This window comes from Zingiber officinale, chromosome 5B (genome assembly GCF_018446385.1).
Source record: "Zingiber officinale cultivar Zhangliang chromosome 5B, Zo_v1.1, whole genome shotgun sequence".
Classification (NCBI taxonomy): Eukaryota; Viridiplantae; Streptophyta; class Magnoliopsida; order Zingiberales; family Zingiberaceae; genus Zingiber; species Zingiber officinale.
Window position 1 is genome coordinate 125,607,362 of NC_055995.1, and position 60,948 is coordinate 125,668,309.

The window sequence follows — 60,948 nt, forward strand, 5'->3', positions numbered from 1 at the left end:
TGTCCATGCTCCAATCATATTGGTCTTATAATGATGTATATAAGTTGGCTCTCAAGGTGGAAAACCAAAAAAAAAAAAAGTCAAAAGGATTTGGTGGTCATTTCTCTTTAAGTGGTGGTGCTTCTAATCGAAGGAGTGCATCTACTTCAAGAACATCTCCACATCAAAAGAGATGAACCAAAAGGTTGTTTGTAAGCAAGGAGAACAATGCAAGTTTTGTTAAACCAAATAGTCCTAACAATCAAAAGACATGTTTCAAATGCAAGGGATTCGGACACTTTGCCATAGATTGTCTCAATCGCAATATTATTACTCTTATTAAGGAAGAAGTCGAGGAGGAACCTCATGAGGTAGCACCTATCTACGATGAATCTGATAAAGAAGAAGGTATTACTTATTGATTCTGTCTGAGACTTGCGGAGATGACGCGATGAGCACGATGGATGAATGATTGACCATCAGAAGACCTTTCTCTCCAAAAGAAGCTTCTCCTTCGATCTTGTGCACAAGGAGACGATCCAACAAAATATCAGCGCTAGCAATCAGGGGGAGTCCTTGGCGAAGACTCTTCGATGCTCAAGTCAGTCCCGGTCCAAACGAATGGATGAAGAACCGTCAGAATGTAAGCGCGAGAGTAGAGTTACAGATGTCAGTGATCACAGAGAGGACTCCCTTTTTATATACCACCTCACATAACCTCCGTAATCATGAGCTGGCAAAATGTTTCAGAGTTTATTAAGCAATTCATCATAATCGTCCCAGGAATCTTTATCTTACCCATATGTATACCCTTTTTGTCGTTTATATCTTTTGTTATTGCCGAGGTTGTCGAATGAATATGATGTTATTATTGGTCTGCTAATGGGAGATACGATGGTCCCTGAAGAAGTTTCTAAAAGAATATTCTTTGACACAAAATTGTTATTATGACAAGTTGTCGGGATATTATCTACTGAACATGATTCGGTTGGTCCTTAAGCCAGCTGCCCTGTTGAGATGCTATTGTTGACTGAATATCCTTAAGCTAGCTGCCCTGTTAGGATGATGTAACCTGCCGAGCATAATTCGATCGATCCTTAAACCGGCCACCCTGTTAGGACATTCAAGCATTCATTTGAGAGTGATATAATGTCTTAGTCATATTAGAAATCGGCTCAAAAAATAATATAGTGCCTCATGCTCTCTAGAAGTTCTTCTGATAACACATGCTTTGCTGAAATTTCGTCCGGATGGTAATATGAGGATAGGTACTGCAGGTCTGGTCGTCCTTTTCCCACCCGAGCTTATAATGGGATACCGAGAGATAAGCTATGTTCTGAGAAGTTCGGTTGGTATATTGAGTTGAACTACGCCATGTTATTGCCCGACCGGGTTTTATATGGTCAGGGTATGTATACTTGTCCAACTCTGAGATTGGACGGATGCACATGCACATTGTCACTTATGATTGATATGTTGTGGAGTGAGTCAGTCATTCCGGCCTATATGTAAGGTCAACCGACTTTAAGCTTGACCACTTTAAGATCTAGTCGCCCTTGAAACACTAAACTCCCTGGTTCGCTCGGCTTAAGGGTTGATCATCTTTTCTCGATCAGATTATAACTCGGTCTGGTGGAATCTAAGAAGCTTAGCACTGGGCGATTTAATCAAAGCCGGATGAAGGGATTTTACTCCTAGAGTATGACTATCACCTCACATTGACTTTGATCGCCCCATCACCTAAACTTTGACCGTCATGTTACCTTCTAGGTCCACTCATCATAACCCATATCATTTATGAAGACCATAGAAAATCTTTGGTTGTACGACGTAGCCTCAATATTATTCATGTTGAAGATCCATCATGGCTTCAATATCTTTCACACTAAGTGTACTTCTCATGGTAAAGTGTGCAATATCATCATTAATGGAGGAAATTGTGAGAATGTTGTGGCTACTATAGAGAAGTTGAAAATCAAAACTGAAGATCATCCTCAACCTTACAAGCTATTAGGATTTCGAAAAGGAATAAATTGAAGGCAACTCAGAGATGTCTTATTCAATTTTCTATTGTCAATAAGTATAAAGATGAAGTTTGGTGCGATGTTATTTATATGGATGCTTGTCATTTGCTTCTTGGTAGACCTTGGCAATTTGATAGAAAAACTCATCATGACAGTTTCAAGAATACTTACACTTTTATTAAAGATGGTGAGAAGATTATTTTGGGGCCAACTATGGTAGAAAATATTCCTAAATCTTAAAAAGGGGATGGAAATACTTTACTCTCCAAGTCACAAGTGGAAAAAGCAATTTGTGAATCTGTTGAGGCATTTGCGTTGGTAGTGTTAGAAGAGAATGAAGAAGGTAATGTTATCCTTTCACAAGTTCAACCTCTTCTTCAAGGACTTTAAGATGTGGCACTTAAAGAAATTCCTCCGGAACTGTCTCCAATGTGAAAGATTCAACATTACATTGATTTAGTCTCCGCCGCTTCAATTCCAAACAAGGCAGCCTATAGAATGACTCCTAAGTCGCATAAAGAGTTATCAAGACAAGTTGAGGACCTTTTGGCTAAAGGATTTGTCCAAGAAAGAAAGAGCCCTTGTGTTGTCCCGACCTTTGTTGTACCGAAGAAAGATGGTTCATGGTGCATGTGCATCGATAGTAGAGCGGTGATTAAAATTACTACCAAATATCACTTTCATATTCCCCGCCTTGATGATCTTTTTGACCAACTTCATGGGTTCAAGATTAGTTCCAAAATTGATCTTTGTAGTGGTTATCATCGCATTTGTATGAGACTGAGAGATGAATGGAAATCTGCCTTCAAAACAAGGGATGATCGTTATGAATGGTTGGTTATGTCATTTGTTGTTGTCTACTTTGATGACATTCTTGTGTACAATGCTAGCGCAAAAGAACATTTGAACCATCTTCGACAGGTTTTTGATTTACTATGAGAGAAAAAGTTAACTCAACTTGAAGAAGTGTCATTGCTTCACAAAAAGCTTGGTTTTCTTGGGCTATGTTATTTCCTCGGATGACATCAGGAGGATGAGAAAAAATTAAAGTTATTCTAAGTTGGCCAATGTTGTCAAAATCACAAATACACGGTTAAGTCGTTAAGTAATAAAAATGTCGATCCACAGTCACTGTTGATTAAGCACTAGTTAAGTTCGTAAAACTATTTAAACAACTAAAGTTTTGTGAAAGCTTAAAAAACTAGAGATTGAGATTGAGAGAGAGAGAGAGGGAGAGAGAAAGTAATCAACGAGTGAGGAATTGGTTTGGGAAAACGATCTTAGGATTTCAATTTCATTATGATGCTAGTTGATATTCTATTAATTGTTCATGTCCTTACCTCCATGTTTATGCTCTTGTAGAGATTTAACCAAATTATCAATACACCAGAGTGGTAACATAGAAAGTCCGGTTAAAGGCATATTTTCTGCTTTCGGTCACTAAGGCCCCCCTAGTCATACAATATAGATTAGACAAGTCATTTCCTAACATTAAATTAGAAAAAATCTATTAAACTCTAATTTGCTAATCCCTTGTAGAGAATTGACCTTCATTTCAAGGTGATATTCTAAAAAGTCCGATTAAAAGTATACGCTCTGTCACTAATGACCCCCTGATCATACAATGTAAAGCACATCTCTTATATGGTGACCAATCCTTTACATCCATTCAATCAAACAACATATATAATTAATCATTCATTACACACACATTTAATCAAATAAGAATAAGGCACAAATATATCATAGAATAAGGAGATGGACAAATTCATAGTTCATGTGTCAACATCATATCATAATTACTCCTAACATCATAGAATTTGAAGATCTATTCCATAGCAAGGAAATTACAATCCAAAGACAATGAAAGAAGTATTCTTGCCATCCAAATAGAGAATAGAGAGTACAAAATAATCAGTGAGATGTAGCTAATGTCTTGGGATGAAATCCTCGCTTAGATGATGGACAAATCGATGAAATCTGCCTCAGATGGTGGATGGATCATCGAAAACTCCTCGAAAATGGACCTTGAGGGTACTCTTAAAGAAAAATCCCTTTCTCTTTTGAAAAGGAGATCTTACTCCCCCTTTATAGGTTGCACACGACCATGTTTCAGTGCCATATGGTCATGTCAAGAGACACGACTGTGGTGCAAAAGGCTCTGTCGTGTTGCCGATGTTTTCCTTTGTTAGTTGCTTTCCCATTTTCTTTGTTGGAGTCATCTCTCCCGCTAGATTTGTCAGTAGGGATGTAAACGAGCCGAACCGAGCCGAACAGTATTAGGCTCGAGCTCGGCTTGTTTAAGTTATGTTCGGGCTCGAGCTCGGCTCGAGCTCGAATCAAACTTTTATTACAAGGCTCGAGCTCGGCTCGTTTTGGAATTATCAAGCTCGCGAACAGTTCAAGCTCGGTTCGTTATTAGCTCGATTATCATAGTTAACGAGTCTAATTCGTTAAGCGAGCTCGGGCTTGTTTTCGGGCTCATTTTAGAGCTTGTTTTTTTTTGGCTCGTTTTAAAGCTCGTTTTAATATTCATTTTAGAACTTATTTTTTGGCTCGTTTTAGAGCTCGTTTTTTTGGCTCGATTTAAAGCTCATTTTTTGGCTTGTAAGCCTACAATCGAACATGTTCGCGAGCTCATGAAACGAATATCCTTAAGCTCGAGCTCGGCTCGATAAAACTGTCGAACTCGAAATCAAGCTCGAGCTCGGCTTGATAAGATAAACGAACGAACTCCAACGAGCTTTTTATCGAACCGAGCTTCGAATAACTCGCGAACCGTTTGGTTCATTTACATCCCTATTTGCCACTTTTGCAAAATCACTTCATCATTTTGGATGGTAGATTCACAAGTCAAAGAGGGATAATTGGTTGGAAGAAGGTGAGAGAATTGAGGAAAAAAATTAAGATGTGCAGAGTTGTTGGTTGGTTGAGGTGAAAGAGAAAGCAAAGGAAACAAATATCCTCGCTTGAGATCATGGAGGAAGAAGGAAGATCTTAAATCTAATTTGGACCAAGATCAAGAAGAAGTTCTTGAGATAAAACTTAAAGAGAATCTTGAAGAGAGGAGTTGTGAGATGGATAAAAGCTTGCTTGAAGAGATTTGAGAAGAAAGGAAGTAGAGATCATCATGCCTTGGAAGAGTTGAAGAAGGAAGAGGAAGAGTTAAAGAAGCTTGTTGTCTTGCCTAGGAAGAGAGATCTAAGGAGGAGAGGAGAAATAGAAGAACGATGAGGAGCACAAGTGTGCCTAAATGAGACACAACCTCAAGATCTAGGGATTTTATCCCTAAGTTTCATGCCACACGACCATGGTTTTTGACACGACATCGACGTGAAAGTCTATTTACATGTGCACGACCATGTCAAATGGCACGGCTACACCGTGAAATTGGCTGTTCGAGATAATCGTGAAACTTACTATGGCCATTTTTTCAATGAAACAATCATGTCAAAAAGAACATGGCCATGTCGTGGTTGCCTTCTATCCTACTCCAACCTTGATGTTAAACAGTCTGTTTGCATGACACGGTCATGTCAAATGACATAGCTAGGCAGTTAAATAGTTTGCTAGAGATACATGGAAATGAAACTTATTGTGGCCATTTTTTTTCAATGGCACGACTGTGTTATGGTTGCCTTCGTCAGACTCCGAGTCGAACTCCGTCTCCATCTCGGGTTTGGCTCGGGTTCGTGCTTTGGCTTCCTTTAAAGTACCTACAAGAAACATGATTCCTTTCTCGACCTTTGTAGCGTTAGTTTGTTTGTGCATTTCCAATTCACAAAATAGCTCGTCTAGTTTTAACTTTAAAAGGTTTCTTGAAACATTATAGACATCTACGATTGAAGCCCATAGTGCATTTCAAGGAAATAAATTCATAGCATACCTGATGATATCATGGTTCTTGAGTTGTCCTTGATTGTCATGTATAGTTAGCTTGCGGTTTCTCCATCCTATATTTTGATATTAAATAAAGAATTTATTAGGAGGTCAAGTTTCATTACCCTTGAGTCAGTCGTTCCCTTATGTAGTTCGACTAGTTTATCCCACAATTCCTTTGCGTCGTTGAACAATCCGACTCAGCTCAACTCTTCCTTGGTCAACTCATGTTGCAGAGGATTTAGTGCCTTGTTGTCAATCTAGGTCTTGTTCTTCATATCCGGGTTCCAGTTCTTTGGGTCGATAGGTGTTTTGGTTGCTTCATCAATCAGTGTCTGGTACCCGCGTCGAATTGAGAACCACTACTCAATGTCAGTCTTCAGATAAACCTCCATTCTCTTCTTCTAATACAGAAAGTTGTTTCCGTTGAAGAGAGGAGGGCGAGCGGTATTGTACCCTTCGATTTGTGCCATTTCAAATATCTCGCAAAAAAAATTAGAAGGAATGTCCTAAGACTAAGTCTTAGATTAGTAGAGTTTGAAGAAGAAGAAAATATTGACGACTCGAGTGTTGTTGTACCAACTTCGAGTAAAGACCGAACAAAAAAATTATTTGAAATGGTAAATTTTACTAGTTCAAATACAATACGAAAAATTGAAATCCGAAAATAGAAACTAGAACAATTCCCCCACCTTTATTGGTGGTTGCACCAATTCAGAGCTAACCAAGCTCGGATACCACTTGTTAGATTGAGACCCATGTGAAAGAGGTGAATCACGTGTTTTAAAATCTTTTTTTAAAATCAAAGTACGTAGAGGAAAAATTAGAACAGCGACAAAGACACAGGCGATTTTACTTGGTTCGGAACTTTCAGTGACTCTTACTCCAAGACCTAAGTCCCTTGGATTTATCGATGGGCAAGTCACTATCAGTAATTAAATCAAGTACAAAAAACTAAGAAAATATAACAACCCTACACTTTCCTTTAAGAGTAATAAAGAAATTGACTGTAAATAAAAGTTACCCAACACTTGTAATTTCTACGATCGAGCTCGGTATTGGACCGCTTCTCAACAGTAGTCGACCATAGCAGTGTCGTAGCAGAGCAGCAGTGCAAAGTCAGAGTAGTCGGAACGTTGTACGATTGCATAGAAGCCTGTAATAGAGGTGTGTATAACTGCATGGTCGAGTAGACCTTTTAAATGGAATGGAAGGTGCCTTTAACACCACTGAAGGTTCCTTCAACTGCAACCTCTATCCCTTAATAGCCAGCTCTTATCATCAACGAAACTTTCTATCTTATCCGATTGAAAACGCCTTCTAAGCCATCCAAGGCGCCTTCCATCGCCCAACTCAAGACGCCTTCCTTCACATGGAAGGTGCCGAGGGAACTGTTCACCCAAGAAATTTTGTGTAATTCGATCCTGCAAGTTTATGTTAGCCTAAAACGAATAATAACCTACAAGATAGAGTTATTACAATAAAAATAGTATTAATTAGATCCTGTCTTTCAGACGCGGATTTAGTCATAATCTTAGTTTAGGTTTTCTAAAATAGATCTAAATTGGGCTGACGCATACTGTCCCCTCAAACAGGACGCGTTCTCACTATATCACTCTCCTCCAGTGACTTACCTCCACTTATCAAATATCAAGTTACCTTCTCAACATCCAATCTGACCCACCGGGTCTTCTTGCTAGAATCACACATCCAGAATTCGCCAATCGGGAATTGAACGTCCTGACTTCCTACCAGAATTGCACTTCCGGACTTCAACAGATCGGAAGTCAAACATCCTAACCTCTTACCAGAATCCTACATATGGATTTCGCCAATTGGAAATTGTACATTCCGATTAGACTTCCTTCCTGATGTCTGGTCCTCTTGATCAGTCAAGTTAGTCAATCCTGCACACTCAGTAACAAGGTAATTAGATCACAAGCACATCTAACTTTAATCCATTTATCATTCATCAAAATATGAGTTTGATCATTAGTGTCAACTACACCAATACTTTACTTGCACGTACTTCATTGTGGTCGTCAACTATTTCTCCTGGTCTAGGACTAGCTTTCTTTAATAGCAAATGTCCTGTTTATGCCTAGACTCCCCCAACTTAGACATAATCATGGTCGAAATCCTTTCGACTGCAATATAAATATCTTGATCTTTCGCACAAGGGTCGAGCGTATATCGTATCACCTACATTCTTTTTAGGACTTAGACTCCCCCGACTCAGATATAGTTGGGGTTAAGTCGCTCACGTCCTTTTCAGGACCCAGACTTCCTCGATTTGAACATAGTCAGGGTCGAGATGCTCCAACATCCTCTTTGCACAAGGACTGAGCATATATCGTATCACCAACGTCCTTTTCAAGGCTCAGACTCCCCCCGACTTTGCGCACTACGATGCCAATTTTGCACACTCGGTAACAAAATTAGATCAATAACACATCTAACTTTAATTCATTTGTTATATATCAAAACTCAGGTTTGATCATTGATGCCAATTGCACCAACACTAACTCCCTGAGCACGATTATTATCTCCCAATTTGGACATAGTCACGGATTGACTTATTCTATCTGCGACTCTACCGATACTCAGGAGTTGTGAGGTCGAGGTTATTATTATTTCCCGACTCGGACATAGTAGCAGATCAACTTATTCTCTCTCCAACTCCACCGATACTCATGAGTCATTAGATCGACCTTATTATTATCTCCTGACTCGGATATAGTCGTGGATCAAGTTATTATTTTTCTAACTCCTCAGATACTCGGAAATCTTTGGATCTAATTTATCATTCTTTCCTAGCTCGGACATAGTTGCAGATCAAGTTATTCTCTTTACAGCTCCGTGGGTACTCAGGAGTAGTGAGATCGACATTATTATTCTCTCCCAACTTGGAAATAGTCATAGATCGAGTTATTCTCTCTCCGACTCCACGAGTACTCGAAAGCCATGAGCGATCTTATTATTTTCAACCACATGGACCTGGATAATCGTTGAACAAAATATTTATCCAATCAGTCAGCTTATACTCCTCCTTTGACTAAACTTTAAGGGAATGCTTGTGATGCGGAGGTAAGTAAGGGTCAATGTGGTGGCCCGACAGGCAAGCCATGTGATAAGGTCAAGGCTCAGTCAATATAGCCTCCATGTGGCAAGACTTGGTCAACACAATGCCCAAGTGGAATGTCCCTTGACTTGGTCAACATAAAGCTTACAAGACACTCCTTGATGCACCTTTTAATCATGCTTTAATGATCCTTAATACCCCTTAATGCTCCTTGAATGACTTTTGTTGAAGATTGGGGTTTCTCCTTATAAGGGAGGGGAAGGGACCCAAAGAAAGTATTATGCTCTCAGATTCGATTATGTTATCATCTCATATGATCATATACTTTATTGCATTTTTTTCATCGTTTCTCCATTTTATCTCTGTCAAGTCTCCATGCTAACTTAGGCATCGGAGTGGTCTCACCGGGCCTCCTAACAAACCCTTTGATGTTTGTTACTCTCCGTAAGAAATCGCCTCGCTACGGGAAGAGATCTAGGAGAAGGTATGCTCGACATCATCATTCTTAATGTCGGGATGAATTTCTGCCACCGCATCATCATGATGAGATTTTTGGACCGGCACTAGAGTGGATTTCTACTGCTGCGTCACTGTGATGAGATAGCCAAACCGCATCATCAACCTTAGAGTCATGGCAAGATTTCTGTTCCGTGTAACTTGTTGCCTATTGGTGCGCAGTCAGTAGCGAAGATAGTTTCGCTGTAGTTACTGTTCTTGTTTTACAAGTTCTTTTCCTGCTACTAAAATGCTATCGTAGAATCAACTTCTTTGGTGTTTTAAGTCTGAATAATTGAAGCATCCCGTTTCTTTTACCTGTGTGATAATCTCTGTGTTCACCTATATTTATCAGCTAATAGTAGCACAAGATGTTGTTGCTGTTGTATTTATCAGCTATCAAAGGCTACACAACCACAAGTATATAAAATGCATTAAACATATTCATTGTTTGTATGATATTCCATGAACTCCATAGGAACTCTCATTTATTTGCAACGTAAACATAAACGTCTAATCAATTTCTATCCAGAGCAGCAGTCTCATTTGTTTTCGTATTGATTTTATCATCCTTCTTGAGAAGTTCAGCGTACCAGTGAGCAGAGAGCTTTGGAGTCCTTGTCTTATTCGCGTCCTCGAAGTCGACATGGTACAATCCACACCGAGATTGATACCCCGTCAACACCTCAAACACATCCATTAATGACCAAACGAAGTAGCCTCTCACATTTACTCCATTCCTGCAGCACCATTTCGATACTTCTTTTCATCGATATCAAGTTGTGTTTCTCATTTACTATATAAATACTAAAAACTAGTACCTGATAGCATCGAGCACGCCACTAATGAAGAGAGTCAGGTAATTGATCCTGTCAGTATCGTTGAGTCCACTCTCTTTCAATCCTATTCCATAACCTGCAAATGCACAACCTTGATCAACAACAAGAGATGGCTTAATACAGATTAATCGATATCGAAAACCAACCATTTTCTTCGACAAAGATAGGATGATTGCCGTAAGTGTCCCTGATATATTGCAATATGTATTGCATCCCTTGAGAATCGATCGGCGCAGCCTTTGTGGGGTCAAACTGGTTTGTTACACTGCATTAGTTAAATCACTTGGCTAAACCAAAAATGACAAACCAAACAATTCAGCTGATGCTTACTTGACCGGGCGTTGCATTCCTCAAACCTGCAGCAATTGAGAAGCAAAATAATTAGTTTACTAACGACGGTAATCAAGAGAGTGTAGATGGTTGTTACTAATTATTACTTGAAATGTCGGATGCAGCATCGAAACTGAAGTCGCGAAGTTTCATTTTCAAAGAATTGGGGTTGTCTTTGACATAGATTGAAGAATAGTGATTGATGCCAATGTAGTCGAAGGAGCCCTTTACTAGTTGAGATTGGTTGCCAGTGAAGGAGGGGAGCCTGGAGCCAGCATTCTTCTTCATTGTTTCAGGATAATCTCCATTCACCAAAGGATTAAGTATCCTAATTGAATGATGAACTTTATATATCTTGTTTAAAAATTTAAATGTTTGAAATGACACGGAGGGACCGATAGAATGACTCACCAACCGACGTAGAAGTCGATTGTTCTTTGGGTTGCTGCAATGTCTGCAGAAGAGTTTGTGTCTGGATAAAACCAGAAAGTGTAAACGTTGATACCCATCCAGCCTTTCTGTACTGCCTGTAGATCATTTGCAAATTAAGAAGGTATATATTCTTAGCCAAGCATCTTTCTTACCTGTGTTGTTCAATTTGAAATGCAAAAATATTTCACTCGAATTGCTTTCGAAAATCAAATGCAATCTAGCCTCCTTATATGCATGCTTATCCCAGAACACAGGCAAATGAAGAATACCTGATACTTGCTTTTGTAGAGCTTCACTACGGATGCATGGGCTAACAGAAAATGGTGAGCCACAATGTAAGGCTCTGTTGTAGAATTGCCAGCCTTGCAATTTGCTCCGAATGGAGACGAGCATCGACCGGGTGCAATGCCTGCTATATCAAATCCACCTAATGCATTGATGTTGGGCTCAGCAAATGTAGTCCATCTTCGAACTCGATCACCAAAGTTTCTGAAGCACACATCAGCAAATGCAGTGAAATCCTCCCTGGATTCCACACCATCTCTTTGTGTTAGCTTGCTTAACTCATTATTTGTAAACTTTAAAGCAGTTGAAGGAGAGCTTACACAAAGAGTGGGCTCAGTAATCCCGAGTACTCCTCTTCTAGCACTTGGGGATGTTCGAGGTGGTATAGTGTAATATGAGGCTGGATCCCTTCATAGTTGCAAGAAATATAAGAGTCATATATTGATCATTAAAGCTCATTCATAAATTGCCAAAAGTTGAATTAGAAAACAAGTTTGATGTATATTTAAAGGGAAGACTAACCATATTTCACTAGCTCATCGATGAAGTTGTTGTAGAACTGCAGACCTTTAGGATTCACAAATCCTCTTCCATCTACAAAGAAAGTAGCATGCATATAAAATAACAGAATTAGTTTTTTTTAGTAACACTCTAACCGATCTAAAAGTTTCAGGGAGTCATACTCGGAAGAAGTCTTGACCAAGAGATGGAGAATCTGTAGGAGTCCAATCCCAATTCAGCCATCAGCTTCACATCTTCCTAATAAACCATCTCATCTTACTGAAAGTTACTTGTATGATTCTTCTATAGTCAAACTAACTCTTTAATTGTGCGATTGCTTAGGAAGTAGCTTTAATAGTCATCAATGTGTAATAATTAAGTTAAGATTCAAACCCAAAATGAAACAGATAGAAGAAGCTTTTATGTATTTTTACATTAAAAAAGGTGAACCTAAAGTGTGTAGTTATTATACCTTATATTTGTGATACCCATCTGAAGCTACATCTGCTGTACTTTTGTCCATCATTCGTCCTAAAATATTCATCATAAAAAAAGATCAATAATTCTCAGAAAGTTAAACGGTGGTTAGAGTAATTAAACACAGGATTATAATATCAGTGACTGAAATTCTATTACTCAAATGCATTCAAATGTGAAGTGTTGAGCTACTCATGCATGCATTCTTCCGGAGTGTACTCATCTCCTATTACAAGTAGAATTAATCGATTTTATATATTAATAAAAAGTAAAATTTGGTTGGTTTGACTGGTAAAAAAACAAAAAGTTCGGTTTCGAATAGTTTGGTTCGATCATAATCTAATGTTTAGATCCAAATTAATGGTGATGTCGACATGTGATACATATAAATAATAAATGCTAAGGACAGCTTTTTTTCATTGTTGCTCGAGGAATCACAATTAATGATACACAAAATCTGTGATTATAATGGATTTTCAACGGCAAACTACTTCTAATCATTGTCAACCAAATATATTAAAACAATACTCGACATCATCATCTCTACAACTCTACTAAAAACAATTGAATATAATTTTAGATATTAAATTTTCATTCAGTATTTAAAAAAAAATTGATTTATGATACGTACTCAAACGTCATCCTATCCATATTCATTTTAATGGTTACGAAAGTCAATTTTCCAACAGCGTGGCCTACGAAAAGTCTAAAACAATCATTGCAAACAGAACAATCGAATCGGGGGAGAAACAAGACCTTGATGGGTGAAATTATCCCAAATGGATGGAGTCCTTCCATCCTCTGCCACAGCACCCTCCACCTACGTACGTTTAACCAACAACGATAAGCATTCTTAGACATGAAGCTAGCTATACTCACGCAAGTCCTTCCAAGAACCGAATGAATCCCAACGTTTAAGGAATATTGGCTAGCTCGCCTGATAAGCCGAAGTGCCAGCTCCGAAGATGAAATTCAGCGGGAAATCTCCCCTGCTCAAGCTGGCCGGCTCAGTCACTAGCGGCAGCCCCCAGCCGTAATTTTGCAGCGATAGCAAGAGGATCGCCGTCAAGAAGGAGGAGGTCGAGAAGGTCCCTTCTTTCCCCATCGCTGCGCTCTCTCCTCGTTTCTCTCTACACGGCGACCTCCGCTATCTAACGCTTGAGCACCAGACGCACAGTCGCAGAAACCATATACATCGACAACAGAAGGGTAACGCGAGACGGAAGCCAGTGAAATGTACGCCACAGCCAAGAAAGAATAAAATATACTTATTTGAATAAAAATTAGTAAATAATGTTTAATATAAAAATTATTCTGTATATAACATTTCATTTTAACGATTTTAATAATTAAGGCAATCAGATAAGGGTAGCTTCGTGGAAGCCGCTGTACCATTCGTTAAAAAACACGTGTCACTTGCATGAGCTTAAAATTATCCACGTCCAGCGGGTACCGTTTGTCTTCTGTTTAATTAATTTTTTTCCATATTCATTTAATTTTATTGGATACGGATTAATTTTATTGGCGCGGTGCGATTTGATTACCGGTATTGAATTTTACAATACAAACCTTTTACTGTCCGTCTGAGAAATTGGGGACGAACATGAGTTTTTATATTTCGTAGATTAAGAAAACCAGGACTGCAGGATTGTCAAATGCATACACAAATGGAAAGAGTTGCTTTCATTTTGACGCCATCTTAGGTAAATCTAGAAATTTTATTTTCTGCAAATACCCATCCATTTGTAATTAATGCATTTATTTTCTATCAGCTTTAGCAGTGATCATATCAATTAGTACGATGGACCACAACTTCCGCTGCTGAACATCGCACCGACAGCCCATCGCAGCCTGTCTCAGCGCCTGAGAACTACCATTTACAGCGTCTCTCTCTCTCTGATCGACTTCTATGAATAGGACAAACTCTCTATGAGTCTCATTCTCAATTTTATCAGATTCGCATGGGAACCCCTTCCCTTTTTGCCTTACCATCATATGGAAGAAATTTTTTTCCTTGTGTACTTCTTTTCCTCTTTCTTTTGATCCCTCTTCTTTACTCGTAACTAGTAATTTCCGAATAAGAAGCTTGTTCTTAAGAAATTATTTTGAGGAGTTCGGTGTGGATACAAATAGAAATGAGGTTTGACAACGTCGCTATGGTTGATGCCCTTCTCGTTATAGGTCATCCGTAAAGTACACCTAGCGTAAATTTACTTTCCGTAAAAATTTAATTATGCGATCATGTTTGGCATATTGTTTCCTTATAGGCGTGTGTTGTGTGTGATATAATAATTTAGGAACTATTATTATTTTATTTTTCACTACGTAAATTTAAGAAACGCGCATTAGCACACACTGCATCGGGCATATCCCAACAGTGGTATCAGAGCCTGATAGTGCTTCGACATGATCGTAAAATTATTTTACGTTTCGTAATTTGTGTTGTAATTAATTTTAAAATTTTTCTAGAATTATTAAGATTTTTCTATTTTTTGAAAGTTTCCTAAATTGTTAGGAAATTTCATTTTAAAAAAGTTTCTGATATAATTTCGAAAAAATAAATTTAGAAATATTTTGTTAATTTAGAAATGATCATTTCTGGAATTTTTTGAAATTTTAAGAAATATTTAATTTTTGAAAATTTTCCTAATTTGTTAGATAATACCAAATATGGAAAGATTCTAAAAATTTTTTAAAAAAAAATCTTTGAGATATTCTAAATTAAATTATAGAATTAATCTTTTCTAGATTTTTTGAATTTATTAAAATATTATATTTTTAGAAAGTTTTCTAAATTGTTAGGGAATACCAAATTTAGAAAGATTTAAAAAATCATAAAAAATCGACATTTGAGATATTCTAAATTAAATTATAGAATTAATGTTTTCTAAATTTTTTAGATTTATTAAAATATTTTATTTTTTGGAAAGTTTCCTAAATTATGAGGAAATACCAAATTTGAAAATTTTTGAAAAATCTTTAAAAATATAGATTTGAATTATTTTATAATAAATTAAGAAATATTAATTAATTATTTCTTAAATGGTTAGAAAATTAATTTAGAAATTTATTTTTAAAATAATTAAAGATTCTTGATTAATAGAAAGATTCTAGATGAGATATGTTAATTAAATTTAAAAATTGGTTTCCTAATTTGATTAGATAAATCTTAATTTATTAAAATCAGATTTATAACATATTTTTATTTCCAAAATAGAATTATAACATATGTAAATTTAAGCAACATACCATATTATATGCTATGTAGATGCATTAATTATTACATGATTAGATTTTATTATGCGTGTGATGTAATTAGATTTTACCATATATATTATGTGTCATGTTATGTCATGCGTGTAATTTGTCATGTCATCATTTATGTCATGCACAGCCCCGGTCCTAACATTCAGGAGCCCCCGGCAAAACGATAAAATATGCCCTAATTTTGTTTAATAAAGTAAAATTTATTTACAATGACTTCTTCTAACTTTTCTAGATGCAAATCATCTATAATATTATTAATTTCAAGATTTTCTAAAATCTCTTTTTCAATAGATAAAATTGCTAATTCATTCAATCTCCCTTACAACATCGTTGATCTCATGTATGTTTTCAGTAATTTTAATTTTGAGAAACTTCTTTCAGCTGATCCTACAGTAACAGACATACTCAACAGTATTCTATAAGCAATTGCAACATTTGGATAATAATCTATATTTTTTACAAAATTAAAAATATCAACTGCCGACATTATCTAATTTAGTAAAGTTAGTTGTAGTATTTTTAATTCTGTAAACAAATCATCTAACTCAACATCTAATGAATTATCATGCGTAAAAGTGGATGTCAGATTAACACAACATTTTCTCAACTCATCATTATCCAATGATTTTAATATTTTCGAATCAAACAAAAAACCAAATATATTTTCAAATGTTTTCATTTCATCAAATCTACTTTTCAAAGAAGAAATTGTCATTTCTACAATAATCACAAAATAATCAATTCTAAAAGATTTTTCAGGTGATAGTGAAATTTCATCATCTTCTTTCTCATCAAATTATTTTTTTTCTAAAAATACGATGTTTCATTGAAAATATTGATTCTATATTCATATCAGATGCAAGACTTTTACCAATAGTCAAACTTGTTGCAAAACCATCATTCCTATATTTTTCAAAATATGATATTATACCATCTAATTGTTTCATAGCAGAATCAATGCACATAGATTTTGATTGGAACTTCTTACTTATCATGTTTATAGCAAATAAAATATCATACCAAATAACCATACCAAGTAAAAATTCAAAACTTTCAATTGAGTTAACTATATTTTAAGATTCACTCTTAGACTTTGTATCATCACAAATGTCATATAACTCTAATAAAGCACTTCGCACTTCAAGAGCTTGAAACCTAATAGCTTGAACACTTTTAATACGACTTTCCCAACGTGTGTTTGAAAAAGATTTGACAGTTAATCATTTCATATTATCATGTAAAACTTTCTATCTTTTAGGAGAACTTGAAAACAATGTATATATGCGTTAAACTACTCCAAAAAAAGAAACGACTTTAACACAAGAATATGTCATATCACTAAGAGTCAAATTAAGACTATGACAAGCACATGGCATGTATAATGCTCTTGGGTTTATTTCAAGCAACCTCTTTTGAACTCCTTGGTGTTTCCTTTCATATTAGAACCATTATCATAACCTTGACCTCTAATATTTTCAATACTAAGATCAAGTGATTTTAATATATTTTTTAATTCATTAAAAAGTCCAAAACCAGATGTATCATTAACTTTTAGAAACTCTAATAAATACTCTTCTATTTTCACATTGCTAGATGACATATTAACACATCGTACTATGAAAGTCATTTGTTCTTGATGACTAATATCCGGAGTACAATAAAAAATTATTAAAAAATATTTTGCCTCCTTAATTTTCTAACATTATCAGCTAAAAGAGAAATCAACTCATTCTGAATTTTATGACCAAGATAATAATGATGAATTTCATTATTTTGAATGCGTCTAATATGATCTTGTATCACAACGTCAAATTCAGTAATCATTTCAATCAACCCTAAAAAGTTTCCATTACTTTCTTGATATAGTTTCTCATTAGATCCCCGAAAAGTCAAACAACGTTTAGAAAGATATTTTACAATTGCTAATATTCTTGTAAGAACTTGTCTCCAACACTCTCTTTCTTTAGAGATTTCTCGTTGTAGATCTTTATCAATTGTTTCATTTTTATCTAATCTCATTTTTAATTCCTTCCAAGAATTCATATTAGTTATATGTTCAATAGAATTTTCATCTTCTTTAAGTCGTTCACTGATATGTTTTCAATCTCTAAACCTATCATTTGCTAAAGAACTTCTATTGTTTTCAGATTTAAATAACTTACAACAAAAGCAATAAACTTTATCTACATGTTTACTGTATACCAACCACTTTCGGTATCTTTCCTCTCCATTACTTAACTTTCTAAAATAATAAATACTTGAAAAATGTCTAGAGTAGTGATCAAAAGGAAATGTGAGATTTATTTCTCTTATAGGCCCCTTTTCAACTAAAATATCACGTGCATTGTTATCAAGATTATCCCAATTTCTTGGGTTATATATATTAAGTGGAAGAATAAATTATTTATCAATATTATTATTCTCATTATCTACTACATTAGTAATATTTTCATGCTCTTATAAATTATCTCTATCTTCATTAACATCATGAATTTCATTAGATTCTTCATTAACATCATGAATTTCATTAAATTCATCATTAACATCATGAATTTCATTAGACTCCTAGCTAACATCATATATTTCTTTAGACTCATCTATATTATCCCTATTTAAAATTTCTATATTTTCATTAGAACTTGTACTTTTAACAAAGAATTTATTAAGAGCACCTTTTTGTGATTCAGTTAATTGTTCTAGTCTTCTTTTTTTTTTCTTTTTTCACATCCAGAAATATGATTTTTAGGCAACATATTATAATTCACAAAATCACAATTAAAAAGATATAATTTAAATCAACTTAGTCTGAGTATAAAAGGAATAATAAGCACCTGGATTGAAATTATTTGTAGAATTATAGGCTTAGCACTTAGCAGCTTAAGCACCTCACCTCGGACACGATAGACTATAATAAAACACCTGTTTATTAATTTAACAATTAAGTCAACATTAAATTCTAAATTTACAATTAATTAATTAACAAAAAATTCTTATTCTATGAATAATTAACTAATTAAGTCATAGGCTATGCCCTATGACTTAAGTGAGCTTAAGGCACGGCCTATGACCTATGACTTAAGTGAGCTTAAGGCACATACCGGTCCAAGATATTTATTTTTTTATTTTTTATTAGTATAGATAATATCCTTAAAAAAATTATCAATCATTGATACAAATTAGAAAGTATTAACTCTCCATCAACTTAATATTTTTAAGTCAATCAATCATTTTTAAAAATATATATATTTATTCAATAAGTTGAATTCCGTTCTTGGATGCCTTGTCTGAGAAACTGACAGCCGCTCCTGCAACTCCATTAATTTCCACTCTGGATATGAATGCTGCAAACGTCAGTATTTCGAGCTATCGGCAAACGGATGTAATTGGCTATGGAAAATATGACTGTTATGTTTGGAAATCAAAATAGAAAAAAATCGGTCCAATGTCATCTCCGGACAAACTCGGATATGGACCCCAATGACAACGATTTGTTGGCTGCTTATAAAACAGGAGGTTGCCCACGGACTGTGCCAACTGATACAGATGACAACTATTGCTCCTGTTAATGTCAAGAAATAGACAACTAAATTCGACATTTAGAAAAAAAAAATACAGTCATAAATTATTATTAATAAAAAACTTTCAACCCTAAAACAACTAAACATGTATTTAAATAGATTCAAGACTCAGTAACATTATGCTAAAATACTCTCAAAACCCAATTCAAAAAAAATTAAAATTATTTTTTTATTCCTACATCATTCTCTCTATATGCTGGAGAAAATTCACCATCTGATTGCTAATCATATCATCATAAAAAGTGTTGTAAACACGTTACAATCTTCTTAGTACGATGCAATGAAAAACTATTGAATCCATTGATTCACGCACAAATATCCAAAACAATCTTCTAAATTTTATTCATGTAGACACAAATGCCAAGAAATCGAAATACAAAACTCCTAATTCTTAAAAGAGAGTGACTGATTCCACAAGATCAATCTCGCTCTAATTCTAAGTAACGCAATAGATAAATATCGATTCCGTTTATTCATGCACCAATACCAAAAGGAATATTTCAAACCCTATTAATTTTGTAAAATATCAAAAAATAGGCAACCAAACTCAACATTTAAAAAAACCAGCACAGCCATATATTATTATTAATAAAAAACTTTCAACCCTAAAACAACTAAACATGTGCTTAAATAGATTCCGGATCCTAACATTACAAAAACAAAAATATTCTCAAACCTTCAATAAAAATAATAAAGAAATTAAAATTATTCTTTGGTTCCGCATCACAAACACAACAAATAAGATGATTGAGTACGTTAATAAAACTAACAGTATATTATTTTTTATTGATCTTGTTTATGACATGAATAGCATTGCATCCATGAATTAACATCCCAAATCTCAAGCACAAATTGTTGATGATATAACAATGAATCGTTTTTCTAGCATGGTTGCAGTTTTAATAAACGACTTTGCGCAAAGAGAATGACTGCAACTGAATATATCCTATAATTATCATTTATCAGAAAGATCTAACTGGTTCAGAGCTTAAAAATTCATCATTCAATCTAAGAAAGCTTCCATGGCAAACAAACGTCTTCAACAGTTAAGGACACGTTCCCTGAGATAGGCATAAAGTCTGCAGAAATAAACAGTCCAGGGTTGTAGGCAAAAGAAAATGATTGCAGCGAAAACTAAATTGTACTACTCAGAATTAGTCCATGAGAAAAGAAACATTGAAGCATCTCAGGTGTTTTGTTTTTTTTTTCTCCCTGAGGGGAATAATTCCAATTTAGCGAAAGTCCCTAAATTACAATTGCCAAAGTCTCAAGTGAGAGTTCTTATTTTTCCCAACTAAAGGTAGGGATTGAACAGTTCATACTAGTAAGTATTCTCCAAAAGCTGCTAGGAGAATAAGCTCATCAGGCAGCCTCTGGAACTTATCGCATGCAAAAGAAAATAGCATTAACTAACTCAGATAAGAGCAAACAAAAACATAAATGTATTATAATTGTGGATCTAATACCCAAAGGGCAAGGGGCAAACATTGATTGACATAAATTGTTCACGTAATACCAAACTTTTAACAATTCTGGAAATGTAGTTAATTAGATAATTTCAAGTGTATTGTACTAGCATTCTTTATTTGCTTTTTCATTGCAGAAGAAACAGGTGGTTGGACTTTCGAATAGCAGAACTGAATACTAGTAATATGCTAAGCAAATTAAGATATAACTGTCCATAACAAGTAGCACATTAAGATATAACTGAATACTCATTTATGAGCTAAGTATCATAGATATAACCAAGTCTTCAATTGATAAGGATCACGCAAAACCTAAACAGGAGTGGCAATAATCAGATTCCATTTTTTCTTTAAAAACAACTCAAAACAGTCTCGGCCATTTGCAGCTACTGAATAATATAGTGAGAATTCTCACAGGTAGAGGAAGTCAACTCAACAAAAGAACTTAATTCACGTGGGAAAAGGATGGCTGCAGTTTGAAATTAATGATAGGTTAACAGAATATTATATATCTATTTGATATATTAATGATGCATTATTGAGTTCTTTGGGATCAGAAGGAAGTCTGCTGGTAGAAGGAATGTTTAAAAACCATTGATAGTACAGGCACAGATGCATATTAGATTACAAAATTTCAACCCAGTGAACCATAAACTCAGATATAACAACAACAACCAAGCTTTTATCTCACTTAGTGATACATTTCAATTCAGATATATAAACAAAAATTCAAGGATTAGCAAGTACTCCAATAAACTTTACTTCACGACAATACACTTCCTCACTGTATTAAATTTTGAATAGTACCAAACAGTTCAACAGTGGCAGTATCTAACGTGTAAAGATATTGATACCTATCATATTTAAAATTAAACAAGCATACTGTTCAATCAGTAGCCATAGCATGATCTTATCCTGCAAGCAATGAAAAAAAGATGACAGTTCAAAAGCTGCCAACTATTGTAAAGCAAGATAACAGAAATCGATGTAAAATACTAGCACTACGTATCAGCAATACAGCAAATTCATACCGCAGAGGTTGATGCAGCAGAGTCGATTATCCCCATATTAGTCCTTGCTAAACAGGTCCACAAGAACTGCAAAATCAGAAACTGGACACGCTAAATTGATACAGTGTAGCAGTGATATAAGCTATGGTCTTCATGGATCATAGTGCAGCCGCAGGCTGGACCCTTTACAGAACCGAGAGAATCAATAATATGTTATTTAGGCAGAATAATAACAGTACAAACACAATAGCTCGGGAAAGGATATCGACTTGGGCCAAGTTGATAATAACAATTCCAAATCCCAGCAACATCAGGATTAACAGTGCTAGACTAGAAATTTATAACCAAAACAAAACCAAATTGACTGATAAAAACAAGCCATAACCACTGACAGATCCATATATTCAAGCATACAACGGTCTCTCAGTCCATGCCCCAGAGACATGGCCATTCTCGCAAACATAGGCCCTGACCACCGGCTCCCCATCGTCATGAAACCCAAAGACCCTCCTCAAGCAAAATGCAGAGTGAAGATCCCATGTCTCCCTGCAAGCACAGAAAGCACAAGCCAAGCCAATCTTAGCCTTGTTCGAGTCACTTATCGTCTTCCACACCCTCGACCGCTTGAAGTTTTTGAAGGCCCCCCTAAACAGCATGTACTTTCGCTTTTCCTCCGCGTGAATGCATCCAGGCCAGTCGCATATATACAGGCAATCGCCCCTATAGCGGCTGGCGAGCAGCTTGTTGCCCTGCTCACGGCTTAGAGTCCAAGGCCCCGTAGCCAAATGGGAGTTTAGCGGTCCCACCCACGGCTTCATCCTCCTAATGGGGGCAATCGAACCGACTGTGATGGCATTATCGCCGGGGGAGGGTTCGATCGGAATAAAGGCAGCATCTTGAGCCTCTGAATTGTCGTAGACGGTGTCAGAGTAGAGGTCATCGAAGACGGACCAGCCGGAAACGTCGGAGGGGTCCTGTGATGGGGTATTTCGCGGATCGCTCGAACACGAGGACGGAGAAAAGGAGGAGCAAGAGGGAGGAGATAGATAGGGGCCGATGTCGCGCTCGAGGCCGAAGTCGGAGTGCTCTAGGAGGACGCCAGCGTGGTGGAGGCCGGGGCAGCAGACAGAGAGCTTATGAAGGGACGACCAGGCTTCGGCCGTGTCGGTGGTGGAGGAAAGGAGATCCGGTGGGAGGGAGCGGCAGCAGCTGGAGCGACAGCAGACGGTGCGGACGAGAGAGGAGAGGCGGGAGGAGACGCAGGCGAAGCGGGCCCAGTCGCGGGGATCGGATTCGAGTTTGGCGAGGATGTTGAGGATGACGTCGTCGGAGAGGAAGGCAAAGGGAGAGGAGGCGCCGTTGGAGGCGGTGGCAGCCGCAGCGGCGGAGGAGGAAAAAGAGGAAGAAAAGCGCGAGACCATCGGATCGATAGAAATTGGAACTTTTGGGACTTCTCGATTGAAATCGAAGTTAGGGATTGCAATGTGGATGAAGGTGACCCCATTTATAACCTTTTTACTCTACAACTTAATTTCAATTTACTTTAAAATGAAAACCAATAATAATGATAATAAAAATAAAATACTTACGCTTTGATGATAATGACATTATATTAAAAAAAATAATGAAATAGGTAGGATCAAAGTTTGGCCCTATTAAAATAAATTAAAAAAATGTTCAGAAGTCTAATATTCCATGATTATACGTACCATTTGAAAGAAAAAAATCCTATAAATATATCATAATTGGATATTGAACTACTAACGTATAGACGACAACGTTACACTACATCATAACTCAGGGCTTGATAATGACGACATAAATATATTTCGTGAAACAAGAACGGAGTTAAAGGGGGGGTGATGGCAGCAGCCACCCCCTCTTCACTTTTTAAATATAAAAAAATGTATGAAATATAAAAATATGGGGTGAAAGAGTGGTGAATGAGAGATAACGATGTGATCGTCTCCCTTAATATAAATACATATATTTCGTTCTCTCAGTATAAAATTCCTAACTCTTTCCCTGCCGTGAAGTAGGATCTCTTTTCTATTATTGAGTTGAACATGCCCATTAATGATTAGATAGATTATTTTCTAATAATTATTCTAACTCAATATTTTCTAATATTCCATTAAAATATTCAACATATGCACAAGATTTCGAGACAATTGATTATAGATTTAATTATTTTAGAGAAAAAAAGATACCCTTAATTATTTTTTTAAAAAGAAAATTTTTATAATTTTTTTAAAAAATATATATTTTTGTACAAGATAGTAATTATATCATATCTACCCCAACGTATAACAACTACTGTATAAATGCTATAATGTGTTAAAATAAATCTATTCAACTTAATCAAAATTATTAATAATTTTGATCTAACTTTATCAAGTTAAAATAATTTTTATAAAATTCAAAAAAAATATTTAATATAATAATATTTTATATATAGTAATTTAAATTAAATTAATTTATTTTATCATATTATAACTGCTCTATATTACATAGCTACTATCTATTATAACAACTATACTTTAATTGTTAATTATTAAACCTCGAATAAAAATATTTTTGATTGATACACTTTTTAATTTTTTTATAAAAGAGATACTCTTTTCATAATTCTAATACTTATTTTGATAATTCTAATAGGATTATATAGGGCCATTATTTTAATTATTAAATGAGGAGAGTTAAGATTGACAACTCTTTTATAAAAAAAAATTGGCTTTATATAATATAATTAAATTTAATTAATCATAATCTTATCCTTTAGTCTCAAACATATAACTAATTTAAATATCATTTTATATGCATTTATAGGATAATTGCACCACCCTGGTGGAATGGAAAAATTTTATGGAATTAAATTTCACCTCTAGGTGAATAAAGAAAGGATAGAAATATCTGAACACCTGGTTTCTATAGGATAATTGCACAATCCATTGATGACATAATTAATGTGATAATGGATACTAATTGCTATGCCTACTTAAGGATCAATAAAAGCAAATAAAATGTCTCCTAGAGTTTGATGGGTGATAAGAGGTGTATTTTCTAAGCAATAATAATGAAGTTGAGGCACAAATGTGAGATCAAACTGTCTATTAATCACTTTGTAAGATCTAAATACCCAAGTGCAAAAAAAAAGAACTACCGAATTTACCTTATCCCTTACAGGTATAATGTGAGATCAGACCCACACTTTCCTACATTTCGCCTGTGGATAGTAACATCTGAATACATAGTAAAAAAACTTGGGGTGCATGTCCACTGGAGACAATAATCAGTACACATCACAATCAGAACGAGAATAATGCACAATAGAATCCAATGATCACACTCCACGAGTCCACGTGAAACTGAGTCAGACAGCCGGAAAGGCCCAAATGGATCAAAGTGGAGCTAAACAATTTCTAGTTGCGTATTAGAAAAGCCCTCTCCCTAGCGAGTACAAAACGAAGCAAGACATTGAAAATTAACGATTCCTAGAAACATGAGCAGCACTGGTCAAGACAGCTCATACGGAGGCATAATGGAGCAATTACAAAGAAAACATGAGCATCACTAGACAAGACAGCTCATACGGAGGCATAATGGAGCAAAAAAAAAAGGCTCTCATATCTAAAAGATCTTCCCAGATTTCCTAAGAGTTGAACAAAAAAATAATTCAAGACGCATTATGCAGGCTCGCTTCTTATAATAAACATTTTAAAATTCAATAACAAGAGTATACAAGTCAGGAACATTCAAACTCAAGTCTCGGTGTCTACGGATGACCAAACAGTGCATATTAGATAAGAGTACAACGGCAAACAGGAAGTCCATGGCCAGACAGTATTGCCGCTAATCCGATACTTAAAAAACTTTAAAATCAGCATCAGCGTGTTCCTTCCACATAACTTCACCTTAACGAGTACTGGGCGTTCTAATCAGATCTTGCCTATGCAAAGCAAAAAGTGTAAATAAATATACTTGGGAGAAATATAAGATCAATTTTCAAACATCTATTGAAATCATACCTCAGGTGAGGAAGATGGAGATGCGTTCTGGCTCCTAACAGTGTTTTTACTTGCAGGTTTGACATCACGGGGCTGCACAATAGATGATTGAGACCATAAGGTCATAACTCTAATTTACAGAAGTAACGGGAGATAAGATGATTAAGAGCGTAATTCCGACTTACAGAAGTAACAGGAGATAAGCTCCGGGTACTGTTAGGACTGTGTTTAGTAGGACTTTTATTTGCAAGCTTGTCATTATGAGGCTGCACACATACAGTTTAGTTGATCAAGATAATAAAACAGATGATTAAGACCATAATTCAAACTTCCAGAAGTAACTGGAGATAAGCTTCAGCTGCTGCTAGGAGTTTGCTCGCTAGGGCTTTTACTTGCAGGTTTGCCATTACGGGGCTACATGCATACAGTTTAGTCGAACAAGTAAAGGGAAAGGATAATTAAGACTATAATTCTAACTTACAGAAGTAACTGGAGATCTGGATCTTACTGGAGATCTGCAAAAAGTTCCAGAAAACTGAATTCAATATCCATATTGCTGTTTAACTTAATTCAAAAGCCTGCCTTTTCTGCATCAGAATACATTCGGGAAGCAGAATAAAGGGCCCAAACTTCTTTTAAAGTATTGAATTCTTATTTAAAAAACATTCCGCTCGTTGATGAGATATAGTTGGTGCCAGCAACAAATTTTCAAGTACTTATTTGACAACATTTAACCTAAAAACTATCATGACTATAAATATCATGACCGTGAGGTGCAGGATACCAGGCTGAGAACCCGGGCAAGCACTCCCCTAATGTGCCGATTGCTAGCGCATTCAGAGCCTCAGCGCCCAGCTCTGCCAAGGAAACTACACCCAGAATCCTGAGGGCCGCTTATAGCACTGGATGATGAATGAGTGGCAAAAGTTGTTCCTAGCACTTGTCCAAAGCCAAATCCACTTAGAGTAATCCAGTTTGTTATTGCAACCATTCCTTTCTGCCCCCAATGAGGCCCACTTGTCAGAAAAGCCCAGTTAGTGGTAAAGATCAAGATGTTCTGCAGGTTTCATAAACTGCTCGTCTATGAAACAGCATACCTTACAACACCAAAATAGTTGCAAGCATTTCCATCATATCCAATCCAGATCCTAATATCCAATCCAGAGATTCCCGCTTAAGCCCAAATCTAAAAAACAAACAAATTAACTTTCAAAGATGTATAGCTGGTCAGCAAGCACAACATCACAAGAACTGGCTCGTTAAAGGGACCAAAGTTAAAGTTACATATTGGCTTTCACTATTAAGTACCATTTTAACAAATAAAATCTTTCAAAACGCGATAGATACTGATAATTGAAGCAAAAATCCCAGTTGACATGGAAGAAAAAAGCTTGGACCATACTAATTAGACAGCATTGTAGTAAATTAATCAGCTAAAGAGAAACATGAAGTTAGTAGAAATGGTAAGAGGAAACATGCCAGTGCAGCAACCAAAATTTGCTTCAACCATGAAGAAATAGTTCAAACCCTGTTCAGTATATTTTTCCTCTATAAGATTCTTGTAGTTCTAGATGGATGGAAGAGACAAGTGCTCAATAAGCAAACAATGGAAAAGTCATGTCAAGCCATTAATAATTTTTTAACAATTAAGTGAAACTGAATGACTACCTTTAGCTAGACAGTGTAAGAATGATAAATAGTTAAATACATTCATGTTGCTCAAATGGAAACAAACATGGAGACACAAGATAAACCATTCAACAAACCTAAATGCCGGCACAAAACTTCAACATGTCTACACTGGATTAAAACAAGAGAACAAATGCTAAAACCCACCTAATTTTGTTGAGGATATCCGATACCCCATAACTGAATACAAAAATTGTCTTCTTTTGATGACTAAATTTTTTCTACTGAATTCAGTACAGCATAGCTTTTATTGAATTTTCTTAATAATGAATATGATGTGTGATTCAGTTTGCTCCCGCATAAAGAGTTCCCAAAATACAAACTCTAGTATGGTTAGCATATTATTCAAACCAACAATGAAAAAAAAACGTGGCTAGTTGGGCATTAAACAGCAAGACTAAAAAGCCAACGATGAAGCATGAACTCAGTTCTTGTCACAAAATGAATGACAAAATAATGAATTATATTTTATTTTTATTTTACTAAGATAATAATCTTATAGAAAATTTATGCAAATCAATTTAATGTAAAAATATAAATTAATAATTTTATTATCTTAAATTGTCTACAACTCAACTTCAAGACATTCCCAATTTGAGCTACCTCAAGAAATGAGCACTTGAATTTGTTAACCAACTGTCAACTGAGAAGCTAAATAAATAGCTTGGTTCTTTAAAGACAAAACTAAACTAAACTTAAACATGATCATGAGGAAGAACATGCAAACACGGAATAAATAATACTCTTGTTTCCTGATTACTTATAGCTAATCATAGCCTTGCAATCCTTCAGATAATAAACCTCACAAAAAAAATTGTTCATATATTCATCTGTATGAATAGAAAAAACTGAAATACTGAACCATGAAAAATAATTATCTTGCTCTGTGTTAGTCAATTGTCAATTTATACTTCTGGTGGATGTTAACAAACTGGATAATTTTTTGTTTTACTTTACCTTGATATTGAACGGCTACGAGAACGAGAAGATGCAGATCTTGACCGAGAACCAGACAAGGAACGACGTGATGACTGTGCCTTCGGTGACTTGCTGCTCGACAATTTATTATCAGACAGTCATGGAACATTTATTGTCATAACCATGAGAATAAAACATTACAAACCTTCGACTTCGGCTGCGGCTCCTACCATCGGCTGGACTTACACTTCTTGAATAAGAGCGGCTACGACTTCGGCTCCTAGACAAGCTTCTCTCCGAATCATACTGCTTCACCTATCAATATAAGAAATGATAGGAAAGTTGTGTGTGAGAAGATGCTTAAACATGATATTGAGAGATAAGGGAAGTGTCGAGTCAAGATACTCTTATATATGCCCGTGAAAATGCATTCCGGAACTCAGAGTCATCAAGCTTCTTAATCTGCAAGCATATGTTGGCTTAAGAGTCAAATAACATTTGAAGAACAAAATTCCTAATAATCATCAAAAAGTCATTTCCCCTTGATAACAATCAAATGCTGATACTTGAGAACAAGGCTAAGCAGGCTTAGAATGCGCTAAACTGCAAAATCAGAAATTAACTAGGGCATAGAAACTTACTGCATACTTCATGTCATCATAGTTTGTATAATCTACAATCCCATGAGTACCTGAAAAAAGAAGCTCGTGCATAAATTACAAATAAAACTTGGACAACTTTTAAATTAAGGAGATAAATAGTTTCAACAAAAAAAAAGCAGGCCAAACTAACCATTGTTAATATGTAAGACTTATTAGTTTCAAAACTAGACACAGAATAGGATGAGTATAGGACTCTTAAATGCATGGTATGAAAAGGACAAAAGACAACCAATATTATAGAAGGTACAAAGGTCTATATAAAAACAAAATCTCACAACGTCATTGCATTAAACGTTAACCTACTAGAGTAATATAAAAAGAACCTCTATGGGGAAAATCATATTTATCAAAGCAAACATTAAAGATGTCTGACTAGAAAAAGCTTCTTTATTCATCTAATATACATCTAAAATCAAATTTATGTACTGAATGTAACAAGTAGAATCATATGGCTTGACTATAGGCTACAAGAAAATAATTTAACCCAACAATTCAATTCATTAACATGAGAGGTCAACGTAGATTATGATGCAAAACACAACCTGTCACATAAATAGCACCTAGCTTAGCTTAATGAAAATTTTTAATTGAAGAGAATCTTAGCTACAAGCTGCCATTTAAACTAGGCGGTAATGGTTCAGCTAATTTACATGAGAGACCATTGTAGATTATGATGCAAAACACAATCTGCCACAATAAATACCACTCAGCTTACAGAAGATTCTAGTGAACAGAATCCTAGTTATTAAAATGGAAGAAAAAAAATCTAGGGTAAAGAGAAAAGTATCTTAGCTGTTCTAACATGAGTGATTTGATTGCAAAAGACAAATTTCATAATAGTTGGTTGGATATGTAAGAATTGTATGAAAATAATGATATGAGTCGAAGCAAACCACAAGTCCACAGAAAGTTACAGAGGTCATTCCACTAAAAGGAATCAAAGGAGAATATCATAATTGGTTAGATGCAAATTCAATTTTCAACATAACCATGGAGAGTAGGTCAGTTGATCACTTAGGTGGTTATATAAAGTCAGAGCAGCTAACCTCGCCCATTGCGAAAAACTTCAGAAAAGCAGACATCACCAGCTCGGCGCATGTGATCCTAGAGAAGATTTTTCCAAATTTATGTCTAAATTATATGGTGAACTTTACGCATTGACAATTAGATCATGAACAAACCTTCAAGTCTTGCCATGATGCCGAGGAAGGTAAACCAGTGACCATAACTACATAGAACCATGATGAAGCAAACTTATACATGAAATTAATCATCAGAGTGTAATCACTTGGATTTTATGATAGGGTAAATACTGACCACGATACTCGGTGCGCCTGGAAACACCGCCACGATGACCTCCACTGTTGTAGCTTCTATGCCTATCAAGTGATGACGATTGGTTCCTACCGCCATGAGCAAGTTCCACCTACCCCAAAAAATTGCACGAGTTCATACAGCAAAAGTATTACACACCAAAAACAAAGAAAAAGAAACAAAAAACAAATAAGTGCCATTGATAAGCCCACCCGTAATTTGTGACCATCAAAAGTATATCCATCACGACCACGAATAGCATCTTCAGCATCACGAGGATCTTCAAACTGCAAGAAGGATTAATATAAGATCTAAGGAGAATATACAAGCAGTAGTTCCCTAAAATTGCACCTAATTACCAATTTTTTACAATTGCTATGGCTCCAAATATATGAAATTCGCAACACTGCTGAAGTAGAGAGACAACAAATAGTAGTGGTTGCTTCTCATGTATAGGTTTCTAAATCAGATATACAGTCAAAGGAGTATTACCTCAATAAATGCATAACCTGGAGGCCTTGGAGGAATCTTCAGATCAATATCAATAATTGGTCCATACTGCAACATAACAATACTGAATATCAAACAAAGGAGTAGGGAGAGAAAGTAAAAAATAAATAAATAAGAGATATCAATGGTTCTTTAAGCTAACTAGAAAAGCAACAATATTTTATCCCAATTTGAAGATCCCAAATTATGAAAAAACAGATAAGAACTTATGGATATGATTTGAATCATTCATTGTTTTGAAGCAATTTAAAACAAAAGAGGTAGGAAAATATTAAAACACAAAATTTCATGAATAGTGAACCTGAAATAAACTGCAAAACAAGAATACAGAACATACTAGAGCAACAAATGGAGTTACGACCAAAACAATGCATCATCCGCATTCAAAGAGGGCAGTAAGGGGTAGGTAGGTATGTATTAGTACAATACTGCAATATGACATATATGCACAAAAATGGAGTTATATCAGCTGACAAATCTAGCGAGTCCAATACTTATTGACTGAAGAAATACAAAGAATCTTCATCAAATGGCCATTACCCTATTCCAACTTTCGCATTTAGATATTTGAAGAAGATCTCAATTTAGCAATTCTATGAAAGATTTCATTTTTTTTCCTGCATGAATATTTTCTGTGTAGTATACTAAGACAATCAAAGCACTTTTTTTCCCCAATAAAAAACATAAGGACAAAGATTAAGCTTCCATGACATATTTCATTGGTAGCGAGGAAGATGATAAAAAGGTAGTATTTTGAGCAAAATCAAGAGGAAAAAGTAAGTGCTGTCACTGCAACTTCCTTTTCCTACATGTCTGCCCAATTGGGGCCGAAATAAGACTAAGGAATTGGATAAAATCTAATTCCTTCTCCTCTCCTCTTTCTTCCTTGTGAAGGGATGAAATTGATAAATATTTTTTACTTTTTAATACTTCCTATTTCCCTCCAAGTAAACACACCATTTAAAGTCACTCATAACAAACGGAAGGATTTTCCTCCCAAACCAAAAAATTCAAGATTTTCTTCAATAAGAACTTCTACGTAAGAACCAAAATAAAGATTTTATAACTACTCTAGCAAAAGGGTTTCATTCAACATGGAAAAAGAGAAGACATATACCGATGAGAAGCAAAAAAAAAAAAAAAAAAAAGAGCAGACCTTGTGGAACAGATCTTCCACCTCTCTTTCACGTATGTCCCCTGGGAGATTGCCGACGTAGATGGTTCGACTGTATCGCTTACTCATGATTCCTTCACAGAATATCAACAACAATCAAAAAATAAGAAAAAAAAAAATCAAAGAATCGTTCCACAAGTCGACGGCACTAGATCCACCTAAAACTTCAACTTTTAGTTTTTATTTTTTGAAAAAAAAAAGTGAAAAAGAAGAATGAAACAGTGAGAATAGGTTTACAGAAACCCTAGGGCGAAATCAAGAAGATCGTGAATCCAGTAATAAGAAAGAAATCATCAAAACTTAATAACCGGCCAAGAGAAATCACAGAGAAGCGGAGAGGAAGAAAAGAAACTTCACCTCGGCGATAGAAGAGTCGGTTCCGCTCGGTGTGGACCAGGTACAAGCGTTCGGTTTTGGGGCTTCGAGGGTTTCGACGAGGAAGCGGGCCTGCGGACGGTGTTAATTTATGTCGCACATTTGTATTCGCTCGGGTGGTCACAGTTTGGAGGGGGTGTGATGGGCTGTTTGGATCGAGTCAAAACAGAATATTATAAAAAAAATCTTAATACGAACCCAATTCCCAATTCGATCCGAAAATATCAACTCAAAGTTAAATAACCCGATCAACCAAATAATAAATACGTCCGACCTGAAAAATAAAATCTTCTAATATATTTATAATTTTTCTCTTTTATTTTAATAATTTATTTTTATTATATACTAAGCTTTCGTTATCTAAATATTTAAAATAAAATTTAATTTAATCCTAACAAATTTTATATTCGGATCAATCTGAATTAACCTAAACTTAAACCATATCTCGACTGATGTGGATTCCTGCGTGGGCATGACACGTCAGCACTAATTTTGGGGTTTTTTCACTCTGTGTCGCTCGATTCGCGCTCATTTCTCGCCGCAATCCTTCCTCCTTGCCCTAAAACACGCTCTTTCTCGTCGTCTCCTTGCCGCCGCTCTTTCTCTCCGCTCTCTACCCCGATCGAACTCCCGGCGATGCTCTCTGCGCCCTCTGCTCTCTGCTCTCTGCTCTCTGTGGTCCTAACTCTCGACGCTCTCTGCTCGCCGCTCTCCCTTCCCATCGAACGTCCGACGGCCAAAGACTCTCGACACTCTCTGCTCGCCGCTCTCCCTTCCCATCGAACGTCCGGCGGCCAAAGACTCTCGACGCTCTCTGCTCGCCGCTCTCCCTTCCCATCGAACGTCCGACGGCCAAAGACTCTTCCCCTAGCCCTCCCCTGCCCTAAATCTGCCCTGGTATTTTCCTTAGCTGATTTAGTTGGATCTTAAGATTTTTTTTATTGGATCTAAACGCCACTTGATTTTCTTCTGTTTAGCTGCTCGCCTCACACTTCCATTGTGTAGATCAAAATAGGGTCGATCAAATTTCATTGTGATAGAGATTCTTGCTTTGTACATTCATTAGTGTAGCCTGTGTATGGAAGCTCTCCTTCCATCAGTTTTTCCTTGTGTGGCATCATCAAGTGTTTAAATTAGGTTGGGATTGGTTGGAAATATTTAAGAGATGGAGATTCTTCTTAATGAGATGATTAATTTACAACTCGACAATACAAATCAAGTGTTTGGTTCCATGATTGATTCTTTTTGTGTAAATTGCAGGGAAGTTGAATTTTTACTGGTATTCAGATATTCAATTTGTGATATCTGCCGTGATATAACCATTACATTTGCTTAATGTCTGTGGAAGAGTTTATATTGAAAATTGTTACAACATGTTGCATTTTATCTGAGAATAAGTTATCTAAGTTGCAGCATGTCTTAATAGCTATAGTTCTCTATTGTTATCAGGTTGTAATCACCTATATAGTTTCTTATCTATTTAATATGAAATATGTTCATTGTAATTTGCAGATTTGATTAAAAATCCACAATTTTAGCAATCGTAGCATGGAGGAAAGTCGTTGTTTCGGATAGGTCGGTGTTTATAAAGACCAATGTTTAGAGTTTTGTGTGTTTGATTTAGTAAATTTTTAAAATAAAACATGAGAGAGACCAGTACTGTGCTGACAGACATCTCTTATAACTTTAGTATTTTGATGTATGTTCTTTACCATCTGGATGTATGGTCATCGCAAAATAGCTTATTTCCTATTTTTGAATTGATTTAGCATATAATCTATGAGCATTAAAAAATATTTGAATCTAAGTAATTCTTGTTTGCTTAATAGGTTGTTATTTGATGGCATCATCAAAGTACAACTCCATCGACAATACAAAATTTGAACATGTACCATGTAGAGATTGCGGACGAAGAACATTGGTATGTGTTTCTAGATCGAGTAAAAATCCCGGAAGGAGGTATTATGGATGTGCCAACATGGCTTGCAAAAGTGAGTGGTAGCTGATACTTTGTCTAATGAAGACAGAAGTGAAATATGTCGTGGAAGGTTAGGAAGAATAGAGTCAAGGTTAGACAGTGAATACATTGCTTCTCGTGGGCATAATCTAGGAAATTGGAATGTACCATCAGTGGTCTGGATATTAGTTATAGTGAATTTAACTCTTTTGGCTGTATATCTTATTACTTTGTTAGTTCGGTCTTGTTAATTAGTGTTGAGTAATGTTGTTGTTGTAATATGACAGATTAAATGTTTGTAATAACCAGCTTAAGACTAATTAGTTTAGATGGTTAATTAGTGTTGACTAATGTTGGTACTATAATGTGATAGGATAATTTGTTTTTAGTTAAGATGGATAATGCAGAACTTGTTATATACCGGTTTGATCATTTTATAATGATTTTTTGTGCGTTCTTCTTTTTGGACTTGTTCTTACTAGTACCCATTTTGTAATGGTTTGATCATTTTGTAATGATATATAGCTGCCTCTTGATATCTACTAGCATTGCAGAGACCCTTGAGCAAGGCATTATAAGGTTCAACTTGCACAACGTCCTTCCTATCTAAGAAGGTCATAGCCTCATTCAACTTCACAAATTTGCAAAGCCCATTGACAACATCTGTGTATGTAACAGTTAGAGGAGTAAATCCCCAGTTTTTTATTTCTTGAAGAAATTCTCTTGCAGTCTCAAGTTGTCGGTTGTTACATAAACATTGGATTAAATGTTTATACAAATATAAATCTTGATCACCCTTTATATTTCCCTTCATCCTTAACAATTTAATGCCTTCCTCAAATCTGTTGATGCTGCAAAGAAGAGGCATAACATTATAATAAAAGTTCGGAAGATGAGTGCAACCAGACTCGAGCATCTGCTGAAATACATTATGTGAAATTGGGCCCTTTATAAGATAATTTAATGTGACAACATCTGGAAGAATCCCCGATTTTACCATTTCTTTATATACAAACATTACAATGATGAAAAAAAATTTCCACTGTGTGAGAAAAAAGTATCTAAAAGTCTGTTGCAGCATGTTGAGATGGATGGTTGCTGTTTTGCTAAAATTGAATATCTGAATACCAGTAAAGCTTCAAATTCCCTGCAATTTACACAAAAAGAATCAATAATGGAGCCAAAACACTTGATTTGAGTAGAAGCTCATTTGAATGCTTTAAGAGCTAAGGTTACATCCAACATAGAATCCAACACATGAACTAACCTCTGAGGATGAAGGCCACCTTTAAGGGCCTGCACTACAGATATAAACTCCGCAGTATCTAGATTGACCATGTGCAACAGTTGCATATGAAAATGTACGATAATTTAGAGAAATCCAGACGAAGGCAGGCTTGGGAATGGTTAAATTATAAAACTTGGTTATCATTTCATCAAACAATGGATATGCAAAGAGTCCTTCCCTCTTAAACAATGGATATGCAAAGAGAAATTAAGTCTCAGCAGTTTGTTAAAATGGCATGCATAGCTACACTTAACCATCACACAGCATTGAACAAGCTTAGAAACATAAGAAACCAGTATCATATCACACAGCATTGAACAAGCTTAGAAACATAAGAAACAAGTATCATATAGATAGATCAAGATCCATATATTGTGTTTCAAGGAAAAAAATTTGAGACATCCTGATCTGGCTTAAACTTCTTGACTTCCCTTCTTGACTTCCAAAGCTTTGGCTTGGCACACTGCCTTCTTAGCCCCTGACAAGCCTGGGTGTGGCAGGAAGCTCTCCACTTGTTTCAAACCCTTTCCTCCGAATGTCGCCAAGTGTAAGAATACCCTCAAGAAAGTCTTCGTGATCAATGATAAGAACACAAGTTTGTTGTTTGTCATGCATAAGCACAATGGCATCCTTTAGTATAGTAGTTGTATGAACTTTAGCATAGGTCTTTGACATGGCTAAAGAAACCTGGAGGAGAAAATAAATGTTTATGTGAAGCCAAACAAATTAAGAAGCACTAGTTGGGCTAGTAAGAAAGCTCTCTCATTACATTCGCCACTACCAATAAATTCATACCTTAAGGTCATCTAGCAGCATTTCATTGTTGATAGTGCCGACCTATCCGAAACAACGACTTTCCTCCATGCTACGATTGCTAAAATTATGGATTTTTAATCAAATCTGCAAATTACAATGAACATATTTCATATTAAATAGATAAGGAACTATAAAGGTGATTACAACCTGATAACAATAGAGAACTATAGCTGTTAAGATAGGCTGTAACTTAGATAACTTATTCTCAGATAAAATGCAACATGTTGTAACAATTTTCAATATAAACTCTTCCACAGACATTAAGCAAATGTAATGGTTATATCACGGCAGATATCACAAATTGAATATCTGAATACCAGTAAACTTCAACTTCCCTGCAATTTAACAAAAAGAATCAATCATGGAACCAAACACTTGATTTGTATTGTCGAGTTGTAACTTAATCATCTCATTAAGAAGAATCTCCATCTCTTAAATATTTCCAACCAATCCCAACCTAATTTAAACACTTGATGATGCCACATAAGGAAAAACTGATGGAAGGAGAGCTTCCATACACAGGCTACACTAACGAATGTACAAAGTAAGAATCTCTATCACAATGAAATTTGATCGACCCTATTTTGATCTACACAATGGAAGCGTGAGGTGAGCAGCTAAACAGAAGAAAATCGAGCGGCGTTTAGATCCAACAAAAAAAATCTTAAGATCCAACTAAATCAGCTAAGGAAAATACCAGGGCAGATTTAGGGCAGGGGAGGGCTAGGGGAAGAGTCTTTGGCCGTCGGACGTTCAATGGGAAGGGAGAGCGGAGAGCAGAGAGCATCGAGAGTCTTTGGCCGCCGGACGCTCGATGGGAAGGGAGAGCGGCGAGCAGAGAGCGTCGAGAGTCTTTGGCCGTCGGACGTTCGATGAGAAGGGAGAGCGGCGAGCAGAGAGCGTCGAGAGTTAGGACCACAGAGAGCAGAGAGCAGAGGGCGCAGAGAGCATCGCCGGGAGTTCGATCGGGGCAGAGAGCGGAGAGAAAGAGCGGCGGCAAGGAGGAAGAATTGCGGCGAGAAATGAGCGCGAATCGAGCGACGCAGAGTGAAAAAACCCCAAAATTAGTGCTGACGTGTCATGCCCACGGAGGAATCCACATTAGTCGAGATATGAATTCGAGAAGGTATTTCGAGATGCATATCATTTCTCTTCTAAAAACCCCTAGCGAAATCACAGTTCGATTCTCCGAAGCGCCCACATATAGAAAAATACTCGAAGTTTATATTCGCAAATAGAGTGTTATTTCAACTTTGAAATGGCCTTACAAAGACAACAAAGACGGTAGAGATCAACTGTCAATCGTATCCATATGACCGTTTTCGGATGCATTCGATGGGCGAACTAAGGGAGGATCGCTCAGAATTAGTCAAGCAAAACTTGAATACCTAAATTATTAAAATAATAATAATAATTATTATTATTAAAATTAGATTAATCGAGCTATAATTACATAAAATTTATGAAAGTGGACATCATAACAAATAATTTAATAATTTATAATACATATGGAATAATTACCAATGTTAAAATTAAAATAATTTAAGTTTTAACTTTTTCCCTTAAAATTAATATGCTATTCAATTTATAAATTTTATTACTCATCAAACATCCATATTGGATATAATAAAATAAAATTAATATGTAAAATGGATCATGGATCACCTCATCCATGTAAAAGAGATTGCTGAGCAAAATTCCCCGTAATTTACCTCTATGGTAGATCGCACGAGACAGGCTTAAAACAACACCCAGCTACTAACCTGAATTTGATCCTAGATCTCATAATGACAACACTATCACGCATTAGCTAACTGTACATCTTGAGAGAACAAAAATAGATATTATATGTGATGATAAAATGTGATTCGCTTGCACCTAATATCCACCAGATTTATCGATGGACAAATCAATAAGGCCGCCAACACACCTAGATGTTCTTACAGTTTTAACTTCTTCATTCGGAGTAATCATGTAAAATAATATAACATTGCATTAATTTTAGTTTAACTTGGCATCAGACAATCGTTTGCACTGGACATAAAAATACAAAAGAAAAAACACAATTTGCTAAAGTTTGTCGCCTATAATAACGATTTTACAGCGCTTCTCTACTTTGTAGCCCATTCCATCAGAATCAAGAAACCATGAAACCATTCAGAAATGTTCCCATTAAATCACCTATATTTTCCAATCTCTCTTTTCTTCTTGATGGTTCGGTTTCCATGATAAACAAATGCATCGATAATTCCAGACACCGTGAAGACACCTGAAATTTAATAGCCCACAATAAGAAACTGGATTTCTCAAATAACTTGTCAGGAAATCCTGTGTGGGAAGGGGGTAAGATTATGAGAATTGAAGCACTTTGAAGACAATAAGCATTTTTTACTTTATACGGACAGAATGGATCTCGGTCATCCAAAGCGAATGACCGAGATTAAAAGACTCAAATCAGATGGTTAAACAGTGGAGCTTCATAGGATATCCTTGCTTCATCCTTTATCCTAGTTTTTTTCCTTGCAGTAAGTGAAAGAATGTATGATTGTTTTTTATTAACTCTAAAAATGGCTCAATATGGCCTAAAAATGGCTCAAGAATGTATGATTGCTTCATCCTTTATCCTATTTTCAGGCATCAATTCACAGGTAATAAACAGAAATAATTTACAAACCTCCAATTATTGCACATAGCTGTGTCACGTAGTGCAAGAATGAACGGTTTTCCTCTGTGAAAATCACCTGCAAAGCATTTCCAATTAATTAAATAGGAGAAATGAAAATATGTATGAATACAAATAAATTCCAATTAGACATCACATAATGTCATATTTAATTTATGGCGACTTTGAGAGTACATATATTGAACTAATTAAGGATATGTATGAGGATGTAACAACCAGAGTAAAGACTTCAGGCGGAGTAACTGAAGCATTTCCAATAAAGATAGGGTTACATCAAGGATCAGCCCTAAGTCCCTATCTTTTTACACTAATTATGGACGAACTCACTACGCACATTCAAGACACAGTACCGTGGTGCATGTTGTTTGCAGATGATATTATTTTGGTAGATGAGACACATGAAGAAGTAAATGCTAAGCTAGAATCTTGGAGGGAAACACTAGAAGGAAAATGTTTTAAGCTTAGTAGATTAAAGACAGAATATATGGAATTTAAGTTTAGCAATATTAGAAGTAATGAAACATTTGTTAAGATAGGAGAGGACAAGTTGCCCGGAACCGAGAGATTTAAATATTTAGGATCATTTTTACAAAATGATGGAGGGATTGAGAGAGACGTCTTACATAGAATACAAGCAGGATGGGTGAAATGGAGGGGAGTGTCGGGTGTTTTATGTGACCGTAAAGTACCTCTTAAACTTAAAGGTAAGTTCTATAAAACCGTTGTTAGACCTGCTATGTTATATGGAGCTGAATGTTGGGCTATGACTCGAGCACATGAGCATAAGATGAGAATTTGCATAAATGAGGATGTTAAGGTGGATGTGTGGACATACGAAGATGGAAAAAATAAGGAATGAGAGCATTAGAGAGAAAGTCGGAATTGCATCTATTGAGGACAAACTCCGAGAGACACGTTTAAGATGGTACGGACATGTACTTAGACGACCAATAAATGCTCCAGTTAGGCAATGTGAAACTATGATAAACATGCATATCAAACGAGGAAGAGGAAGACCAAAAAAGACTTGGTTAGCAACAATAAAACAAGATAAAATTTATTTAAATATAGATGATGATATAATAGGAGATAGAGCTCAATGGCGTAAAAGGATTCATACAGCCGACCCCACCTAGTGGGAAAATACTTGGTTGTTATTGTTGTTGTTGTTGTTGTGACTTTGAGAGTGCATAATATTTACAAGTTTCAAGACTAATTTATGAAAAAGGAAGTAACAACAAAGTAGGATCCCTCGTAACAAAATGTCATAGGAATGAACTGCTTGGAATGAACAGTGGGACAACAAAGAAGACCAGCTGCAAGGAATGAGAAGAGGCTTTTTTCCTGCCTCACATTGAAAATTTCACAATGCCTTAATAGTGGATGAAAACAGGATTTAGTGGTGTAATGCCTTAATAGTGGATGAAAACAGGATTTAGTGGTGTAATGCCTTAATAGTGGATGAAAACAGGATTTAGTGGTGTTTGAGGGCTACTGCTTTAACATCTGAAGTATATTGACGTAAAAGGGAGATTGGCTACCCATCGCAACCTATGCAGGTTGCACGTTACAGTGAAAGATCCCCTCTTAACAAAAGAATCATGGTTTTTGCCGGTTTGAAAGTCCGTCTGTATGGGAGACATTTCATACATAATTATGCTTGAACCAATATACTTAAAGGAAGCTTCATGTCACTAATAAAACATTTGGAGGCCAAACAAAATTCAGACTTGATAGGTAATTAGTAACGAAAAACAATGTAGAAAATGTGAACATGCAGCCCAATTCATTTCAACATGAAAACAATAAAATTGCTAATAAAATAAAATTCTGAAAAAAAAAATCTCACAAAATGTCAATTCTTTTCGTTATGAAAACCATAAAATTGTTAATAAATTAAGCAGAGAAACACACTTCCAGAAACCCTGCTACAGTGAGAAGACGGGTAGGGTATATTCAGAAGGAATTTTCTTGCATATTTATGCATAGATAATGCAATATAAGCACATGACCATTATTATATCTTGTTGACAGCCTCACAAAAGGAACATAATGGCAAACCACTTCTCAGTGCTCACCTTAATTGGCGAGAAGTCATAAAAGAAGTACACCCCATGAAGGTGATCTGGCTGTGCGTTTCCATCTCTGAAGTGATCAGTTACAGAAAACTGGAAAACAAATTTCATTAAGCTTTCCTGCACACATCAGAGATAAGAGTAGAATATGGGAATCAAACCTTACCTGGTTTGATTGGATTTTATGTCCTCTCATGTCTTGGTAGATAGTTGGAACTACCTGCAATTTTCCATAGCTATGGTAATTTAATCACATTATTATAAATACAACAACAATCAAACCTTATCCCATTGATTAGGATAGGCTAACATTATTATAAATAAAAAAGGGCAGTTCGGTGCATGAAGCTCCCGCCATGCGGGGTCCCGGGGAAGGATCCATTGTACGCAGTCTTACCCTGCTTTTTGGAAGAGGTTGTTTCTAGAATTCGAACCCGTGACCTTTTGGTCACATGACAACAACTTTACCGTTGCGCCAAGACTCCCCTTCAACATTATTATAAATAGAAAAACGAAAATTCAGAACAGTATTAATACGAATGTGAGGAAATATGTCAGGATTAGCCAATTAATATTTACTAATCAAGGATAATTAAGCAAATCATAAGAGCAATGTGTCTCAAATAGTGTAACAGTAGGTAATCCACTCACCTTGATGAAGTACTGGTACATCCCAGATGAACCTCCTTGATTCCACTGCACTCTATATTTTAACAAAACCAGATCTTACAAATATGCACACACTTGTAATCCTACAAACAATGAATTCATTTCAAAAATGAAAAGAAATAACTTACCCATCAAGTGGGTTCACCACACCAGGGAATTTTTTTCCAAATGATAGTTTGTTTATCTTGTGGGTTATCTATTATTTAAATTGAGGTAAATATGTAAGCCAAAAAAATAAGACTAAAAATTATTTTAAATTAATTATTGTAGTCTCTCAAATCAAGGCATGTCAAGTTATTTACATTGTAATCATGTGTGTGGATGCCTGATTGATGGATGCTTTTTCCAACAGAGAAGTGAAAATTTCCAGCTACCTTGCTGACATCCAATAACCCATGGATATTACATCCTTCCCCCTTTTCATCTTTGATTTGTTGAAACAATCCTTCTCTAGAACACTGAATAATACTAGAAAATGTTAACTCAAGAGATGAAGCGAATATGAGGAATCAGAGATAAAACTTCTATAATGATAATTTTTTTTTTATTAGTCTTTTCTATTCATCTTTGTCTATGTTATGGGCCATATACCAGCACAGTTATGGTTCACCTTGGCTTCCAAGTCACCAACATAAGTCATACAAGAGGATGCACAACTCAAATCTTATATAAAAGATGCTTACATGGAATGCAAAAATTTTAATGATAAATGTACATAATTCAAGCACATAGTTAATCTGTTGGGACATTTTAGGCTTGACCTCTATTTCTTCATATACATCAAGCCACCCCAAATTGGATTTGACTGCTTCGATAACATTATTCAGGTACATAGTTAGGCAAGTCTTGATACAGTCAAATCAACTGTGATAAATTCCAGTCCATTTTAAACCAACAAAAAGGACTATGTCTCTTCCCCTAAACAACAATTCTACTTTTTAAGACTCACAAATGGTGACAATCTTGAAGATTAAAGGTCATAGACTTTCAATCCAAATTTTAAAACGAGTTTTTCTGGATAAATATCAAAGAAAAAATAAATTTGAGAGGGATATTGAAATCATATAAACCTGATCAATGAGATCAGCATTTGTTAGAGCCCATCCTTTCTTCTTGTATGCTTCTTGAACTTCTTCACATGAATTACAACACTGATCATCTGACTGAGAAAAGATAGGGAAGCTCAATCTCTATTTGTCAACAGAAACAAATTAATAACTCTCAGACATATTGAATTTTGACCAGGACAACATACATCTTCTGCTCCATAACAAGTACCACAGTAAGCTTCATTGTGATCAAGCCTTCCTCCATGCTTTTGTAAAGGCCTTTCAATCTGTGTAAAATGGAGCACCGTGCTTGTCATAAGTCAGATAATAGGGTTAAGAATTACACACTGTACCAGCACAATGCAGAACTTAGGGGGATATAAATATTTTGTGAATGAAAGTATTAACAGCGAGAGGTATGGATAGAAAATTGAAGATAAGATAAACAATAAGTGAATTGAAAAATACTTGATCTAAAATAAACAGAAGTTCATAAACAATAGAATTGAATTAAAGAAAACAATAGAATTGAATAAAAGAAAACTGACAGTGTTTCTAATATGCATGATGATGCAACACAACAGAAAGGCACTATAACATAAGCTTGATATCCCTAAGGAAGATACAGATTCGGAAGCAAAATATGTTCATAATGTGAAATACTGATTTCATTTTGCTTTACAGTAAATTTAGGCTTGAAGATGCAAAAGCCTAGATTGTAATCCCTTTTGATTAATAAATTCTTTTGAAGGAAAAGAGTAGAATCTTTACATCAAGAATTAGATTGAGAAAATAATTATTGTTGCATGCTTCCCAGACAGTGTTGAGTGATAAGGTATTAGACCGAAAAAATAATCATTGTCACATAATAATCCAGTCAGTAATTGCACATTTATCATAAGAAGAAGTATGTGCTTAAGTTTGATAAACAGTTCCATACCTGGAAATGAGGGAATCTATGACATCCTATCCAATCAAAACCTCTTTATTTTAAACAGGTTGAATGTAACAAACTTAAACCACCATATCTCAAAAAGAATCCAAACCAAAGAAGGTATTGTGCTAGTGGATTACTCTGCTGACAACCAATAGTGCCAAACAAAAACATAACCTTCAATTAGGTTAATTATAGTATATATCAATATGATGATTCACAGGGATGAGGACCTTTCGTTCTTAATAGAAAAATCACAGCATTGAAAAAACGATAGTAAAATAGCTCAGTTTGTAACACCACAAAATTTTTATTCAAAATAATAACTATTCCATATAAATCTTGTGGATTTTGGCTATTTATATGTTTGCTTTGAAGATTAGATCCAATTCAAATTTATATTGGATATTTAGTCTTTGGGAGAATATTTATCTATTACTTATGCAGTTCGTGCAAGCCAGGCATAGGAATGACAATGAAACACTTATTATATTCAACTAAATCAAATCAGAAAATATATATTCCCATTCCATTCTTATCCTACCAGATTCCTCAAGAAAAAACATTCTAATCCAGATTAATTTCAACCAAATAGGGTGCAAGATTTTAGTGTCAGTAAAATGCCTTTATAAATCAGATGTCCTTTTTAACTACAGAATATCTCATACAATCAATGAAGTCTATTGAATAGCTTACACACAAATACACAAACAAAAAGAGAGCTAGGAATCAAGAAGCTAATCATCTCAACGAGAATATAGATGTAAAGTAAATTCTAGTGGCTATTTCGTAGAGCTAATACAAGAGAATTAAATAATATGACAAAATAAATTTGAAGCGAACTTGATGTTGAACTTGGAAGTGTATTCTACTAATTTAAGACCAAATGTGACAGACTAATATCCTTATTGATTTTTCGATAAAAAAAAATAGTTTGAAGTTTAAAAATGAATTAAAAAAAAAAGAACTAAATAGCTGAAAGCCTGAAAGACAGATAGCTCTTGATAATTATTATTGGAAAAAAACAATAATCATTATAGACTTCTAAGTTCAATAGACTGGGTATATGACATTCATATTTGATTCATACAGAAGAAGTTAAAAACCTTTGGAGCACCAATACCACCCTGCTTTGACTCGATAACATTTCCTAGATGGTCCAACCGTTTCTTTATTATATCATGCCTCTGCAAGAGAACCAGTTTAAGATGATGAAATATTAAGGCTGTAAATAAAATGTCCATTCAGCCAGGAATAACTGAACAAACAAAAATTTTACAGTTGGAAGTAGAAACATACAATGTCATAGTGCTGCTCCCCACTTATGTCTACTGTATCAACACTAAGAAGTGAACAGGCTACAGATGGAAAAGTAACATCAAACTGCAAGATAAACAACATGGTTATTCTTTTTTGGGAGCGATGCGGATGATTTTACTAAAAGTAGAGGGGAACATTGCACCCCTAAAGTTTACCTGATTTTGAAACATGTCCATATAGTTTGAAGATGGAAGACAATGTGACAAATTTTCAATTATCAAACAATGCCAGGTGTTTGCCACATCATTTTTCCGTTAACTTAATGGTATTAGTAGTTGGGTTAGGCGAATTTTCAAACTCTAAGGGACATTTTGATATGTTTATGCTTTCAGGTATTCTTAGAAGTAGGCAAATCTTTGGTGGTGAAATGAAATTTTCGCCTGGCATATATTATTTTCCAAATATATCATGGAACAAATAAAAATTTCCTAAAACATGTGTGTGAGTTCAAAAAACAATCATATGAATAAAATGATTGTCATGAATAGCAATAGAAGTAGATGCTGCAACTCAATCTACTGTTTCTAGAAATAATCCAGATATATGATTGACGACTCAAGTTTTGGATTTTAGATATTTATCCATCAAAAAGTTAAGAAAAGTCATCAAGATAAAAGTTTTATACAAGTATCACAGGCTTAAGATGCAGACTGCAGTAGTACTAGATGTGCAACAACTGCTTCAAACCAATGTCTAATCCAGACTGAAGACATACATTGATTTGTAGCCTTTCTCCTCTTGAAGCATCTACGATCAGCCTACTCTCAGTTGCTGAGTAAAAGAAAAGTCCTAAAGAAAAAAGGGAAAACAACCAAAAAGAGGCTCATCATAGCTATACATGTTTGTATGTTTATCATGTTTAATCAATGGGTTAAATAGACAATTGAAAAAAAATAAAAAGAAAAGAAACATCATTCACAACCACGACTGCTGATTCAAAACATGAAAGGAGCCTACAGAGGATAGATAATCACAGCCATTAATTAAAAAAAAAATCCTACCAATGTTGGACCAAGCCTAGAGGCAATCCTTAGCATCTAATAGCTCAATTAGCACAAATTTTATTCCCTAACAGTCTTGTCTCCAATGACTTAATCCATACAGGATATTCTTCTTTTCTTTTTCTTAGAACGATATGGGATATTTTTCTTTTTTCATGGAACCTATGCTTCAAACCACTATGATTTACCCTTACGGATTTTAGTTGTGCTTCATTGAACGTCAATTTATTCTTCCTATATTTTTCAGAGTGATCTTCTTCATTTAAAGAGTGCTCTATTGAGCTTCCATTAATTATCATCATCTATAGCACCATGAATCTAAATCAAAAGAGTCATCATCAAGGGAATCAAACACTCAAAGAGACTAGGACTCATCAGAGTTGTTGTTTTCATTTGCTAAACGTTCTAGCTTCTCTTTTACTTTGCCTCTTCATCAGAATTGATGTCTTAAATTGGTAAATGTTCTAGTTTTTTCTTTTTACTTTGCCTCTTTACTTTGATTCTTTTGATGTGTAGTTTTCTAAATTAGTTGCATAGTTTATCTTGCTGATAGGCTAAGAAGGCATGAAGTGCTACCATACTTTGCAAGAACAGTCGCGGCAGCCATCGAAGACTACCATTCTAGTTCCAATATCATTTCACGAAACGGTTGCGGCACGAATTAAATATATATATCCATTTAAAATTTTGTTTAAATAAGTTTAATAATCAAATTAATAATATTATTATTATTAATTTAATTAATAATAATAATAATTTGATTAATAACAATAGGTTAATTAAAATAAATAAATATAAATATATAAAATTTATTTAGAAATTTTAGAATTTAAATTAATTTATAGAAATTTTTTTTGGAATAATTTCATTAGGCTTTGATTAAATTAGCTATTTAAGTTGGAAGTTGAGTTAATTTATTAATATATAGTTTTAATTAAAACCTAAGGTTTTGATTAAAATTGTGTCTCTTTGTGCATGCACAGTGTTGTTCTGCCACCATCCGACCCGGAGTTGATATGCTCTCGAGCTGACGGCAATCATCACCGGCCACTACATACAATTCCCCTCTACAACAATTTGTTTTCCTCCTTTCAAATGCACTGCAGGTTTCACCGTCGGCTAACACTCCTTGTTCTTTCCCATCGCGAGTAGTCGAACAATAGCCTCCGTAGGCAACCTGCCATCGTGGGCCTCCACCGGAGAAGAGACCGCGAGCGGCTATCCAAAAAGAGTTGGGTAACGAATTTAATTAAGAGGAATTATCTTGGAATCTAGGCGTGTTAATTCAGGTGGGTTGAGTAGGTTCAGGTCGTGTTGACGCAGAGATTTTACAAAAAAAATCCCAACCCAAATCCGACCCGAACCCAAATAACCTAACCAACCCGAATAACTCACAATTTTTTTTTTTTTTGCTATTTTCTGTATAATTCATTACTTTTATCTCAATACTTCATCATTATCATACTAACCTTGATATGAATATACATAATTTTCAAAATAAAATTTGATTTAACCCTAAAAAGTCCACTAAACCCTAAATTCAGGTCAACCCGAGTCAACCCGAAAACCACCCAACCTGAACCCGATATTTTTCTGGTTGACTCAGAATCAAGTTGGCCGGTCGGATTCATTTTTGACATCCCTAGATTAACCCTAAGTCATTCTGTTCCAGCCATTCCGTTCTTTTACCATTATAACGTCCGAGGATGGTGTCCCAAAGCAAGCCACATTATTTACCGGAACACTGTTTATTTACCAAACCGGAACTTTGGAACAGCGTGAGGGGGACGCTCATTCCGACCATTCCATGTCTGTTTTGATGAACCATGAGTGCTACTGACCAAAGATATATCAATGATTTGAAAAATGACTGAACCACTAGGAAGTGTGAGAAGAGAACAGGAACATGACAACATATACGAGAACAATCAAAGGCCAAAGGGAAATGCTCATATTGGAAATGGAGAGAAATTCAAGAAGACACGTTTGAACACCAGCAGGTCCTTAGTCTAAAAAATATGGTACGATCAAGCATATTTTATGGATCAAAAATTGTAGGACACTTAGGAAACAACATATACAAACATTAGTATAAAGAAGATGAGAATTTTAATTTAGGGCATATAGCAACGTATTTACATTTACAATATTGCAAATATACCATGGAAAGTTACTCGCGTAATAATATCATAGGGATCATAATTTAATTATTCAGTGATATTTCTTTGCCAACACTTATTTTTGATGCACCCTATTCGACTGTGAAAAAAGATTAAAAGGAAATAAGAACTAGGATAAAGAGAACGAAAGAAAATTAAATAACTGTCAAAATGATGAAATTATAATAAGGACATTTTAGGAATGTAATTTGTACAAACGCTAATAACCATGATGTGATATTATTAGCCTTCCTCTTAACGAGATTTACTTGAGATTCGAAAACATATAACGACCTCTAATGGAAATTAATAGAGATTTACATATATAAGGATTTTGAAGAGGGAAACGCGTATTTGTTTCTTTTTTTAGAAAAAAAAAACTAAAGGCCAGGGAGTTCCATCAAAATGGATGGCGCTACAGAGCCAATGCAAACCACTAATTAAACTGGATTCCCACCAGAAAAAGAAGAAAGCGCCATCTTTTATCAAATAAAACGAACAAAAGTGAACGCTCATCGGCAATCATGTAAGCACTTTATAGAAAATCACAAGGTCACAAAAAAAAACGAATCGACGAAAAATAAAAGTGAAGAAGTAAAAAAATTGGACATCTCCAAAAAGAGACGCATCGGATCGCCTACTTGACCGAATTAAGAAAACAAAAAATCGATCACACGGCAAGCGATGGAAGCGAACTTACTAGTTTCGGAGATAAACAAAAAGAATATGATGATGGAAGAGACGACGGTGATGACGCCTCCGGACGAGGTCCGGGAGTGGAAATCCTCGTTTATCTTGGGGTACGCGTCGAGATTCTTGAGCTTGTTGAGAATCATCATGACGCGGCCCGGCTTCACGCGACCTCGAATTCGTCGGAAGAAATCTAGGGCTTGTGACGGCAGACCAACTCCGCCGAGGCCGCTCGGCTCCGCCGCGTTCTCGACGGAGGCCCCTCAAAATGCGTTAAATGAGAACAGATCTGCCAATTTTCCTCCGCCGCCCTAATAAAGGGCAAAAGTAGCTAAATCTAAATTAGGAAAATGTATAATCTCCGTCGATTTATCTCCTCAGTTTGAAAATTCTACGTCAAATATTTTGATTTAATTAAATTGTTCAACAATGAACCAATTACCAGTGACGGAGCAAAATAGCAAATAAGAAGGTGTAAATTGTAATGTGCATAGGGAAATGCCGTTGGCGGAAGAGGCTTTAATTTGAATTTATAGAATTTAGAGTGTTTTATTAGAGGACACGGAACGCGGTTTGACCGTCTTTAGAGACCGCAATACCGTCAAATTGCAATTAGTGAAAATAAGTGGAGAAATGTTTAAAAGTTTTCTGAGTTCTATATATTCTACTGAAAAAAATTATAATTTTCCTATTATCTTTTAAAATGATTATCAAGGTGTATTTTTTTTTATGAGAAAAAGGATAATTACCTGCCTCGCCTTTCAATTTTTATCATAAAAAACTTCCTTTTGTTGTATATTACTCGAAAAGTTTTTATTCCTAAACTAACTTGCCTATTCTATAAAATTCAGTATACATAAATATGCTATTTAGTACTTATAATATAATATATTTTTACACTTGACTCTCGAAGGAAAGATAAAAAATATATAAATTCGAGGGAGGTAATATATGAATGTTGACTGTGCAAAAGCCTAAAAATTAGGACGATCAACCGAGACAACGAGAAAAAGAGTTTGTCATTTTATTGATAATGTGAGAATCATGCTCGGTAACATCAAGTCTGAAATGACGTACCTACCCCTAAAATTTTTCCGTCGGGCATCATAAAATGAGCTTCGAGGGAATTTTGGAGGGCAATTGATGGCAAAAATTAAAAAATGGTCGAAATCATTAAAAGAAAACAAGCTGTGTAGCTATTAAGTTGATTTATTTCATCATAAATCATCATGGGACCGATCATATAGAATTGTTGGATGATAAATTTCACCTTTTATTATTATTATGATATAATTATTAAATCCTTAAGTTATTAATCAAATTTTAGCTCCGACAATAAATCTAAGAATATTGACCTCTTAGATGAGTTTCCATGTGAATATTTCTTGATTTATTTTTACGGCCGATGAAAATTTTTCATAAAATTTGATCGTTATCTTAAGAATTAGTCGATTTAAGAAATTAGATATCTAGAATACAATTTTTTTAAAAAAAAAATCTCTTTTTTGATTTTACTTTTTTGTTTTCCAAAAGAATGTCTCATCCTTTCCGTCCCTTTGTAAAATGACAGATGTCTTCAAGTTTCTGCTACACATATTAAATAATGAATTGGACAAGCGCATTGTGTCAGTTGTAAAATCGTTGTGTTACAATATGAATATTAGATGACAAATTGAACCTATATTATAGTAACTATAAAATAATAATTGATAGAATAGATGCAGTAACTATTGTTTAATAACTACTATAATATGAATGATGTTTTAAGTTAAATATATATTTTAACAACTATAAAATCATAGTTACTGGAATAGATATGAAAAATATAATAGTAGTTATCAAATAATAATTATTTGGGCATCTCCGATTAAATTGTTAGATTTAAAAAATATAGTAGTGGCTGGGGGGACGCTTTGATTAAAAATTAAAAGGGACGTCCATTGGAAAAAAAAAACATGTGGGCCTCTTTTATTTTTTGTCATTTTAGTCCATTGGTCAATTGAGGTGACAATAGCATGACAGGTCAACGAGACTATTGATAAAATGATAATAAAAATAAATATTAAAAGGGAGAGAAAAACCAGCCAATGATAATCCAGTAACCTTCCCACTGTGGCGAGAACAAGAGAAAGGAAATCCTAGAAAATTGATGGTGACCTCGATATCAGGTGAGAATGTAGCAATTGATGATTAGGTATGTTCTTATAATTCATTTATAAATCATAGGATCAACTTCAATATCAAATTCATAGGTTCTATCTTGATGTATGAAAATAAAAGATTGAACATTATACCTTGCGATTAGTTGGTTTGAAAAATCTAAATATTAGATTAAAAATAAAAATTATAGACCCTATTTACACTATAAAAAAAATTATTTATCGATGGAATTTTTCATCAGAATATATTGGTATATTCGTTTATCGATGAAATTCCGATGGAAAAGTATATGTTAGAATATTATTTGTCGTAACGGAGGTTTCCGATGAAAATCAGAATTCCGTTGGTATTTTTTCCGACGGAATAAATATTTCATCGGTATTTTTTTTCTGACGGAATAAATATTTCGTCGGTACATACCACCGGAAATATTGTGCGCCGCAACCAAGATTACCAACGGAAGCAGTAGTTTCGTCAGTAATTACCGACAGAAACAATAATTCCGTCGGTAATTACCGACGAAAATAGTAGTTTCGTCGGTATTTATCGACAGAACTACTATTCCCGTCAATGAATATTGACACGGAATACCGACAAAAACAAGGTTTCTGTCGGCATTCTATAGGTAAAAAAAAATAAAGTGAAAATATTTATATTCAAGATCTACCCTGTTTACAATTTATATATCTATATAAATCATCATAAGCAATAGCATTTCATACATATAAAGATCACATTTTATAATCATATTTTACACATTATAATAATCTATACATACAATCACATTTTACACATCCTAACAATCCATACATATAAACTAAGTAACACAATTGTAATATAGAAACAAACACACTATAAACAACACATAATCTAAACAAAACATAGTATAAATAAAATACAAACACAATAATAGAAACAAATATCCATATACAAATATAAAGGAACATAATCAAATATACAAATTCATACCATGATAACAAATATCCATATACAAATCTAAAGATACATAATCAAATATACAAATTCAAACCATGATAACAAATACTCCAACCAAAACTAGTATCATAAAATTCTGCAAAAAGTCAAATATGATAAATTATTATGTATAAATAACGAATTTTACATGTAATTAAAAAGATACCTGAATAGAAAGAATAAGATGATGATCGTGATGAATATATAAACCCTGATGCCTGAAACATATAATAATATAATATTAAGAAATAAACAGATTAGAATAAAGTAATCAAATATATTTTGCAGTTAACTTGTATAATATATATAAAAAAAAAATTGTAGTTGAACATGTTGGATCTCGTGGTTGTTTTGATGTGATCAACCAAGTTGAGTTAGGTCATGTTTGGTTTTTGATCCCTGTGTCTAAGTATGCAGGAGCTTAGGAGCACAAGAAGTCGAGCGGAATACGTAGTTAGCGAGAACAATGACACGAGAAGGGAGCCGACGAGCTTGGTGCATCCGAGGGACGAAAGGACAACGGAAGAGTACACCGGTGGACGAGAAGAGCATACGCAACGTTCGAGGGACGAGAAGCCGGAGTGGAAGTCTGCTTGAGGAGAAGGTTGAAAATTCAGTTCGGGTGAGTCCTATTTCGGTTGGGCGCAATCACCCAAGCAAACGGAACATCGAAAGATCCAAAATAAAACTGGAGCTATTTATACGCTGCAGGTAGAGGGTGCCCTCCATGTTATAGAGGGCGCCCTCCATGTTATAGAGGGCACCCTCCATGATATCGAGGGTGCCCTCCATGCTTATTTAGGGCGCCTTTGACCCAATCTTACACTGGAGGCACCCTCAAGTAATAGATAAGATTTTCTAGGTGCTATAAAAGGACCCTTGGACTTAGGAAAGATACAACAACTTGAGAACAACTACGGTAATCATTTCTTGGAGATTTTTTGAGCTTTTCATAGAGTGTAAGAGGCTTATCCGCCTACAGAGAAGAAGATATTTCTAATAGAGCTTTGCAACCGCCTTAGATTAACAACCACCTAGATTGTAATCAAGTCAAATCTATTTGTCTCTTTTATTTTTAATTAGTTGTTCATTTCAATTTATTTTAATTGTGATATTGCTACTAATCTTGGTTGGAAAGAAAGGAAATGTTTTATTTTTTACAGACGTTGCGTCCTCTCACCGACCCCGCCACTGCGCCAACAAATGGTATCAGAGTCCAACCACCTCAGAAGCACTAACCGCTGACTGGAGCATCAAGATTAAGACGATAGTTGGTACAAGCATTCATCCACCAAAGTTCTAGGGAGACTTTGCACAATGGAAATACTGAATGGAGGTATTCTTCAAAATAGATTTTGAATTTATTTTAACAATGAAATATGATTTTACAGTTCCAAAAGACAAAGAAGAATATCAGTAGACGAAGAAGGAGCAAGCAGACTTCGTAACAAATGGTAAAGCAGAATTCCATCTACTCAACGTTCTTCCACCCCAGAAGGTCAATCAAATCGGCAGCTACGACTTAGCAAAGGAACTTTGGGAGAAGCTCTTGAAACTGCACGAAGGAACTTCCGAAACAAAGCTTGCGAGATGGGACGTGCTCCGGAATCAACTGACAAACCTTCGGATGGAAGAAGGAGAGTCAGTAGCATAACTACACGGAAGAATCAAGGAGTTGATCACCGGACTAACAAACCTCGGAGAAATGGTAACGAATCGGGATGCACAAAGGTATGCCTTAAATACATTCCCAAGAACACCTAAATAGACAACTATAGTAGACTCCTACTATATATCCAAGGATCTTTAGGTAAATACTTTAGAAAGTCTTTTCTCTACTTTTAAATTACACGAATCTCGGTGCGCAGGACAAAGGAAAGGATCAAGTCAGAACATTACCTTAAAAGCAAGAACCAACGATTCAGACTCCGAAGAATCAATTGATGATCACGAAGCAACCCTAATGGTAAGAAAGTTTAATAAATTTATTAAGTCTAATAAATTTAAATTGCAGACAAAGAGGGATTACCAAAACAAAAGGAAGGTTCGATGCTACAATTACAATGAAGAAGGACACATCAAAGATGACTGCTCGAAATTGAGGAACAAAGGCAAAGAAAAGAATAAGAAGCCAGCTCGATCCAAATATAACCTCAAAGCCACATGGGACGAGTCATCATCCTCTGAATCTGAAATTGAAGTATATGTCGGACTAGCCCTAACGACAATCCATCAAGAAGAAGATGAGACCAGCTCAGAGATGAGCATAGATGAAGGGGGAGGATCATCGGATGAAAGCAACGATGAAGGGGGAACATCATAAATTGAGGTAAGTGAGGTACATTCTCTATCTCCCAAACTATCTTTTAAATTTATTAAAAGTCTTAGTAAAGATCTAGTTAAACTAGAAAAGGAAAATGTTGAATTGAAATTGAATTTAGCAAAAGCATGTCCTCTACAATTGTATGATAATCTAAAATTAGAAAATGAAAAATTGAATATAGAAATCGAAAAATTGAAAAATGACCATGCATGCTTGAATAATTTTCAAAAATCAAAACTTAGAATTTATGGTAAATTAAATTAGTATATTAGACATCACCAAGGTCAACTTAGAAAAATTCCCAGAGAATATGTACCCTCCAAATTCTTAGTTAACCCAATAGGAAAAAACTTATATTGGGTTCCAAAGTCTTACTTAGATTAAAACACTTTTCTATGGCTTTCAAAAAAGATTAAATGTTTAAATTCTTTAAAAGACTTTGTTTAGAAGTGATTGATGATCCAATAACCAAGAAGGTCTAATGTCTCGCTACAGCCTGGAAGTCGATTATTGAATTAGATATTTAATTGACAAACTGAAAAACTTGTGAAATTAATTAAGATAATAGCTTTCAATGTTTTTCAATTTTAGGAAAACTCCATAAACTAGAAATTATTTTAAAATTTTGTTTACTTGGATTTTTTTTAAAAAAAGTTTTTTAAAAAAACTTAAATTCCCATATTTTTATTTTATTTTTTGATGTGATCAAAGGGGAAGAAATATGTACAAGTTTAGGGGAAATAGGGGGAGTTAGGATTTTTTATCAAAAATCTAAATTTTGACGAATTTTTTCTAACTCTATCTTATAGGTCTGAACTTTGATAAATCATAATTAGTGTTGCAATTTATTTTATTGTAAACTTTATATTTAAAATGTTTTACTTGCAATTACTACTTGTCTGTTATTACTCTAACTTGAACTTGGGTTGATGCACATCAAAAAAGGGGAGATTGTTGGACCCCGTGGTTGTTTTGATGTGATCAACCGAGTTAAGTTAGGTCATGTTTGGTTTTTGATGCCTATGTCTAAGTGTGCAGGAGCTTAGGAGCACAGGAAGTCGAGTGGAAGACACAGCTAGCGAAAAGGATAGCACGGGAAGGGAGCCGACGAGCTCGGTGCATCCGAGGGACGAAAGGACTGCAGAAGAGTACACTGGTGGATGAGAAGAACGTACATAATGTTCGAGGGATGAGAAGATGGAGGGGGAAGCCTGCTCGAGGAGAATGCCAAAAATTGGATTCAGGTGAGTCCTATTTCGATTGGCCGCAATCACTCAAGTGAACGGAGCAGCGGAAGATCCAAAGGAAATTTGGAGTTATTTATACGCTGCAAGTAGAGGGCGGCCTCCATGATATAGAGGGTGCCCTCCATGATGTATAGAGGGCTCCCTCCATGCTTATTAAGGGCGCCCTCGACACAGTCTTTCTAATCGTTTGGCAGCAGATAAAGCTTTATCCGCTGCCTCGTTGGAGGCACCCTCCAAGCCCCTTGGATGCGCCCTCAAGCAATAGATAAGATTTTTCAGGGGCTATAAAAGGACCCCTTAACCTAGAAAAGATACAACAACTTGAGAACAACTACGGCAATCATAATTCCTAGAGATTTTCTGAGCTTTTCAAAGAGTGTAAGAGGCTTCTCCGCCTATAGAGAAGGAGATATTTCTAGTAGAGCTTTGCAACTACCTTGGATTAACAACCACCTAGGTTGTAACCAAGTGAAATTTGTTTGTTTCTTTTATTTTTAATTAGTTGTTCATTTCAATTTATTTTAATTGTGATATTGCTACTAATCTTAGTTGGAAAGAAAGGAAAGATTTTATTTTTTACAGACTCTGCGTCCTCTCGTCGGCCCCGCCGCTGCGCCAACAGAACAAACCTCAAAAAAAGTTAATCACCATGATCTGATGGGTTTTGAGTTTCCTGTGACTCAAAACCATGCAGTGTCTATGCGTGAGCGAAATTAGTCACGATCGCTCGCATACAGGCAAAGAGAGCATCATTATGTACATCATGTGTGATCCGATCCTCCTCGGCTCTCCTCGGTCCTCCTCTTCTCCTCAACGTCCCTCCACTGGTCCATAGAGGTCATCCTCTCACACATTGACTTTAGTTGAGTGTGTAGTTCTTCATTTTCACGTCTTAAAGACTGCATATCACTAGAAGAAGAGGAACTAGTATGACCCCTAGGAGTCCTCAAATGATCAAATGTCACTTTGACCTAGGAGTGAAGGCTGTAGAAGGTGGAGTTTTTTGTCCTTCCACCGATAACATCATAATATATCTCATTTAGCGCATTGATGGAGAGAGATTGTGGCCCCCCCTCTCTGATGGTGGCTGAGAGATCTGAGCCACTCTTTCTGTCATTTGCTTCTGTGTGCAAAAATATAATATTGATTAATATTCAATTTGATTACAATTACCAAAGTTAATCAAGATAGAAATGAACAAATGAAATAAAGCTAATAATAATACATATAGGGTCCGACATTGAGAATCGATAAATCACCCATCTTTTTTCTTGTAGGTCTTCAGAAAGACCTCCATACATGTGGGCTGTCGAGCAATATCATGCTCCTTCATACACAACTAATTTGGGACATAATTATACAAATTTGGTAATAAATAAAAAATTTGTTAGATAGTATAACTTTAAATTAAACTCACCAAATTCATAGCATGCTCGACAATAGATTCTGATCATGATGTATGTCGAGCAATTCTGATGCTCGGGCCACCTAGCTCTGTATTTCTGTTAATCGAGCCTTTCAGCATTTTCTTGCCACCTTTCTACGACCCAAGTGGTCGTCCATACACTCCATGTTACCTCAAAAATATACGCCGACCTAGTGCTCTTTTTTCTTATATAGTACATAAGGTCTTTGTAAAGTTTGGCACGAGAGTTATTCCATGTTACTTTAAATTGTTCTTTCTGACCTTCTTCCCATATATAACTTTTCTGTAATTATAAGTTGAGAATTTAGTATATGAAAGAATAAATATATTATTAAATACCAAATATATTAAATTTATTTACTACAAATTCATTATAGTAAAGTATTTTCATCTCCTTGTCTACATGCATCCATGTAGTATCAGAAGTGCATACTCTTTCTTTAAACTTTTCAGTGATATAAGAGGTAACCTGGTAGCCACCAGGAATAAATCTGCAAGAAAAAAAAATTAAGGTATAAAAATTATTGAAAAATATATGAACTTGAATTACTATTAACAAAATATACTTACGAATCTTCGACAACTCTAATAACCTTGTAGCCATGGGGTGCTACTGTCTGCTACTCAGCCATAATAATATCTATAAAATAGTATTACAACACAACATATTAAAGTTTACAAACATAGTATTACAACACAACATATTAAAGTTTACAAACATAGTATTACAACACAACATATTAAAGTTTACAAACATGCATGACATCAATACAAAATAATATGGAAATTAACAATTTCAACATCGCTCTAACATCTATCTAATCAACATTAACAGTTTTAAAGTCTTCATAGCTAGACTCTGTTAGTACAAATTTATCCTCACTGTTAGACATCTCTCCATCATCTATCTCCTCGTAAGTAACATTAACATCTATAAGTAATTGAGATGTGGATTGGAGTTGTGTATCAATTGAATATCTCTCCACTCTGTCATTTTGAAATGCGTCATGATTTTGAGCAGTGATGGTGTTTGACATTTCTATAATCGAGTGAGGCTTCATTTAACTAAAAGACAATCATTCACTATATTTTCTTCTATTTGTAGGATATTCAAGATAGAAAATTTGTCCTGCTTGTACCTAAAAAATGAAAGGTTTAATTTGTTGAACCTTTTGTTTGCATTAATCTCAACTAAATTATAGTTTGGATGTATTCTGGTGTTTGTTTTTAGAGTAGGATCATATCATGAATATTTGAATAGCACACACCTTTTTATAGGTAATGCAGAATATTCAACCTCTATGATTTCCTTAAGTCAACTATAGTAATCAAATTGAGTATTATTATTGTCCATAGATCGTTCGACGCAAACACCAGAATTATAGGTTAATCTACATGAATCTCATTGTGCCAAATGGAATTTTAAGCCATTAACATAGTAACCAAAATACATCTTTATTTTACGGAAGGGTCATGATGCAAGATTCATTATCCTATCATCTTATATATTTGATATTTTACGGTCTTTTACCTATCAAAATAGTAGACATTAGGACACTTCTTAATACACATTAACTTAAAAATTTGATAAATTCTCTAACTTACATATATTTGAAATCATAATGTAAATTTGGCCTCTAACTTTTCAGCTAGCTCACTTACACCCATTAATGAATTTTATAGATATAGTTGATGTTCATACAAGCTAGGAAAGAAGGTACTTTTAAGACAATTGGGATATCAAGTAAAATAATTAAACGGGGAAAAATATTTGATTAGAGAAGTCAACTTACTTTATGTATGGTTTGACCTCTTCACAGTTTAAGAACATGTATGTACTTGCAGCATGATATTCTTCTTGGGTTAACCATCTAGAAAGCAATGTACTCATTGGCTTACCAAGAAACTTGAAAATAGAAAGCATCAATGGGTCTATCAGTTGAAAAACATCATCAAAATTTTTAGGACACTTGCAATATCTTATTTGCACACTATCAGTAAAATAATAAGAGCAGAAAGAATATGTTTCTTCAACTAGATAAGCATTACATATTGATCTCTCAACTCTTACTTTATTACAAAAATTATTTTTTAATTTTCTTAAAAACCATTCGAATAGATACATCCATGTATACTACACAGGATCTGCTATTTCTGCCTCGTATGGTAAATGTATTGGTAGATGTTCTATTGAATCAAAGAAACTGGGTGGAAATATATGTTCCAGCTTACATAATATGAGGGGAATGTTTATTTCTAGCCAAAGTATATCATCCATTATAATACACTTCGCTGTCAAATCTCTAAAAGATAGACTCAATTTTGTGAGTGCTTATCAAATATTATATGGAAGTAAATCATGGAAAGCTACTGGAATAAGTCTTTGCATGAATATATGACAGTCATGACTCTTCATTTCAAACATCTTTAACCTGTTTGTATCCACACATCGAGCCATATTTGAGGCATACCCATTTGAAAATTTAATTTCTTTCAAACAATTATATAAAGTTTACTTACCATCTTTGTCCAATGTATAATAAGCCTTTAGAAATCTATTGGTTGTTTCATCCTGATACAACTCTGATCTGTTGACTAGTTCTTTTAATTCATCACGTGATTTTGTAGTGTCTTTAGTTCTTCCAGACATATTTATTGTTAGGGTTGATTTGTAGCTAAAGGGGAGGTGAATAGCTCATCACGCTCATTGTCTTGCTTCGTGATGATGATATGCAGCGGAATGAAACACGAAACACACTTACAACGCTAACACGAAGGATTTGCTTGGTATTCACCTCAAGATGAGGTGACAAATCCAATGATCCATACACATGAGCACTCTCCACTAAGAAAGAAACTCCTTCTCGATACTACCGGAGGTGGAGAAACCTCTTACAAGACCCACACAACATACAACTCAATGCGAGAAGAAAAATACAAAGAATATAAATGAAAAACCTTCTTCTTTCTCTCTTATTGCCTATAGATACCTCTTGAACCTTGGAAGTACAACAACACTTGTCTCAAAGAGCTTCCAAGAGCTGGCGAAGAGTAGTTGGAGAAGTCATGTGAAGATCAGGAGGACTCTGAAGGGCGCTGGGAATTCCGTTCTGTGTAAATCCCTTGTACAAAAATTTTGTACGAGCACAGAACCTTTCCTAACAACTCACATGCTCGATCAGATATGTGTTTGATCAATCAAGCAAGATCTTGATTGATCAAAGCGCACCTTAATCGAAGAACGAGATCGTTGTCCTCTTGTGTTTGTATTCAAATCGATATCCAAAATCGACACAAAGAAAGCAAAACCAATTACACAGCGGAATTAAAGAACTAGTTGTACCTTTTTTCGTAGCTAAAGACCTCTTAATCTTCTGCTGTATTCCTCTCCTCTTCTTGGACGTCGTGTGGGCTACGATCTACCAAGACAAAACACCCGAACCTCTTCTTCCTTTCTAAGCCGCCTACCACCAAAGAATGCAAAGCAAAAGGGGTGTCTCCTTCTTCTTCTTTTCCTCCAAACCGCCGGTCACCTAGGTGCTTCTTCTCTTTATTTTTCTTCTCCTCCAAGCCCCGGCCACCAAGGGGAGATGGGGCGCCAGCCCTAGAGGGAAGAAAGGGAGGAAGAAAGGGATGGGGCGCCGACCCTAGAGGAAAGAAAGGGAGGGGTTTTGGGCGTCGACCCTAGAGGAAAGAAAAGAAGAGGGTTTTGGTTGTGGAGAAAAACTTATCACTTATTTTTTGTGGTACAACCTCCTCTCCTTTTATAATCCTTGGCGCTAGATAAAAAAGGAGAAAAATTAATAGATTTTTTTTTTTTAGAATTCTGTTGAGAGAAAAAATCTCCTTTTCATAACTTTTTTTTTCTTTTTCCTTTTTTTTT

At 35.3% G+C, this 60,948-nt stretch overlaps 6 protein-coding genes across 16 annotated transcripts; all 6 read right to left on the minus strand.

Moving 5' to 3' along the window:
• Positions 1-9,866: 9,866 nt before the first annotated feature.
• LOC121985829 (beta-glucosidase 22-like) lies at positions 9,867-13,568 on the minus strand. Its single transcript, XM_042539498.1, has 13 exons — positions 13,261-13,568; positions 13,080-13,143; positions 12,319-12,377; positions 12,029-12,104; positions 11,868-11,939; positions 11,666-11,753; positions 11,330-11,585; positions 11,040-11,155; positions 10,736-10,956; positions 10,629-10,654; positions 10,445-10,550; positions 10,281-10,374; positions 9,867-10,199 (listed from the first exon to the last, which is right to left on the minus strand). The coding sequence occupies exons 1-13, from the start codon at positions 13,426-13,428 to the stop codon at positions 9,977-9,979; spliced, it is 1,569 nt and encodes a 522-aa protein (XP_042395432.1). The 5' UTR covers positions 13,429-13,568; the 3' UTR covers positions 9,867-9,976.
• An 8,275-nt stretch (positions 13,569-21,843) lies between these two features.
• LOC121985830 (phytochrome A-associated F-box protein-like) lies at positions 21,844-23,136 on the minus strand. Its single transcript, XM_042539499.1, has one exon. The coding sequence runs from the start codon at positions 23,063-23,065 to the stop codon at positions 22,049-22,051; it is 1,017 nt and encodes a 338-aa protein (XP_042395433.1). The 5' UTR covers positions 23,066-23,136; the 3' UTR covers positions 21,844-22,048.
• A 2,180-nt stretch (positions 23,137-25,316) lies between these two features.
• On the minus strand, positions 25,317-32,429 carry LOC121985831 (serine/arginine-rich-splicing factor SR34-like). 11 transcript variants are annotated; one of them, XM_042539506.1, is made up of 15 exons: positions 32,276-32,429; positions 31,901-31,992; positions 30,727-30,792; positions 30,447-30,521; positions 30,238-30,346; positions 30,102-30,148; positions 29,967-30,024; positions 28,900-28,949; positions 28,664-28,720; positions 28,464-28,573; positions 28,298-28,390; positions 26,133-26,166; positions 25,837-25,917; positions 25,673-25,744; positions 25,317-25,593 (listed from the first exon to the last, which is right to left on the minus strand). In XM_042539506.1, exons 2-15 carry the CDS (start codon positions 31,985-31,987, stop codon positions 25,579-25,581), a joined length of 954 nt encoding a protein of 317 aa, XP_042395440.1. In that variant the 5' UTR covers positions 31,988-31,992; positions 32,276-32,429; the 3' UTR covers positions 25,317-25,578. The 11 variants fall into 11 exon arrangements, 7 of the variants coding, with proteins under 7 accessions (XP_042395440.1, XP_042395434.1, XP_042395438.1 ...); XM_042539500.1 differs by having other exon boundaries at positions 25,317-25,588; positions 32,276-32,411; XR_006113270.1 differs by lacking the exon at positions 25,317-25,593 and adding an exon at positions 25,994-26,065 and having other exon boundaries at positions 25,684-25,744; positions 32,276-32,411.
• Positions 32,430-34,728: 2,299 nt separating this feature from the next.
• Positions 34,729-35,588, minus strand: LOC121987019 (pentatricopeptide repeat-containing protein At5g46100-like). The gene is made up of 3 exons (XM_042540933.1): positions 35,518-35,588; positions 35,379-35,397; positions 34,729-35,292 (listed from the first exon to the last, which is right to left on the minus strand). The coding sequence occupies exons 1-3, from the start codon at positions 35,586-35,588 to the stop codon at positions 34,729-34,731; spliced, it is 654 nt and encodes a 217-aa protein (XP_042396867.1).
• Positions 35,589-35,994: 406 nt separating this feature from the next.
• Positions 35,995-36,444, minus strand: LOC121987845 (chloride channel protein CLC-f-like). The gene is made up of 2 exons (XM_042541565.1): positions 36,334-36,444; positions 35,995-36,225 (listed from the first exon to the last, which is right to left on the minus strand). Exons 1-2 carry the CDS (start codon positions 36,352-36,354, stop codon positions 36,010-36,012), a joined length of 237 nt encoding a protein of 78 aa, XP_042397499.1. The 5' UTR covers positions 36,355-36,444; the 3' UTR covers positions 35,995-36,009.
• A 1,885-nt stretch (positions 36,445-38,329) lies between these two features.
• On the minus strand, positions 38,330-49,248 carry LOC121985833 (endoplasmic reticulum-Golgi intermediate compartment protein 3-like). Its single transcript, XM_042539507.1, has 13 exons — positions 48,945-49,248; positions 45,800-45,873; positions 45,064-45,147; positions 44,871-44,951; positions 43,037-43,117; positions 42,852-42,944; positions 42,084-42,239; positions 41,910-41,977; positions 41,764-41,815; positions 41,279-41,332; positions 41,116-41,205; positions 39,029-39,095; positions 38,330-38,623 (listed from the first exon to the last, which is right to left on the minus strand). The coding sequence occupies exons 1-13, from the start codon at positions 49,081-49,083 to the stop codon at positions 38,532-38,534; spliced, it is 1,131 nt and encodes a 376-aa protein (XP_042395441.1). The 5' UTR covers positions 49,084-49,248; the 3' UTR covers positions 38,330-38,531.
• Positions 49,249-60,948: the final 11,700 nt, after the last annotated feature.

Coding starts and splice junctions, on each gene's coding strand:
- LOC121985829 (XM_042539498.1), bottom strand. CDS start 13,428: ATGGGGAAAGAAGGGACCTTCTCGACCTCCTCCTTCTTGACGGCGATC. Junction 10,655..10,735: donor TGCTGCATCCGACATTTCAA/GTAATAATTAGT, acceptor CAATTGCTGCAG/GTTTGAGGAATGCAACGCCC. Junction 10,551..10,628: donor GGAATGCAACGCCCGGTCAA/GTAAGCATCAGC, acceptor GTAACAAACCAG/TTTGACCCCACAAAGGCTGC.
- LOC121985830 (XM_042539499.1), bottom strand. CDS start 23,065: ATGGTCTCGCGCTTTTCTTCCTCTTTTTCCTCCTCCGCCGCTGCGGCT.
- LOC121985831 (XM_042539506.1), bottom strand. CDS start 31,987: ATGAGTAAGCGATACAGTCGAACCATCTACGTCGGCAATCTCCCAGGG. Junction 30,793..31,900: donor TGGAAGATCTGTTCCACAAG/GTCTGCTCTTTT, acceptor GTTATGTTGCAG/TATGGACCAATTATTGATAT. Junction 30,025..30,101: donor CATCATGGCAAGACTTGAAG/GTTTGTTCATGA, acceptor AATCTTCTCTAG/GATCACATGCGCCGAGCTGG.
- LOC121987019 (XM_042540933.1), bottom strand. CDS start 35,588: ATGGTCAATCTAGATACTGCGGAGTTTATATCTGTAGTGCAGGCCCTT.
- LOC121987845 (XM_042541565.1), bottom strand. CDS start 36,354: ATGCTGCTAGATGACCTTAAG. Junction 36,226..36,333: donor TGCTGCTAGATGACCTTAAG/GTATGAATTTAT, acceptor TTTCTCCTCCAG/GTTTCTTTAGCCATGTCAAA.
- LOC121985833 (XM_042539507.1), bottom strand. CDS start 49,083: ATGATGATTCTCAACAAGCTCAAGAATCTCGACGCGTACCCCAAGATA. Junction 44,952..45,063: donor GGGAGCAGCACTATGACATT/GTATGTTTCTAC, acceptor GTTCTCTTGCAG/AGGCATGATATAATAAAGAA. Junction 41,206..41,278: donor ATAAAATCCAATCAAACCAG/GTAAGGTTTGAT, acceptor TTTGTTTTCCAG/TTTTCTGTAACTGATCACTT.